Source organism: Eubalaena glacialis, chromosome 13 (genome assembly GCF_028564815.1).
Source record: "Eubalaena glacialis isolate mEubGla1 chromosome 13, mEubGla1.1.hap2.+ XY, whole genome shotgun sequence".
Lineage (NCBI taxonomy): Eukaryota > Metazoa > Chordata > Mammalia > Artiodactyla > Balaenidae > Eubalaena > Eubalaena glacialis.
In genome coordinates this window covers 79155039-79223181 of record NC_083728.1, presented here as the reverse complement: position 1 = coordinate 79223181, position 68143 = coordinate 79155039, and the positions used below count along the sequence as shown (strand labels likewise).

Below are 68143 nucleotides of genomic sequence, written 5' to 3'. Positions count from 1 at the left end.
TTCTGGCCGGCAGGGGGTGGATGCAAAGCAACAGGCAGGCCCCAAGGAGGCCAGATATCCTATCCTTAGGAGTCAGATCATCAGACTTGGCGATCCAGGCATGAGGGTACAAAGTGTGCCATTCACAACGATAGACCAGCGCAGAATGAAAAAGCTGTATGAAGGCTTCACTTGGAACACCCTCCCTAGACACAAGAATGGACAGATGCAGTGTTTATCCCCCTCCCCCCACCCCACACCGTCTAACACTTCCCTATTCTGATGACCGGATCACCAGAGCAACAGGAGAAAACAAGCTGTTTGCTGCAGGAGGAAGCTACCAAAAAGCTAAGCTAATGACCACTGTCAAGGCTACAGTGACATGGGACTGCTTCTAATGCCATTTAGGACTCCAGGAGGAAAGCTGAGCTTCCCCAAAAGCGGGAATCAGCCCACTCACTCAGGATCCCGTGGGCTCATCTTCTTTGGCCAACTACCCCATAAAATAAATGATGCTCCCCATTTCACCCTCAGCCCTTTTCTACCAAGTCTTCTTAAATCTTACAAACCAAGCCTTATTCAATCCTAGATGTGCTTGTTCCCTTATGTTCTGAAGGACCTTACCATTTCCCAGACTGAAGCTGTCTTCCTTTTACTATCCCTGTATCTCGACATATGGCAACAGCAGCAGCCTAACCAGAAAACAAGAAACTCCAGCATGTTCCATAAGGCCCAGGTTTAGTCAGTCTTCCAACTTACACCCAAACACCTTCAACTTCACTGCCCCCAAATGGCGTATGCCTTCATGTCTTACCCACAACAGGCCTCCTGATCTCCCCGCTTCTGGTCAACCACCTTCAAGGGCCTGAGTATTGAAAACTGATGGAAATGGACTCCCTTCTAACACTAAGACACCTAAGCCCCGCTTCCAGCCTGACCCTGAATAACCCCATCCAACCTCTCCTACCTTCCTCTTCACACCACCGGATCTCAACACTACTTACACCCCCTGCCCTACCGCACGCTGGTCCCCTGACTCTGGATACCTTGAAACCCACCTGTCCTAGCGTGCCCAGAGAGGGCCTTCCTCTGGGCTCCAGTGGCACTTTCACCTAGGTTCCCTGTGGTAGAGCAAACCATATTGTCACGTTCTGTTTTCACACAGGACTCTCCCATTAGAGCCCCATAAAAAGACATCTTTTCAACCTCTGTACAGTGCCTTGCATGTGAAAAATAATAGCAGTCACTGTGTATGTCTAGTGTCTTTTTTTTTTGAACTTCATAGGAACCTAATGCTTCTCATGAGATGGAGCCATAACACTTCCTTGCACAGCAGATGCTCAAACAGAGCAGCTACAAAAACTAGTGCAGGCCTGAGGCAAAAGACACGGTTCTAAGAAACAGCTCCCCTAAGTTGAAAGACTTCTTGGGGGCTTTATTTTTCCTTTATATTTGGTGGGGGGGGGGAAGGGGGAGGCTCGGAGTTCTACCAGCCACAGCATACTGGTTAAGGACACACTTCTGCAGCCAAAGGACAGATTCAAATCCCTGCTCTACCCCACTCACCAGTTATGAGACTTACGGCCAGTTTGTACCTCAGCATCCCATCTATCAAGTAGGGACAACAGGACATAGCTCATCACCTAACAGCAACTGGCCCACAGCGAGCACACATTAGTGTCAACAGTGATCTCCAGGACGTTTTCGTTCCTAGCTCCTCAATGGCTTAGGCTCCTCAATCTGGAACAATCAACATTTTCTGCCCAAACCTCTAAGCATCACAAGACTGGGGAAAAAAAAAAAAACAAGCAGATCAACAGCAAATGTTCGATGGACCTGTGCTAATTAGAACAAAAACCCACATGCAGGACCCAGCCTTCCACAAGTGATGACCTTTTTCTTAGCTCCTGGCTTAAACTGTCTACATGGACAGTTTTGTACAAAATTGAGTTCCCCTTTCCAGACATGGTGGGGGGAATTAGCAGAAAAGGAGTCTCTGCAGAACTTCAGAGCATCGCCAGAGAGGTTGCAGCACCCCACCAGGACCTACACACTGAGTTAGAACCGACGTGCTAACCACATTGCCAAGCGATTCAGGTACGTATTCAACTTAGACACACTGCTACAGAGAGAATCTGGCTCTGCCACCTCAGTCAGACGGTGACAGGTCTGCAGAAGCCTTCTCACATACGGATTTGCCTTTTCACTCAGGGAAAGGGTATACAGGATGGGCCCGCTTCCCCTCAAATTCTGGTTGGGGGGGGGGCAGGGACAGCCATCAAGCTAAATCTGACAGGTTCTTACCCCAAGCAGGCTGCAGTGAGGCCCTAAGGATCCTGCATGGAACAGCTACAAGGAATCAGCGCAATTGTGCAACACTGCCACCCTGAGGTGCGCGTGCAGAATGCTACCTGGAAGGCCTGGCTCCTGCTTCCCTTCAGTTTCTTCTTCCCATACCCAACCCCACCCTCCTTGGCATTCTCTACCGGGAATGGCCTAAGCTCAGTTCCCCACTACACACAAGGAATCCCCTAACTTCGACCCTGTAGTCCAAGCTCCCTTCCTGTCTCCAATCCCTACACTGGTGGCTCTCAATTATCCTTCATGTTAAAGGAACACTTCATGCTCGCACTATAACCCCAAGACAATCCAAGGAGCTGAACAGCACAATCCATCCACAGAGCACTATTCCCAGACCCAAACTCCTCTGACATACTTCTGTTCCTCCCTCAAAAATATTCAGGAATTTTAAATTCAATGGTCTCTTAAAGCTCTAACTGCTAACATCATAGGATTGAGGGGCAATTTCTACAAGCCCAAAAGTCAAACCTGCTGGCAAGATCCACTTGACACTACTTCCTTGTTTCTTAATACGCCCAGCACCATGAAGATTACCATCTGCATGGGGAGGTGAACAAGATAATTTTTGTGGAAACCTCCTAACTCTGAATTATTTCAAAATAAAAAGTTAAAGATAAAAGGAAAGAGACTAAGTACTGAGGGCCCAAAGGCAAAAAAGGAAGTCTGAGTTCTGGAAAAACTGGAGAGGAATGGCTGCAGATGGGACCTCACACTGAGCTGAGCCTCTCACAGACTAGTAGAGGGAGTGAGACCTGGTTACAAAACCCCTGGTGGAAGATTGACAGGAGACCAGAAGTGGGAAGCAACATGCCTAAATAAAGATGTTAATGTGTTGAGTCTCATAGGGGCTGGACCCAGCAATGACTTAACCTCAGCCCTATATCCAAGTTACTGAAATCCAGCATGTGATGGGGAAAAGGCGAAAAGCCTGAGAACTAAATCAGTGGAAGCAAACAGACCCGCAGCACACTTCTCCCCACCACAACCTACCCTCCTCACTTCTCCCTAGTTAGCCTGTCCCAATTCAAAAAAGCCAAGCGCCTAAGTGCTTCCAGACTGCAGGCCATTTTCCATAATTCAGTAATAATGTATTCTTTAGATCTCTAAGGACTAGCCTAAGATCCTCATCAGAGAAATGACTATTACCGGCCTAGTGCTTACAAGGGAATGCAGCAAAGAGCAGAGGGCCCGAAGTCCAACCCCCTTGAGGTCTCACTCCTATCTTCTCGCCAATGGATAAGCTGGCACCAGAACCAACGACATTCCCTCTGTTCCTAGTTCTGTCGTCATCCATTCTTTTCTCCTGGAAAAGGACCCCAAACTGGATCTACCCACTAGACACTTGGGACTCTATTTTCTTTTACTTAAGAGCAAGGCCCATCACTGAAGCCCTTTAAAGGACAAGAACTAAATACCAACAGTCGCAGTCAGTAACTGGGTCTCACCCAGAGCTTCAACCTCCTTCACCGCTAGCAGTAGGGATGAAGGAACCACAACCAAACCCGAACACCAGAACCCTACCAGGTGAAGCACAATAAACTTCTCAGAGACATGGATAGTGCCATTCAAACCAAGCATCACTGTAAGAAAGCAGATCAAAAACAGCAGAGGCAGCTGACCGCACCAGGGAGAGAAACACTGCCATATCCTTCCTTGGCTCTAATTCTGAGGGTTTCTCACGTGTACCAAGTTCAGTAAGCCAAATGAAAGCACTGCCTGGAGAAGCTCAGCCATTCTCCACCCACTCTTGGTAGAGCACCTCCACACATTAGGGAGGATAAAGCAGCTATTCCTTTTGACAAAGCCACAGCTTCCGTCTCAAGTCACCAGAGATTGGAAGATGAAACAACTCTTAAGAGGAGAATACTTACAGCATACTTGACAATTTTAAACCAAGAGAAAAAAAAGCACTTCCCACCAGGGGTCCCAGGCACTCTACAAGCTGTGCTTCTGACAGCGAAGAAGCCTGTTGCTGTTGGCTATAATTTTCGGTTCTGTACAACTAAAATTCAATTGCTTGGCAGGGATGGGCGTTTTCTAAACTCAGTTTGAGCTGGAAAAAAGGCGGGGGGGAGATTTTTGGGGTCAGGAAAGGCATGTAAGGTTAACGGGCACTAGTCTGAGGTTCCAGCTCATCAGCCCCACCCTTTGCCTTTCTCAAAATTATCAATGACCTCAGCCCTCTGGGTATAGGCAGGATGTAAACATGACCCAGCTAGACCACTGTCTCCCTACAGACACCTACCAAAGTCCCACCTTCAGGAAAACTAATGGGGGGGGGGGTCACCCTGAAATATAAAGAACTGCCTCTACCTTACTTTCCCAGCTAACCTTCCCCCCTTTACCATCTCCTCTCCTTCCCAAGTCTCTTTCCCTAAAATTTAGCATCCTCTTAAGGCCTAGGCAAACAAACGTTCGGGATAGGAGTCTGTCCCTTTCAGAAAAATGATTTCAGAACGAAATGCCAAGAAATGAAAATGAAGTGAGAAGACAGGGACTCCATCCTGGAGTCGACCATTTCCTGAGAAATGAGAGCCACATCACCCATGCACTGGGCATGAAGTGAGCAAGGCCACGGAACACCGGCCATTAAGTAGGTGCTCAGTTACTCTCCTTCCTGCAAAACACCCAACTGGCTAATAACTACATGCTCCAATCATGATCAAGCTTGAATACCACCCCCAAAGCAACCTAATTTGTTTGAGCCCCACTCAGAAAAGTGCCAGAAGAGCCAAGAGGCCTTAAAAAAACAACACAACTACTATAAATAATAAACTCACTAAAACCAGCATGTGAATAAACATGGTAAAAGAAAAACTTCCAAATGGTTGGACAATCCTGGGCCAACACACCACATGTTTCTCATTTACCCCTTTCATTCATCTAGTTTTTACCATAACAGAAAAGTTTAATCTCTACTTTCAAGGATACACTTGACCTTTTCTCCCCTGAAACAAGTATCAAACACTTTATTCCAGTTCCTGCTAAGCGGGAACAAACAAATTATTCCAGTTCCCACAAGGCAGGTTGATCTGAAAGAGGAAAACTCCCCACATTCTTGACCTGGACATCAACGCTCCAGGAGAGTGAAGAGGGGGAAGAGGAAGAAAATTTAACTAAAATGATGGTTTTTAATGGGAACCAGAGATATGGTTACAATTACATAGTCCGACACAAAAAACCCGTGGGTGATCAGGAGTTGGAAGGTTACAAAATAATGAGGGTAACACTGGGTACAGGAAGAAAGCTGCTCCAGAACTTCAGGAGCCAGGCTAATACGGCCTCTCCCTGCGATCCTGTCTGTGCTCACCCCTGCAAGAAAGAGTATCCATTAGGTCTGAGTTACCAACCTCTCTACCCAACCCACCCTGAAATCCTATCTGCCCCTGCTACCCAACCCCAAGAAATAGCTCGTATCTCCCTAGGTACAGAGAGTATGTGGGAGTCTACAGATTAGCTCCCCCAGATAATCTTCCTTCCCTCCTTCCCTACCCACTATGGTTACAGTCTCAGCTTTCCAACCTAGCCCTCAAAACAAAACCACTGTCCCAAAACCTTGCAATCCCATGACCTCTGTTCAACTGTTCTACTTTCATTTCAATTTAGTCTTACTTACCTGGAGTCCATCTTGCCAGGGCCAAAGCCACCTCTGTCCCCACCACCCCGGCCCCCTCGGAAGCCCCCACGGTCCCCGCCTCGGCCTCGGTAGCCGCCCCGATCATAGCCTCCTCTGCCACCACGACGATCATCTCCATAGTTACCCCCTAGGAAAAAAGAAATATGATGTATCCCCATATCACATCCCCCAAATTCCTCCTACCTCCCCTCTAGCCTCCTTTTTGATCCCAACTCCTTACCACCAGCTCTGCCTCTTCCTTACCCATATGAGAGCCTCCTGGTCCCCCTCCTGGGCCATCTGGTTTAGGGGCCTTACACTGGTTGCATTCATTCCTCCAAGAGAAGTTCATGTTCTCACACGTACTGAGGAAAATAAGACAATTAGTCGGGGCCGGGGGGCAGGGTAAGACAAGACCTAGAATTACAAACACTCCAGTTACCTTACGGATACGTGAGGAAAATGAGGCCTCGGAAAAGCAAAAGGGCTTGTTTCTCAGGAGCGAGCCAGACAAAAAACTGCAGGTTATTGAACCCAGTCAAATACCTTTCTCACTAGAGCTACCTCACCTAGGTGACTCCTGGCCAAGCCTGTCAAAGTGTAGCTTTGACATCTATTAGTCAGAAAACACAAACTCTACCATTAATACCAAAGGGCATACGTGTAAGAGGGCTGAGAAAAGAATTAAAGAAGTTTCCCTCACGGATTAGGACACTTCCAGTCCCCTGCTCGCTGCTGTCCTCCACCGCCACCGCCGCCGCTGGGGAATCCTCCTCGGCCACCGCCACCACTGCCACCACCTCCATAGCCTCCACGGCCCATGGGTCCTAGTGCAGACACAAGAATAGGTCTGCTCCGCTTCCAAGTTTGGTTAACCTAACCTTCTCTCCCACGCAAACCCTTACCACCCTGCCTCCCTTCTCTCCCCATCACCTCTTACGCCAGCAGAAGTAGCTCCTCACCTCCTCGCCCTCGGCCTCCACGACCATTGCCACCACCCCGATTGAAGTCTGCTCGCCGAGTAGCAAATGAGACCTTGATGGGATTCCCAGAGAATTCTTTACCTAAAGAAATAAAGGCGGTATAAAGAGACTTTTTATTAAGACCTGTGGGTCCAAAAACACACTTGGTACAATCAAGAGAAGACTCTGCCTTCTTGTAAATGTTTACAATCTCGTGAAACGTAAGAAAAAATAAGACCACACCAAAATAGGAGTGTTGGAAGACTCAAAGAAATCCTCAAAAAACACAGGCCGTTTCCCAAAGCTAGTTACCCTGTCCCCCACCCCTGCCAGCCTCCTCATACATACCATCAAACCAGTCAATAGCTGCTTTAGCAGAAGGTGGGTCATCAAATGATACTGTTGCCTCTCCCTTCAGCTTGCCTGTTTCCCTGTCTGTGTACAGATTAATCATGGGCTGTCCTGTTTTCTTATTTGTCTAAAGAAATCAACGTGAGATAACATCAGTCTTAAAGAAGACAGCACTATCATAACCATACCTTTCTCTTTCACGTAACTTGAATTAAAGCCATCAACTATAACTGTTTCTCACTTCAATATTAAAGATGAAAGTAAAGATTATAGACTACAAATTCAAGTTTTAGACACTCCCTTTATCAATTGTGCCTCTTTTGTGTTAAAATGTGATTCCCTTTAGAAAATGGCAAAGGCTAATGTTCTTTCCTCAACAAGTAAGCAGGCAACCACTAAGACATTTTTTTCACTAAGGTGTGAAATCCAAAAGCCTGCAGTACTGATAGAAAGCACCCACTCTGCTCCACAAGTACCTTAATGATACCAATCTGCTTGAAGTAATCAGCTACTGACTCAATCGTAACATTCTCGCCCAGGCCTTGCACGAAGATGGTGTTGTTGTCTGAATTATCCTGTTCTGCTTGTCAAACGCAGAAAGAAACATGAATTTGAAGAGAGAAAACAAGCAAAGGTAAAACAAGTCAGTGACTCTTAATAACCTAACTTTAAGAAATACTTGCTATTTTGCTTTCAAAGAAAAAAAACTCTAAAGCAAGCAATATACTTTGGTTTAGGTCAGACAAAAGAAATCTCCATCCCTTCTATTTTATTATCTGAATACCAGTATGCCAGCCACTTCACAAATTTAAATTTAGTTTTACAACTACCCTTTGAAACATGTTGGTACTCACTAAAGAAACAAGTGCTCAGGAGTTAACTGCCCAACCACACAGTAAGTACACCAGCTGTTTGTCAACGTTCAGTTGAAGACCCCCAAGTTAAGAAACCTATCTTACACTAAAATCCAGTATACAAACATAATTAAAACGAAAAATACACTAAGTGCTTCCCTTTATGTGTCTTTTTCGTTCAATAATTTGGTTACGATCCCCATTTTTAAAAGCCACTGCTTTAACTGAACCAGCAGTTCAGGATTATGGTCCACACACAGATGCATCAGCATCTCCTGAAACTTGTTAGAAATGCAAATTCTCGGGCTCCTCCCGGACCTACTAAATTGCTGGGAGAGGAAATCACCACATCAGGTATTTCTGATACATGGCTCATTTATAAATCACTGTTAAGTATAGCTACACCTAAACTCCCTTCCCCACATTTTCCTTTTTCTCTACCCCTGTTCTTCAGATCCCTTTAAGTTTCAAAGAACATCCAGGAAAAGTCCTGACACCACTTGAGCCATTCCTTCATGCCACCTCTGGACTTACCAGAGTCATGACGTGATCCTTGGTCCCGAGGGCCTTAAGTGACATGAAAAAAAAACAAAAAACAAAAAAACAAGGAAAGAGGAGCCGTTAGTCAACAGGCTGAGAAAGACAAGGAAAAAAATTCACACCAAATCCAAACTTTTGCAAAATATCAGGTAAGTGCTCACAGCCTCATTCCAAACCCTGTCCTGGGTTGCCTGCCCAGAGAAAAATCCTAGGCAGGTCTGGGGAAGACAGAGGCCCCTTTTCCTAAGACCTGTATGTAACTTGAGTCCCCACAGGGACAACGCCACACTTCAGAAAATGCTGCCTCCCCCAGCTCAGGCTGGGAAATGTCCTCAGCACAGACTGGGAGGGCCAGGAGGGAGACCCCTTGAAGTTAACAAACCAACTCATAGCTTGGCCCTGTTCTCTCACCCCAGAGAGAAATGGGCTCACCACCAGCAATGTGATATGCATCCATACAGTTTCTCCAAACTTTAACACCAAAGACACTTATCCCTTGTAGAACAATTTTTAATTTCATCTTTAGAAACCATTCTTAAAACCATGTTTGTTTCCCCCAAAACCACATGAAAATAAAAATCATACATAACAGCTATTGTATTTTTTAAGCATGTCCCAGGGAACAGACCAGAAATCTTATTTCCATAATGCAGCCTCTATTTTTTTTCCAGAGACCATCTTTGACCAAAGTTTATCTGAATTCATCATAAATAAATATTGTACCCACACTCAATGACACCTAAATCATGAACCCAAGCCTTTGGCTTTAAATGTTGAGACAAATCAAGAAACCTTTTGTTAGTTAACCAAACCAGAAAAGTTCCAGCTTACTGGGAGACTTCTCAAATTTGCCATTTTTCCATGAATTCAGTTTGTGCTGTTTAAGACCTGGTTATTTCCCATGAGCCACACATACTCCCAACCTTTCTTGGAAGTAGTCCACACCTTCCTTCCCAGAGCTAGTTTCTATTTGCCCATCTAAATTGAGTTTAAATGCGTGTATGTAGAATCGCATTGACACCATTCAATATTTAATATATAAATATATACCAACTTCACCATCCTCAGGGCAGGGCAATAGTTCACATCCCTCGTCCAGAATTAAAACATTTGGAGGTTGTTACATACACATACATACACACACGCGCGCGCACACACACACACACACTCTAACCTCGGACACACTGATCAAAAGGCTCCTAAAGCCAAGTCGGCCCCACGTGTTCCAGCACACACTCTCCAGTTTCTCATTACAGTGCTCACTAAGTGCCGGGTGTGGCAACACTCCTGTCAGAGGCCTACTTAAACACCTCTTATTAACCTGGGTCAAACCGAATTGGTACCAGATGCCTGCTGAGTCTTACCCCTGCCTGCCTCCAGGTTAGCACACATCTGGCAGCAGGTGGCATTCTACCCTACCCCTTTCTGGAGGTGGTTCTGGACACTCCAAAACCTTTGACACTTAAAACACGCTAAGACATCTGCAAATGAACAATCAGACAAAGCATTGCTGGGAGTTGGGAATTTTGGAAACTCTGTTCACTTACCACCAAATTTATTGAAGCCACCACGGTCACTTCCGCTGGAGAAGACAAGTTAGAAGAAAGGACATGAAGCTTCCAACGGCTACAAAAGGGCGGTTTTTGATTTTGTTCAACATTCCCCAAACATGGGTAGGTGTTTTGGGAAAATGATAATACAAATGGCTACTAAAATACATTCCCCTTCCTGACCACCCCTTGTCTGACCTTTGAGCATGTCACACACACGTGTGCAATTTCTCAGACACAATTTTTAAGGATTTTGCTTTAAAAGGTTATATATCTATTTCCTCTGGAAAAAAAAAAAGACCCATTTTCCTTGGTCGTTCTTCCGATGTAGCAGATGTTTTTTCCTCTTGTCGCGAGTGGATGACAACCCAGTAGTTGGTTTAAAAACCCTACCCCCGATTTACCCAGAAGACATTTCACACCAGGCTGGGGTAGCCCTGAACACATTTTTGTGGTTTTTTGCTTTGAAAGCAGCAAGCAGACCCAACCCCATTCCATAAAAAGTCAAAACCAAAGGCAATTTCCCCTTAAAGCGAGACAAACTTAGCTAAGCCCTACCCTAACTACTGAGCTGTTTTTGATCTCTCCCCACCCCCGGGGTCACCCCTTCTACACTGTGAGAAGAGCGGAGTATTTTGCAATGTCACCTTTCATACCTGTGGCACATAAAATGCAGAGCAAGTTAACAGTCACATTAACAGTTGTTTTTCTTTTTAAAGTTTTGCATTAAACACACGCACACAATAGAGTTTTCCTTATTTTGTTTTTGAGATTGCCCCCACCCACCTCTGAATACTTACCATACACAAACTCTTTTTAAAAAACCTACTTTTTCCCAAAAAGGAGTAACACACTGACATTCCTCCCCTCTCAAGGGAGACAGAGTAGGGTCCTTCAAATCACATTTACCAACAGATTTGACAAATGCTTTAACATCAAATCTAAGGTTTTACTTCAACTTCAGCGGGAAGGGGAGGAAAGAAGGTCCAGTTGGACAAGTAACCAGAGGAAGGGGGACAGTGGAGCAAATAGGTGGGATACCACTGTCAAGCGTACTGTATTTTGTCCAAAAGGTCTGCACACTTCAGATAGCCCCATAAACCAAGTCACACACACAAAATCATTACTGTCAGTCAAATGAGTGCTCGTGGATTCAAATGACTACAGAATAAAGAGAGAGTAGCCAATTCCTGGAAGCTCAAGTCAGGTTAACCATTTACAACTCCCTCAGAGGACACATGGGAATACAAGTAACAAGTTTCCCTATTACCAGGAGTGGGATCATCGGTTTCCCTTGCAGAGAAAGAAGCCTTTACTTCCATGTTTCTTGCCTAGGATATCAATGACTCCAATCCATATACACCCATGTTTCTTTTTCTTCAAAAATAAAAGTGTCAGTACTCAAATCTCTATACAGAGGTGTGGGTAGAAGTTCAGGCTCCCAAGTTCTCACAAAAATAAAATGGGGATGTATGTATGAAGAAGAAATAGTCAATGCTCCTAAATCAAAGCCCTCACAAATCCCTAGAATAAGACTAACCATGCACTAAGGGACTAGGCTTCAAGGGAGATTCATGCAACCCTCCACACTGCTCACTGATGTTACTCCCTGGCTCACAAGACACCTACCCCATGCCGCCTCTGCCTCCACGGCCGCCTCCACGACCTCTGGGTTCATAGCCACCACTGCTGCGGCTGTAACCACCGCCACCGCCCCGGCCACGGCCCCCACGGTCCTGCTGGCCTCCCCCGTAGCTGCCGCCACCACTCTGGTCCTGATTGCCATAACCGCCGCCACTACTACCACTCATGGAGGACTGATCTTGGCCATAGTTACCTGTCAGGAAAGAAAGGATGCCTTTAAAAAACACAAAACAGACTGCGAGGTGGCATAAAGCAGTTCAACTGCGCCAGGGGATAAATGACAGTAAAAATTAAAATGAAGCTAGGAAACAAAAGCGCAAGATTTTTAAGAACACTTTTAGGGAACGGGTTGAGCGGGATACAATTCCATATAAAAAGCAAATATGAGACAAAGTTGACGACATCTCACCTCCACCACCCCCTCCACCTCCACCGCTACTGTTGTACTGGTTCTGCTGCCCATAGCCCTGAGGGGGATTATAGCTTTGCTGCTGTCCATAGCTTGGAGGCTGTCCACCATAGCCAGACTGCTGGCCATAGCCCCCACTCTGGGGCTGCCCATAGCCGCTGCTCTGAGAACTGCTACCGTAACTAGGGAAAAGGAAAAAGCAGAATCATAATGCCAGCATGTCCAAAACCTTCTTTCACTTTCAGTACATCCCATTCTCTGTACCCAACAGAGACCACCCCCGTTACTCCTCATGCTTACTCATGCACCCCTAATCTTTCAGTCCTCTCCCCTCTCCCTACAACTCCTTACCTTCCCGAGGTGCTGCTAGGAGCTGGCTGCTGGCCATAGCCAGGGTATGAGGACTGCTGCCCGTAAGACGACTGAGAACTTTGGCTACTGCCATAGCCACCAGCTGAGCCATATCCCTGGGGAGTTGACTGTGTGCCATAGCCTGCTACAAGAAAAAGGAAGTCACAAAAACTATGACGAAAGAGAAAAGGCAGGGAACGGGTTGAAGAAAACATTATATACCACCTAATGCTTCCCATACTTGAAAAGTCAGCCTCTTAGAAGATGCTCGGAAATCTTGCAACTCACAGTCAGAGATTACCCTTCTCTTTTACCTTAAAGCTTAATATTCCAACTTCTACCAACTTCAGAGTTCCAATCTCATCCGACCCACACCAAAGCCAGCCTCCAGGACCACCACTAATCACAGCCCAAGAGATCCCTATTAATTAACAGCATTTTAACCTGCCCGTATGTGTGCAGTACAAATAAGACAACCCCATGTTATTTACACTTCAGGACCTCAGGGCAAATTCCACCTCCTGGTGTATCATGTGATATACAACAGTCTGACTTCAAACATCTTCAAGGAAGTCATTTTCTCCCTTTAAGTATCTGAAAGTTTTCTCCCTTTAGGCAATACTACCCACCCACCCCCACCCACCCACCCACCCCCACCCACCCACCCACCCCCACCCACCCACCCCCCACCCCCCGCCCCCCGCCCTCCCATTTCACTTTCATTCTTAGGGGAAATGGGGAAAAGTGCAACATAAACAGAAAAGTAAAAAGTCAAAGAAAATAATAGGAAACAGAATTACAAACCAATTAAGCATTTTTGTTTGAAAGAACTCAAACGCTAAAGTGCTTTAAGGGTCATAGACTGGTTAAAGGAAACATTTCAGCATTGCTTAGGTTTAAAAAAAGCAACATTCAGAAAGAGCAGGAAGAGGTGGGGTGACCCACTAAAAGAGACTCACTGTTCTGGGTCTGTCCATAAGAACTACCATAGCTGCTCTGGCCATAGCCTGAAGTGTCCGTTGACTGGCCGTAGCCACTGTAACTCTGCTGTCCATAGGGCTGATTGCTCTGCTGGGAATAGCCCTGCCCAGGCTGGGTTGGGTAGGCCCCATAACTGGAGAAAAAGACAAACCGTGCTCTCAGAAAAAAACACTTTAGCCACCCTTGCCCTTTACAAACTCTGGAAGCCCAGAAATGACACTCACCTTTGGGTTGCTTGTTGGGTATAGTCTGAAAAACAAAAACACGATTATATTACCTTCAACCATCCCTAAGAGTAGACTAGAGCGAAAAATCTTAACTCAAGCTAGCTTTGGGGCCCCCGGAGAGGAAAGTCAACGAGGCATAAATTCCCACATGAAACCCTAGTTGAGAGGAGCAATCTGGCAGACCGTAGTCAAGTTTTCTTACAATAAAGAAAAGCAAAGAAATAGCGAATTTCTACAGAGACCAAGAAGCCTGAAGTATTGGAAAAAGCAAGAGTCTTGGTGTGAACAGCTATAATTTTCTGCAACTTCAATCGATGTCAGGAACTGCACAAATATACACATTTCCTTCTCACACCCGCTCGAAGACGAAGACATCACCAAGAGTCAAGCTAAAGTCACACAGCTGCTTCAGCAGAACAGGTTTTAATTCAAGCCAGAGGCAGAATTGTTCGGAACGTAGCCTCCACTTTCTCAATCCGAAAAACAAGAACGTCTCCAAAGAGGCCGCTCTTCACCCTTTGCCCAGTCTTGGAGACTGGAAACGGAGCCTTTTAATGCAAAGCTAGCTAACCAAGAGAAAAGCGCTCTTCGATCCCAAACGACGGAGATCACCATCAAAGAGCGGTCGCCTCGGGAGGCAAGTCGACTGATACTCAAGTCCCCAGCCCTGTGGCTCCCCACGAGTGCGTTTTCTTATCTCCCTTGCCTGCCTCGGGGCTGTGGGGAGACTCGGTGAACCGAAGGAAGCGAAAGCGCTTTTAAAACGGCACATGTTAGACGCACTGGCCAGATCCACTCGTCTCCCCGGTACAGGAAACGAGTCGCTTCCTCCCGCAGAAAAGGGCAAAAGGACCGGGAGAAGGTGTGGCCTCGGGCGGCCGTTCCTTTCAGTTCCCACCTCCGAGAGAGGAAATTTAGGCGGGAAAAGCCTCGGGCCGGGTCCCCAAGTCCGTTGGACCACCCCCAGCCGTTAAGCGCGCCCAAGCCTCCGCCCCCGCCCGCGTGGCAAGCGAGGCGGGAACGAGGCGGTACCGCCCCTTCCCGAGGGACCCCGGGGGCGAGGCCCAAACCGGACGCGCGCCGCGGAGCCTCCAGCGAAGGGTCTCGCGACAAAAAGCAGGACCGACACGAGGCGGGGGGGGGGGGGGTTCGCGCCGCCAGAAAGGGGGGAGGGGCCAGCAGAGCGCGTGCGCGCTCCGAGTGCCCGGATGCAGCACTGCGACAAAGCGGGCCCGAGCGCAAGGCTGGGGACGAGGAGGAGAAAAGGCTACAGGGACCGAGCATTTCCATCCGTGCCTCACGTTTCCAATCACCAAGAAGAGTCCCTCCCAACCCTCATCTCAAGGAAAGGGGCTGCGAAGGGAAGACCTCCCGCCCCGCGCCAGGCGCCAGAGGAGCGAAACAAGATGGCGACATCGGCCTCCCCCTTCCACCCCTCTCCGCTGCTTCCCGCCAGTGGTGCGAGAAGACCCTACACGCGATCGCCGCCCAGGTCTCACCGAAAAACAAAAGCCCGACTGGGAGGAAACGAGGCCCGGGGCCGGCACGCCACCGCCGCCTCGCGCCCTTACATACCGTTTGAGGCCATGTCCGCGCACGCGCGCACAGGCCGACAATCAACAAGATTCCAACACCACAGCACCGACGCCTCGAGGACTGAGCAGCCCCGCCTCCTGCGTCGAGGTTTATGTACGCCTCCCCGCCTACGCATGCCGGGGGAACGCACCAACTGCGGAAAGGAAAGGGGGAATCATGGCCGACTCCTGCCACTCTTCAGGGAGTATAGAGGACCCTAGCAGGCAGAAAGGAAGCGTATTAACTAAGAACCTTGCAAATAATATATGTAATCCTCTGTTTTTCTTACAAAGAAGTTAGATTTGCTTTGCAGGACTAAGCCCACGATTCACCCCCACCCCTATGATGGCATAATGGTACGTCCCGATTACCCTCTGGGGGCGGGGCGAGGGGCCCAGGGCGGTTGCGGGCGGAACTGTAGTCAAAGCCGGGAGTCGAGGGGCGGGAACCGAAATTCCTCAGGCTGGCCCCTTTCACTGGGCCTCACTTTCACTCAGGATGGAGAGCTCCTGCGCTCCATTCCCCTTACACTGCATCAGACGCATCCTCCCTCTGGCGCCGGCCTCCCTCTCTGGCTCTAGTGTTCCTCCACCGACAACACCCACCGACCCTCTCCCTGCGTCTAGGTATTCACTCATCGTCTTTCAGGCTTGCGTCTCCTGAAGTCCTTACCAGGGTTTGTAGATTGTGACGTTTGCCATGAAAGAAAGCATGGAGTTTAGCCCGGACCCTTGGGTCCTAGTCTGGTCAAGCACTGATCGCCCACCCACACCCTCACGGCTTGGCCCGTGAGTAGCTTGGCTTGACTAGCTCTTGGACGGGAAAGACCAAACCCTCCGGATCTCAAAGAGCACTGAGATTAGATCAGGGATTTCCCAGCCTTTTTACTGATAAAGGGCTACTTTTTATTTTCCTGAAACCCTACCGAGGAACCAATGTGGAGATCCAATAATAACTGATATTTGTGTAGAGCTGAAGTGGTTTCAAAATGCACAATTAATTGCTTTCCCATTACAGTCTTATGAAGAAAGTAAAGCTATCTCCATTTTACAGGTAAGAAAAATGAGACTCAGGCTGAGTGCAATCCATGATTATAGAACAGCTAAGGGTCAGGGGTCCTGATTTGAATCCAGGTCTGTGTGGCTGCAAAACACTCCTTATGTTGGTTATGCAAATACTTTGAAGTGTTCTGAAGCCTTTTCACTCCCTATAAGAGCAAGGACAAAAAGTGAAATTCAAATTAACTTGCAACTTGCACTCTAATCAGCCTTGCCTAGAGAAGGAAATTTGAAAGTATCGAATAAAATAAGACAAAGGAGGTTATTCCTGGTACATGTGCCATGCAGATTTTCCTTCCCAACTTACCTTTGACATGGGTTCCAGAACTTCCTTTGTAGGTTAGACACGTTTTCCTAGAGAAATAATGTTTGTGAGCTATGCCCACAAACTTCTACTGAATTCCTGACTTAGGCCCTAATGGCCCTTGAACACCCTGTCACCCACCCCACCCCCACTGGGAGGGCAGTGTGACACTGGAGTGAGGGCAAACAGAGGGAAGTCCATCACTCATTCATTCATTGATTCTACAAATATTTATTAAGTACCTACAGTGTTCCAGGGACTGTCCAGGGTACTGAGGATGAATTAGTGTACAAAATAGATGAAGCAATTTAATAATAAAGCTAACATATAATAATAATAATATTTATATATAACATATTTATAATAACATAACACTTTGATAAGGCTTACAAAGTATCAGGCAGTGTTCTGAGTGCTGTAAGTATAGCTTGTTTAATCTTATTCTTCACAATAAAATGTTGACATGAGGATTACATTTTACAGATGAACAAAAAGGCATGGAAAAGTGAAAAGCTGTGCCCAGGGCTACACAGAAAGTGGCAAAGCCAGGTTCCCAACCCAGGCAGCCTGCCTCAGAGTTCCTGCTCTTAACCCCTGTGCTTCAGCAAACATCGCTTGAGCACTGCATAATATGTACCAAGCCTGGGGCAGACCTAGAGAGAAGAGGATAAAAAAATCCAGTCCCTGAGCCACAAGACCTTATAGCCAGTGGGCAAGGTGTGGGTGAGACCCACAAACCCCAAAGTGTATTTGAATCAAATGTGGTAAGTGCTGTAACATGGAATCAAGGACTGTGGAAACTCTTCTGGGAGAGCAAGTCATCCATCAGGTAGACAACCACAGAAGAGGAAAAAGAGGTGGTGACATTGAAGCCAGGCCTTCCAGGATAAGTAGGATTTCACCAAGCAGCAGAGGATATGGTGTAACAGGCAGACGGAATGGCAAAGTCAAAGGCGTGGGTGGGGAAGGGCACTCACGCAGCAGCGTGGCAGGGAGTAATAGGCTCAGACTGTGACTTCTGAAAGGCTACCTCAAGTGACTGTTTCTCCAGGCTTATCTCTCTCAGTGAACCTCTCCTGACTCACGAAACACAGGGGCCTCTCACTCCTCCTTAAAAGTCTCCTTGCTTGGCATCCCTGCTCCGGGCCCTCCCCCCTTTCCCACTGTCCATTTAGCTCCTTCCCTGCATTCTCCTCCTCTGCTCGCCCTGCAGATAGCAGTGCTCTCCAGAGTTCTGTCTTCAGCCTCCTTTGCTTCTTCCTCGAGACTCAAAAGCCCCAACTGCAGCCTGGTGTGAAACTCAGCCCGCAGACAGGTTGTCTGTAGCCTACATGTTGTTTTTAATTTTTTTTAACCATTTGCCAACACTAAAAATAGAGAAAAGTCCAAACTTCTGGCTTTTCTTGAAAACTGGAGGCTCTGGCCATCCAGGGCCCACTTTCCCGCAGGGCAAGGGTCAGCTGGGACGAGAAGCTGCTGGGGCACGTGCTTGCAACTGACCAGAGTCTCCATTACTTCCTAGTATTCCTGACATGGAAGCCAGAGTCAATTGCCATTTATATCAGGTGTTTAACGTAGTTGTTCTTAGAGTGGAATTAAAAGCAAGGGAAAATATTTCTTCCCTTTAAACGTAAGAAACCAAAGCAGGTCCTGGTTTTCAGGCCTCTACCTGGCCCTTGGAGGCAGTTGAGTCTGTGATTAGTTCCAGATCAGAGGTTCTTAACCTCTTTTTGTGCCAGAGTCTAGTGAATTCTGTGGACCCCTTCTTAGAATATTTTTAAATGCATAAAACAAACGTTGTAAGAATACAAAGGAAACCAATTAAATGAAAACAGAGTTATCAAAATATTTCTTAAAAACAGCTTCATGATCAAATATACAGACCTGATAGCATAATATTTGAATTTTGAAGTAGAACAGAATGTAAAAAATGTTTTAAGATACCTGCAACAGCTGCAATGTGATATGAAAATTTCTGAGATTTCTGTTGGTGTCAAAGACCCAGACACTGCTGTGGTTTGTTGCCTATAGACAGCCTATTGAGAAAAATGCTAAATGTCAATTGGAGGTTAGTAAAAATTTAAATGTACTCTTTTCCTGTCCAAATCTGTGACCCCCCGTTGCTATTCTCAGACCCCTAGCAAAGACTCCAAGGTAAAAATTGGGCTCTGGACAATCTCATCCACATCGTGCCTTCAGCTCCCTGATGTGTAGGTCCAGCCGTGACGCTCCTGAGTTCCACGCCTGTCTCTTGATCATCTCCAGCCCAATTTTGTCCAGCAGATGCATCACGCAGGATTGGAGGCGGCAGTCATTTTTGGTACATTCAGCTGTTCTGGCCAGCATAGCAGCCCAAGCCTTTGGTCCTTCAGGGGTAGCTCTTGTGCAGGTTATAACATCCTTAGTATCACTAATGCCAATGGCATGAGGCAACAGCACTGGAATTGCCACTAGAAATTTTCTGTGGTGTTGTTGGACCCTCAGCCTGGTATCTATTACTGGCTGGGAAGCATCCAAACTTGACTCTTAACCGTCTCAAAAAGTTAGTCACCACCTTATAATCCCTTTCTGCTTAAACTAAAGTAGATTATATCATCTGCTACTGAGAACTCCAATTTATACCATTGTCATTGCAGCACTGTCTATATATCAAAATATTAGAAACCACCTAAGTGCCTATCAATAGGGGATCTGGTTAACTGAGTTATTATACAGCAAAATTTCTCGATCTCGGCACTATTGGCATTTTAGGCCAGATAATTCTTTGCTGTGGGGGACTGTTCTGTGTATTATAGGATATTTAGCAGCATTTCTGGCCTCTACCCATATTGGATGTTTGTAACCACCCCCAGTTTTAATAACCAAAGTTGTCTCCTGGCTGGAGGAGGAGGGGGTACAGAGTCACCCTAGATTGAGAACCACTGTGATACAGCTATACCATGAGATTAAGAAAATTAGATAGATCTAAGTGTACAGACACCATGAGATTTTTTTTTTTAATGAGGTGGATCTAAATGCACAGATATAAAGACTATCTAATCTCTATTATTAATGGGAGGAAGGAGCAAGGTACTGGACAATATGTGTGTAATATGCTATTATTTAGGTTTTAAAGTGAGGGGGGAGAGTTACTGATATATATATATATTTGTTTATGCATAAAATATCTCTGGAAGAAGAAAAAAACTAGTAATAGTGGTTATTTCTGGGGAAGGAGTCTGAGAAACTTGGGATTGAGTGTATGAAGGAAACTCACTTTTCCCTGGATCCTCCTTTATATTTGAATTTTTTACCATGAATGTATATTGACCAAAAAGAAATTGACTCTTACAGAGTGCCATAGCAGTAGGTGGTAAGAGGATGTTGTAGGGTGGGACCAAAGAGGCTTGATTAGTTTTGCAGTGAGCAGTGGAATGGATCAGGCTTCCCTATAATAGACGTGATGACTTTTCAGCTGGGAGTCTACAAGACGAACAAGGCATCTGTCATCCCAAGAATGGCGTGAACAGAGGAAAGAGGAGGAGCCAGCTTGACCGAGGGCCTGTCCTCCAGACGCTGTGGCTGGGTCCCTGTCTACAGGGCTCATGGGGAAGAGCAAGCAACATCCCTCTTCTCAGGAACTTTGAGAGGGATGGAGTGGGGCTTTGGGCCAGACCTGGGCACTTCTAGCCTGCAGTGTGTCTTTGTGTGACTTGGGAAGACATCCCTTCCTCCAGGCCAATACGGCCCAAGCAGGGCCCAAGGCTTAGCGAATAGAGCAGGAGCTGAATTTCACTCAGCCCCAATTTGCCTCTTGGAGACGAGTTTTCTGGGGGACAAAACCCAGACCACCCTAAGCAGAGGCCCTGAGGTGTAAGACAACTCTGCTACTTCCTATAAGTCAAAATAAGAATGAAAGAAAGCGACCTTGTAGGTCTAAGGTGAATATCAAATGATATTTCCATCTGCAAATCACCTGTAACGGGGCCTGGAACATAACTGCATGAATAAATGTCCTTTTCTCTCTCACTCGTCCTTCAAGATGCACAGCTTCAAGTAAGAAATAATTGCTTTATTATTTCCTTGGGCAGCGCCCAGGACAGGAAGTGCCGCTGGCTGGCGGGGCGGTTAACTCAGTTTCTGTGTCTCTGTGGGAAGTTGTCATGATAAACGGAACTGGGAAAGTAAATACTGGGCAGCTCACTGGGCTGTGCTAAGAGAAAACCTGCTTGGACCGGCTAGAAAAGGGCCACACAGTTCACTGGGTCTGAGCAAGAATGGCAGAAAGCCTCCTAGGAGGCAGAGCCAGGAGACAGAAAGGACACGGGGCGAGGAGTTTGGTGGTCATGGTGACACCAAAGGGCACAACTGTCCTGTCATAATGGCACATCCACTTCCAAATGGGTTAGAGGTCCCAGGGGAACAAACTGGCCAGCCCCAAATACTGGTACCCGGTTCATGAAAATGAAACATGAAGGGCTCTGGTGGCATTTCCGCATCATTGCCTGTCAGGGAGGGTCTCTCGCTCTACAAAGGAAAAAGGAGAAGGGCTGAGAAAAGGTAGCAATACAGGGGCTTCCTGAGAAATAAGCAAAAAATGTGAAAAAACTTTATGCTTGAGTTGTTTATGCAAAGACCTGAACATGCCAAATATATTTTGTTCAAATTCATTTGCATATTTCGACAGGAAGATACAAGAGGAAAGTTCTCCTTACTTTCTTTGTGGGGCAACTAAAATGAAAACTACACATATAAAAACTTGTTTCTAATGAATGTCCAAAGGAACTATCTAGGGCCTTAATATCCACTTACGTAGTTTTAATTTTTCTAGGCCACATTTTAAGAAGTAAAGAGAATCAGTGAGATATTTTACACTATTATTTTTTCAAGCTATGTCTTCAGATCTAGTGGGTCACCAAGATGAGCCTAGCCAAACTGCAATGAATTCTGTTTCCAACTAAACAGGTTTTGAGGGGTTTTTTTCTTTTTAAGAATTTTGCCCTAAGGCTTCTGCCTCTTAGCTGATTAGAAACCAGAGAACTTAGCAACTCCTCTTTTTTTTTTTTTTCTGGCTGCGTTGGGTCTTCGTTGCTGCACGCAGGCTTTTTGTAGTTGCGGCACGCAGGCTTTTTGTAGTTGCGGCACGCAGGCTTTCTGTAGTTGCGGCACGCAGGCTTTCTGTAGTTGCGGCGAGCAGGGGCTACTCTTCTTTGTGGTGCACAGGCTTCTCATTGTGGTGGCTTCTCTTGTTGCGGAGCACGGGCTCTAGGCGTGCAGGCTTCAGTAGTTGTGGTGCGTGGGCTCAGTAGTTGTGGCACACGGGCTTAGTTGCTCCGCGGCATGTGGGATCTTCCCAGACCAGGGCTCAAGTCCGTGTCCCCTGCGTTGGCAAGTGGATTCTTTTTTTTTTTTTTTTTAAAGATAGCATTCCTTCTTTTTTTTTTTTTTTTTGTAATTTAATTAATTTATTTATTTATTTATTTATGGCTGTGTTGGGTCTTCGTTTCTGTGCGAGGGCTTTCTCTAGTTGCGGCAAGTGGGGGCCACTCTTCGTCGCGGTGCGCGGGCCTCTCACTGTCGCGACCTCTCTTGTTGTGGAGCACAGGCTCCAGACGCGCAGGCTCAGCAATTGTGGCTCACGGGCCTAGTTGCTCCGCGGCATGTGGGATCTTCCCAGACCAGGGCTCGAACCCGTGTCCCCTGAATTGGCAGGCAGATTCTCAACCACTGCGCCAGCAGGGAAGCCCGGCAGGTGGATTCTTAACCACTGCACCACCAGGGAAGTCCCGCAACTCCTTTCTTTAGTGAAAGCTTCATATGAAACAACTTAGGAAAGTGTTGCTTTAAAAAAAAAAAAAAAAGTATGAAAAACATGGCATAGTAAAACTGAGAGATTTGCATCTCATTTCAGGGGTTTTCTTTTTTTTTTTTTAATTTATTTTTATTTATTTATTTTTGGCTGTGTTGGGTCTTCGTTGCTGTGCGTGGGTTTTTTCTAGTTGCATCGAGTGGGGGCTACTCTTCGTTGCAGTGCGCGGGCTTCTCATTGCGGTGGCTTCTCTTGTTGTGGAGCACGGGCTCTAGGCGCGCGGGCTTCAGTAGTTGCAGCACACGGGCTCAGTAGTTGTGGCTTGCAGGCTCTAGAGCACAGGCTCAGTCTTTGTGGCGCACGGGCTTAGTTGCTCCGCGGCATGTGGGATCTTCCCAGATTAGGCTCAAACCCGTGTCCCCTGCATTAGCAGGCGGATTCTTAACCACTGCGCCAGCAGGGAAGTCCTCAGGGGTTTTCTTACCTGACGGTCCTTACTGAAATAAGAAGACATTATGGGTAAATTTGGCTTTAGTAATTTTTAGGTGGAGATGTATTTCTTCTCTGCAGTAGAAGAAACACATCGTTCCGTCATCCAGAAACCTAACCACCATTGAGTGTAAAATTGGAGATACAGGCATAGTTTATTATTGTCCACAGGGAAAAATAATGTAGCTGTGCTTAATGTAATTGTTATCTGCTACTTTTTCTATGACAATAGGAAAAACCCTCTGAACCAGTACCAAAGTTGTGTGGAAATTTGCTTATAATCATATCAAAATGTATCTAATTATAGTGGAGTTATGAGGTTGTAATTCACCAGGGCTTGTCTGTTTCAGAACTTCCTTTTACTAGTGCAAGACAGCAAGTAGTATTTGCAATGATGGTTCAAATAAACTCTCTGGGTGAGAGTTCTCCTGTGTCATCTTGAATTCATTTCTAGAACTCTTATTCAGCAGTGTTATCTAAAGAACGTAATAAGCATTTGAATATACTCAAGTACCACAGAGTAATTGGAATTTATCAGGAAAAGCTCAGGATGATCTAGGATACCCTTGTTCCAGCTTTAGCCTAAGTTTTTAATTACAGTTGTCCCTTGAACAACACAGGTTTGAACTGCAGGTACACTTACAAGCAGTTTTTTGGTTTTTGTCTTTTTTCCAATAAATACATGCTGTAGTTCTACACGATCTGCGGTTGTTTGAATCGTCAGGTTTTGGAACCATGGATATGGAGAGACCTCGTATACAGAGGGACCACGTGTACAGAGAGCCGACCATAAATTACAAGTGGAAGGTCAGCGCCCCTAACCCTGCCGTGATGTTCAAGGGTCAACTGGATTACAAAAAGCAAATAGTTGTGCAGGACCTACTTTAACTAGTAGTTCTCAATAATTCAGACTTTTACTTTAGCATCTAAAATTTCTAAGGAATAGACCTTTAATTTTTAATCTCTGTTCCCTGGAAACACTATGTCTTTCAAAAAGAGGCCGAGGGGGACCTCTCTGGCGGTCCAGTGGTTAAGACTTCATGCTTCCACTGCAGGGGGCGTGGGTTTGATCCCTGGTTGGGGAACTAAGATCCCGCAAGCCATGCTGTGTGGCCAAAAAAAGGCCAGAGGGCAAATGGACACAGACCTAAAGATAAAACATGTTCTGAAACATGTTCTGATGTTGAAAAGTGTGGGAAACCTGGAGAATCATTACATAGAAATGGTAAAATAAAACACAATGAGGGGCTTCCCTGGTGGCGCAGTGGTTAGAAATCCGCCTGCCAATGCAGGGGACACGGGTTCGTGCCCCGGTCCGGGAAGATCCCACCTGCCGCGGAGCAACTAAGCCTGTGCGCCACAACTACTGAGCCTGTGCTCTGGAGCCTTTCAGCCACAGCTACTGAAGCCCACGCACCTGGAGCCCCTGCTCCACAACAAGAGAAGCCACCGCAATGAGAAGCCCGCGCACCACAATGAAGAGTAGCCCCCGCTCGCCACAACTAGAGAAAGCCCGCGCGCAGCAACAAAGACCCAACACAGCCAAAAATTAATTAATTAAATTTTTTTTTTAAAAACCCACAATGAGGGACTTCCCTGGTGGTCCAGTGGTTAAGAATCCGGGAACTAAGATCCCACATGCCGTGGGGCAACTAAACCCTAGTGCCACAACTAGAGAGAAGCCCGCAATGAAGACCCAGTGCAGCCAAAAAAAACCCAAAAAACAAAAAAATAAAACCAATGATGTAAGTACCCCCCAACAACACAGGGAAAGAAATGACAAGGAACTTCCTGTAACAGGAGAGCCTGTGATTTTATAAATGGGATAATATAAAAATAGATTCCAACAGCAGGAACTCCAGTTGGCATGCTGGGGGACCTTATGGCCGTAAGTGTCTGATGAGCTGGCTAGGAGCACCGTTGGAACCTGCACAAGGAGCCGCAAGGGAACAGCAGAGCAGAGCCACCACACTGCTTTAACAGCCCTGCTGGCCATCTCCTCTGAAAATTATATCAGTACTCTTGAAGCCCAGATGGATGGGCAAGGATACATCCCTATGAATGAAAGCTAAAGCTCTGCCTAGCACTATAATTTAAATGTATACTTTGTGTAATAATACACGTCATAAAACAAATATTTGGGGGAAATGTATATAGGTATGAAAACAAAGAAAGGAAGAAGAAAGGAACCCCCAAAAGCTTTTCTTTATGTAGGTTACATCTATCTATATTTACTGTATTGGAAATTAAAACTGATAATTTTTTAAAACACAAGAACACACAAGCACACATTTCGTTAGCCATCGGAGTGATAGCATCATCACATGTTACGTAGTCTCTGGAAAACTCCAGAGAGTGAAAAAGCAAATAACCTTTTAGTATTATCATGAAAATAGTTTTGATCTTGCCGACCCTCCGAAAGGGTTTGGGAGCCCACAGAGGTCCCCAAACCTCACTTTGAGAACTGCTGTGCTAAATTATCATGCTGTGGCAATAACCCCAATATCTCAGGAGCTTAACACACGTAGGTTTATGTCGTGCTTATGCTTCACGTCCACTGAGGGCTGACTGAGGGCTCTGCTCTGCATCATCCAGCCTGGGGCCAGGCTGGAACATTGCTCATTACCGGGGCAAGGGGAAAAAGCCAGTGTTAGAAGGTCCCAGCATTAAAATTCTGGCCTGGTAGTTGCACATGTGTTGGAGGAGGTCATGGAGAGGAAGTGACCACCAGTTGACATCAGAAAGCTGGACCCAGTCTTTTGGAGGCTCCTCACCCACCCCCACCCCCATCCTTGGAATGTACTCTCTGCCCATTGTTCCCACAGTGGGAGCTATTACAAGGAGGTAGCCTTGAGGGAGTATGGTGTTGCTGAGACCATCTGGACAGTATACATGACTAAACCCATTTAAGGCCTCTATATAAACTTCTAAGATTCTGGCTGGCAGATGTGGAGATCTACTCATCTGTGGCCGCCCAAGACAAGCCTCGTATGTAAGTTCCCTTGCTTATTACACCTGCCATCTACCAATCTGGAGTCTGGAGTGGTCTGCTTCTTTCTTCGACCTCTCTTTGCCCTTTGTTTATGGGGCCAGTTGGTGAACCAACAACATAGCATTTCCACTCAGAGCTCATTGGCCAGAACTAGTCACATGACTCTAGGGGGCCAGGAAGTACAATCCTGCCATGGGAAGAGGATCCTCTCTCCTTGAAGAGATTTTTCTTTTTATTTCTTTTTTTTTTTTTTTTTTGGCCACACAGCAGGGCGTGCAGGATCTTAGTTGCCTGATCAGGGATCAAACCCGTGCCCCCTACAGTGGAAGCGCAGAGTCTTAACCACTGGACCTCCAGGGAAGTCCCCGGAACTTTTCTTTTAAATAGTGGAAGAAAGTCTTTTACAGAAGCTCCAGCAGAGTTTCTGAAGAGAAAGTCCAGCAGAGACCCATTATGTCATCATCAACAGTTTGGTGACAAACATCCAACACGCCTGGTCTGGATATCTTGGGAAAGCTGTCTTATCAGATGTTGTCTCTTTCAGTTCTAGGAACTCTTTACTTTCAGGACACCAGATAATGTGCAGGTCCAGTCAGGGTTCAGTGCTTCCTTTAGGTGTGTCACATGAATCCAAGGGTCTATGCCTTGGAGTTTGACAACCCAAGGGCTGGTTAGCAGAACCTGATAGGGGCCTCTCCAGTGAGGTTGAAGAGAGTTCTTCTGAAGGTGTCTTTTCCAATAGACTAAATCTCCAGGTTGCAAGATGTCATGTTTAAGGTCTTCATCTCCCAAGGGCACACTGTGAAAAGATTGCTCTACCAAAGCATGATTATTATTATTTCTTTAAACGCTTTTCTCTTTTTTTTTTTTCTCTTTATTTCTTTCTTTTTTGGCTGCATTGGGTCTTCGTTGCTGCATGGGCTTTCTCTAGTTGCTGAGAGCAGGGGCTACTCTTCGTTACAGTGCACGGGCTTCTCATTGTGGTGTCTTCTCTTGTTGTGGAGCACGGGCTCTAGGCGCACGGGCTTCAGTGGTTATGGCACTCGGGCTCAGTAGCTGTGGCTCGCAGGCTCTAGAGCGCACGCTCAGTAGTTGTGGCGCACGGGCTTAGTTGCTCCGCGGCATGTGGGATCTTCCCGGACCAAGGCTCGAACCCGTGTCCCCTGCATTGGCAGGCAGATTCTTAACCAGTGTGCCACCAGGGAAGTCCAGCATGATTATTTTTAATACAAGCAATTATGCCTTTGAAATATTGGAGTATCTCTCCTTTTATCAGTTGTGGGTCAAAAGAATCAAGAGCCAAGTGCATTGGATGACCTGTGACTATCTCAAAGGATAAGATTCATGGGTTCCAAAAATGGGTGGATCTGAGATTTAGAAAGAACAACAGCAGTACTTTTGACCAAGGTATTTGGAGGGTCTCTATAAACTTTGCCAATTGAGTCTTAATAATGCCATTAATGTGTTCAAGTAAACAAGAGGATCGAGGGAATTCCCTGTCGGTCAGTCCAGTGGTTAGGACTCCATGCTTTCATTGCCAAAGGCCACCCGTGGGTTCAATCCCTGGTCGAGGGTGGCATGTACAGTGAAAGTTTTGTAAAACGGGCCAAACAGCACAGACTTGTTGAAGTATGTGGCAAGTAAAATGGGTTCCTTTATCACTATGAAATACAAACGGAGTTCCCCAAGTAGGGGTAGTTTTTTCTAAAAGGATTTTAGCCACAGAAGAGGCAGTAGCCTTTCTACAAGGGAAGGCTTTAGTCCAGTGTGAAAACATGTAGACCATGACTAAAACATTTATACCCATAAGATGGAGGAAGTTGTATGAAATCCATTTACCAGATTTCAAATGGTCCATTAGGCAGTTTAAAATGTCCAGGAGCAGTACGAACAGGCTTCCCTGGGTTATACTTCAGACAAGTGGGACAAGTGAGGTAGGCACTTTTTGTGGTGTTGTTAATGTTTCCTCACCAATATTGGTTCATGAATGCTATTATTTTATTAGTAGACCAATGGTTTAATGCATGTACAGTGGTGAAAAGTGGGAATTTTAGAGTCTCCAGTCGGACTGGGTTGTTGTTTGACCCAAACCGGAGACTTCTCTCTTTATCAAACCAAGAGTTGTTGAATTTCCAAACTTCTTTTTCCTTTTCTGAGGCCAATTGTTGGGGTTCTCTAGCCAGTTTTTCTAAGTTATCCTTTGCGGGAAATATTCCTTTGGACCATGACAGAGGTTTGGCTGCTCTTGGTCCCATTAAGGACAGCATTCTTGTGGAAATATCAGCAAAGTGATTTTCCTTAGCTTCTAAACAGTCATGTTTAGAATGCCCCAGAACCTTAATTATAGTTAAAGTGGCAGGTAAAAGTATTGCATCCAGTAATTCCTGAATATAAGGGCCATTTTACATTTTATTTCCACTGGAAGTGAGGGGAAGCCATGTTGCTTCCACAACATTCCAAAATCATGAACTACTCCCAAAACATATCTACTATCAATATAAATATTGGCAATTTTGGGGAATTCCTTGGTGGTCCAGTGGTTAGGACTCTGCGCTTCCACTGCAGGGGGCACGGGTTCCATCCCTGGTTGGGGAACTAAGATCCCACATGCCTCGCAGCACAGCCAATAAATAAATAAATACAATAAAAATAAATAAATAAACATCGGCAATTTTGTCCTTGGCTAAAGAACAAGAACGATATAATTCAGCCTGTTAGGCTGAAGTAGCCGTCGGTAAAGATGCTGCCTCAAGACAACATCAAAAGGAGTAGCACAGCATACCGAGCATGATATTAGCCATTGTTACCTTTTAAATAAGAAACATCAGTCAACCATGAGAAGTCAGCGTTATCCAAAGGAATTTCCTGCAGACCATCACAAGGAGTCAGGAGGTGGTCCATCAGTGTTAAGCAGTCATGAGGAATTTCATCAGTGACAGAGTGGAGAAGAGTAGCAGGGTTAAAATTATTACAACAAAAAAGAGTTATGTGAGGAGCAGTTTGTACAAGGACTTCATAGGAGGTGAGGTGGCTGACTGAGAACTATTGAGTGTGGTGAAAATTCAGGAAAACTTCTATTGCATGAGATACAAAAATGGATAAAGCGGATCTCACAAGGATTTTCTCAGTGGTCATAACCAAAAGGGCAGTGGCTATAATGGCTCTAAGATAAGGGGCGTATCCATGTGCCACTGGGTCCAGTTACTGGCTATAACACCCTATGGATCGATGGAGGTCCTTGTATTTTCGGGTGAATACCGCAAGTGCTCTCTTTTCCCTTCCTTTTCATATACAAAAAGGAAAAGGTGTATCTGAGCATTGGGATTCCCAAGGTCAGGTATGTTCATCAAACTCTCCTTTTAAGGCCTTGAAGTCTATGTTGTCTGGCTCAAAATTGGGTCAGGGTTGTTGTTGTTGACTAAAACATACAGAGGTTTGGCCATAAGAGAAAAATTTGGAATCCAGTTTCAGCAATTACCAACTAGCCCAAGACAACCTCCCAGTTAACTCTTAGTTTTGGGTTTGGGGAAACTTAGGACACAATGAGTCCTATCTGGATCCAAGTGTAGCCTTTGTTCTATTATCAAATGCCCTAAATATTGAACCTGGGTTTGGGCAAACCGTAATTTTTATTTGGTGAATTTATGTCCCTTTAAGGCTAAAAGCTTTAGCGAGTGGATGTTGTCTTCCTGTGAGGAGGCTTGAAAAGGAGAGCAAAGAAGCAAATCATCCACATATTGCAACAAAATAAAACCTCTAGGGAACTTTATATCACATAGATCAGCCTTCAGCATTTGCAAGAAGTAGGGACTCTCAGTAAAACCTTGAAATCTTACTGTCCAGGTGAGTTGTTTTTCTTCCCAGGTGAAGGCTAAAAGGTATTGGCTAGCTTCATCAACTGGAATACTAAAGAATGCACTACATTTCTTTACTGTAAATCAATTACAGTAAAGAATTAGCTTCCCAGGAATGGATGTTAGTAACATATGAGGGTTAAGAATGACAGGGTGTCCAGGGATGTTTATTGTCAATGTTGTTTATTGGAGGTCCTGGACCAACCTCCACCCTTGGCCCTCAGGTTTTCTCACTGGTAAAACTGGGAGTGTTACAGGGGCTAATACAAGGGATAATGAGGTCTTGAAACTTGTAATCTTCTGTTATGGAATTTATGCCTTGAAGGGCTTCTTGACTTACAGGGTATTGATTAATTCTGAGAAGAGGTTTTGAGGAATCTATTGGAATTTTTTAAAATTTATTTTATTATTATTTTATTTATTTTTATTTTTGGCTATGTTGGGTCTTCGTTGCTGCTCACAGGCTTTCTCTAGTTTCGGTGAGTAGGGGCTACTCTTCGTCGTGGTGCGCGGGCTTCTCATTGCGGTGTCTTCTCTTGTTGTGGAGCACGGGCTCTAGGCGCGCGGGCTTCAGTGGTTATGGCACTCGGGCTCAGTAGTTGTGGCGCACGGGCTTAGTTGCTCCGCGGCATGTGGGATCTTCCCAGACCAGGGCTCAAACCCGTGTCCCCTGCATTGGCAGGCAGATTCTTAACCACTGCGCCACCAGGGAAGCCCTCTATTTGAATTTTGATGGGAGGTGTGCTGTGAATTTTGCCAACATCACTTGGAGATTTTTTCCCAAAAGAAAGGTGGTAGCTGATTCAATAGGGACAAAATGATCAGTGTTTCCAGAATCAGCTCTAGTACTGTCAGAGATGGAAGGCATAAAGAATGTCAAAGGGTCATTTGGTTCACCTGGTTGGTTACTTTGATTGAAATTATATCCTCCTTTTGAGAGAAAGAAATTATTGAATGATGCTTCTCTAAGAAGTCTCAGCCTAATAAATGGGTAAGAGCAGAGGAACTAAGTATAAAAGGGTGTGTATCTCTCAAAGGGCCTAAACAAAATAAATAGATTCAGAGACAGGAACGCCCCTCTTTTTTTTTTTTTTTCCAGCTGTGTGACATGTGGGATCTTAGTTCCCCTACCAGGGATTGAACCTACACCCCTGCAGTGGAAGCATGGAGTCTTAATCACTGGACCACCAGGGAAGTCCCTGAGGCAGGAACCTCTTGAGGTTCATTAGAGGTCCTCACTATTTGAACTGTGTTAGCACTCTGAGGCAGGGGCTGTTTTATAATAGTGGGGTCAAGAGTGGCTCTGGTGTCAGCTAGGACTGGAAGAAATTCGTCCCCAATCTGGAGAAATGTTTCTCCAAACTGATTAAAAGGGAAGCTTGGGAAGAGCCCCTGTATATCCTTGGAGCCTCATCATTTTGAGAATTAAGAGGACGTTGGAAAGACTGCTTAAAGGGCTGAAGGCATCTAAAGCACTTACATTTGTAACAATCTTTTTTCCAATGTCCTGTCTCTTTGCAATAATAGCAGAAACTAGGAGGGTTTGGGTTTCATTTAGGAGATTTCATTTGCTGGAGTTGAAAATTAAGAATTTTGGTGGTCTTCCTTAAATCTGAAGTGGGCATAGTTTCCCATTCCATCCTGGCCCTTTTAACTAAAAGGGAAAGTTCCCAGCTCAGCTCATTAACAAATATAGAGCTAAAATCTACCTGGGTGGAATCAACATCTAAAGGAAGGGCCATCTTTTTTTTTAAATAATCTGAAGCCCATTGCAGTAGCCATGAACAGGTTCATCAGATTTTTGTGTGCAAGGCTGAATTTTGTTCCAATCAACAGACTTTCAAATTTCCCTATTGAGTCGCCTAGCGACTGTATGAACCTGATCATACAATAAATTAGCAGGCTGGTCTCCCAGTTGTAATTCTAGAGATCTGTCAGGATTTTTCTAATTATTTTCAATTTTCATCCAATGCTGGGCCTGGCCTTCACCAACAGGTATAGAAAATGGCTGATAAAGGGAATCTCCTGGCCGTCCAATTGTTAGGACTCAGCGCTTTCACTGCCAGGGCCCAGGTTTGATCCCTGGTTGGGGAACTAAGATCCCACAAGCTGTGTGGCACAGCCAAAAAAAAAAAAATAGCTGATAAGTCAGAGAAACCAGGTTAATAAGTCTGAATGACTTTATTAAATTTCTCAGCAAATCTGTGAGAAACTTCAGTTACTTTGGGAAAATCTTTGACTATGGCTTGCAGTTCAGCTTTAGTCCAGGGAGTATAAGCTATTAAAGGTTTAGCCTCTGGATCCTCAGAAGGTTTAATTTTAAAGGAACAGATTCTGACAAGTTCAGAAGAAAAGGGAACAAGGAGATTTTCATAGAAAAGGGAAGTTCAGGGAGAGAATTGGTAGTGGGGAACTGAGGGTATAGAGGACACCTAGGTTGTGTAGGAGGGAAAAAGGAAGATGGCCCCATAGACAGAGACAAGATGACACCAGAGGTGGTGCCTGAGACAAAGAAGCCAAGGAAGAAGAGCCTGAGTCTTCCGGAAACATGTTTTCTTTCTTTAATCATTTGTTGGCCTCAGTTAACCTTAAAATCTTATTTTGCAGAGAGGCAATTTAGACTCCAGATAATGTTGGGAAGCCTCAAAAGATCAATCAAAATAAGCATTCCGCTCAGTTCTGGAAACATTTGAGCTATTGTAGTCCAATTTGGCTTTAAGGAAATTAAGTTTGGGGATTTCCAAAGTTCCCCATCATGGCCATCGATATTCTAAATTGCCTTTGTTCAAGTTGGTCAGTTTAGTTAGAAATGAGTATGAGGAAGAACTGCAGTTTTGAAACATAAAATCGGCTAGAGTCCCTAGATGTGGGGGCACTCTCAAAATATTTAGCTAACCTGGATCCCATTTCTCAGAAGTTTTTCTCTAGAGTAAAAGAAAAATTTTCAAACAGCTTCAACAGTTTCCAGCTTCAAACAGCTCAATTCAGACAGCTTGCAAGCTAATATCAGCCAATTCTAAGGAAACAGCTTGGACCCAGAGGAGCCAGGCCAAAGACTTTTTCAGCCAGTTTCCAGAGAATAGCTTATTCCAAAGGAATAGGCCAAAGGTGGCAAAACTGGCACAGTTTAAGTGAAGCAGCCCCTCTTCCCAAAGGAATGGGCCAAAGGCATTTTCAGCCAGCTTTGGTTGAAACAGTCTGATCTCAAAATCAGACTGAAGTATCGAATGTGTACTCACATGCAGAACAAGGCCTTAACTCAAAAGACAAAACCTAAAAATAAACCCTGAATAAATCTTGGAAAGCTTCAAATGCAAAGAGGGTGTGAGCTCCGATCTAGGAGAAAGATACACCTTCAAACTCCAGGGTTGGTGAGAAAGCACTGAGTGAAAATGGGCTCAATTGTGGGTACCACACCTGTCTGCTCACCAGCCCCAGAGCCTTCAGGGATCTTCTCTGGTCTCTGTATGGGCCACCAAAATGTTGACCTAAAATAAAAGACTGCCAGTTATTTTTCCAGCAAAGATGGGTTTATTCGGGATCAGCAGGGAATTCAAGCCACATGCAAGTCCCTGTACAACAGGGGAAGGAGAACTCTTTTATAGAGGGGAAAAGGAAGTTGGGAGGGCTATCGTAAACAAAGAGTCCATGGCTTTTCATTGGCTAAGTCTTTGCCAGAAAAGGAGTCTTTTTTCTTGCTGTTGGGCTCTGTTTCCTGTTGTAGACCCTTCTGGTCTCCCAACTCTATTTAATTGAGGTTTCTGTTTATTAATTTTTTATAAGGGGAAACCTGAAATAATGTGCCTGTTTTTTATTAATATAATCTGAATGGGTTTCTGTAATCTACAGCTTCCCTCCTCATACACGCTCTCATTTTAGATGCTTAGAATTCAGAAAACCCAAACAGCCTACAGGAGAAATATCTGCTATGGTATGAGTACCCAAGGCCCACCATGCTTCATCCCCCATCTTTACAGATGGGTCGAGAAGACTTCCTGAGCTCAGGCCTCCAAGTCAGGGCCTTGTTGCCACAGTTGCTTCTCAAAAATCTTGCCCTCACCCCCACCCCAATCATCTCCTGGCGCCCTCTCTTACCCCCAGGGGCTAAACCGGGCTCAGCCACACCCATCCAGAGCTGCTCTCCTCAGAGGCAGAGGGTCTCTCTCCCAGACCCCAACACAGATCATTTCCTCTTTCTCTCAAGAACCACCCTCCACATGGCATAGACTGCACCTCACTAAAATGAGTACTCTTGAAGTAGGGCTGCTCGTTTGAGACCAAAGTGCTGAGTCCTGGGGCAGTTTCTGTCTCCAGTATGCCTCAGCTGCTCGGGGGATGTATTGGAGGAAAGGAAGGGAGGCCCAGGTGGTGACCTTGTGCCAGCATGGTCCCTGGAGACCAGGTGATAGAGTCAGGGGATGGGAGTGTCTGGTAGAATGAAATGGAAAGAGGAGCAGTTACTCTTTCCTGCCACAAGCGGGAGCTTCAGGCGACATCTTGACCGTACCAGTCAACTTGGCTTCTGGTACAGAGTGGAGTCAAATATGTCAACTTTTATCAATGGTCTCTCAAATATTCCCACTCAGAGGGACACTGCACCGAGTTACATGGCGTGCGCATTTTAGACCCCGTCTCATGTTATTTTGGAACACACTCCAGAAAGTCTCCTTCTTCCAAGCAAGAGACAACAACACAGTAACTTAGCAAGGCAATGTTATAGCCAAGGGAATAGGGTTGCCAAATTTAGCAAATAAAAGTGCAGGATGCCAAATTAACTCTGAATTTCAGATAAACACGAATAATGATTTCCCAAATATTGCATGGGACATAGTTATACAAAAAAATTGTTCATTGATTATCTGAAATTCAGATTTAACTGAACATCGTCTATTTTACCTGACAAACTTACCAGGGGTTACATCCACTTTTAACAGTTTTCCAAACTAAAATGTTTGCAGCCTTGCTCTGTGATGACACCCTTCTGGTGTGCGTTAGAGCAGACACCCCAGATTCTTTTCCAATTTCTGCACATCTTTTCACAAGAAGATGCAGCACTGTCCAGCTTAGTCACATGGAGTGTATGTGGCCCTGACCTTAACCTGTTGAAACAATCTCCTGCCCCCTCTGCTCAGCACCTTTCAAAAGCTTGGCTGGGAGAAACAATATTTTTTAACGATTATCTCAAGAATGTCTTTTTTTCTAGGTCAGTGATAATCAACCTTTTTAGTGAGAAGGCCAATTCAGAAAAAAAAGTAACTTGTTACCAATTTTTTTTAAAAGAAATTACCTTTTTTATCAGGAATGTAGTATCAACAACTTTGCTTAAGTGTGCTTTTATTGTTTCTCCAATCACTAAAGGGCTTCATTCTTTTGGCTAAACTTTCAGAAACTACATAACATGCCTGCTCTGGTGTATCTGACGGAATGCTCCACCTTTTACCAAAGCTTGTGGTCTAGGAAAGAATTTTTGGAGCTGGCTCAGTTGTTTTTCCTTAATTGACCCTGGAATCCACTTAATTGCAAAATGTGCTTTGTCTCTTTTTATTCAGGCATAACAACCACACAGTAAAAGTGCACAAAGTGTGCTCATCTTAAATCTCAATGAAATTCTGAATTTGTATACACCTGAGTAGCCACCACCTAGATCAAGATATAGAACTTTCCTGCACTCCAACAAGTATTTTTGTGCTCTTCCCAGTCACTGCTTCCACCAGAGGTCACCACTATTCTGACTTCTATAATCGTTGATTAGTTTTGTTCTTGAATTTTATATAATTGGAATCATACAGTTATGATACTTATATATGTTGAACATAATTTCTGTGAGATCCATCCGTGTGGGTGTACATATCAGTAATTCATCCTTTTTTATTGCTGCATAGTATTCCATTGTATGAATATATTACAATTGATTTATCACTTTTCCTGTTACTAGGCATTAATGTTGTTTCTGGGTTTTGTCTCTTATGAATAAAGCTTCAACAGACACTTTGTTACACTCATGTCTTTTGGTGCACTCATTTCTCTTGTGTCTAATCATAGGAGTATTGTTATTGGGTCATGGTATAGATATATGTTCAGCTTTAGTGAATACTACCAAACAATTTTCTACCCACCATCCCCACCCCTCAGCAGTGTATGAGAATTTCACTCACTCTATATCTTCACCAACATTTGGCGTTGACAGCTTTTAAAATTTTAGCCCATTCTGGTGGGTGTTTGGTGGAATCTCTTGATGGTTTACATTTTCATTTCTCTCAAGTCATCTTGCACAGCTTTTCATATGCATATTGGCAGTTGGGTAGCCTCTTTTTGTGAAGTACCTGTTAGAGTCTGTGGTAGGTCAGCTCCAAAGATGACCCCCTCAAGGAAGCATGCCTTCTAGTATTCATACCCTTTGTAGTCCCCTTCTCATTGAAATCTGTGCTAGGTTGTGACTCTTTTTAACCAATAGAATGCTGCAGCAGTGGAGCTGTGCCAGTCCAGGCCTAAGCCCCAAGAAGGCATGGCAGCGTCTGCTCTAGAGTTCTTGGGAACTTCTGCGCCACCAGTAAGAAGTCCAGCTGCCTCGCTGGAGAGACCATGTAGAGTGACTACATGGAGAGGAGAGACCTTGACATTACGTGGAGAAGGAGAGAGGCCCAGCCATCCCAGGTGAACATCCAGAAGTTGCCAGCCCCAGCTGCATCCGACTGCAACCACATGAGAGACCCCAAGCTGGATCAGCAGAAGAACAACCCAGTGGAGCCCAGTCACCCCACACAACAAAGAGAGATAATAAAATGGGTTCTGTTTTACTTATTTATTTATTATTTATTATTTATTTATTGAAGTATAGTTAATTTACAATGTTGTGTTAGTTTCAGGTGTATGACAAAGTGATTCTGTTTTTCAAATTCTTTTCCCTTATAGGTTACTACACAATACTGAGTATAGTTTCCTGTGTTACACAGTGGGTCCTTGCTGCTTATCTATTTTATATATAGTAGTGTGTATATGTTAATCCCAAACTCCTAATTTATCCCTCCCCCCCGCCGCCCTTTCCCCTTTGGTAACCATAAGTTTGTTATCTGTGTCTGTGAGTCTGCTTCTGTTTTGTATACAAGTTCGTTCGTATCATTGTTTTTATAAATTTATTTATTTTATTTTTGGCTATGTTGGGTCTTCGTTGCTGCGCACAGGCTTTCTCTAGTTGCAGTGAGCAGGGACTACTCTTCGTTGTGGTGCGCGGGCTTCTCATTGTGGTGGCTTCTCTTGTTGCAGAGCACGGGATCTAGGCGCACAGGCTTCAGTAGTTGTGGCTCACGGGCTTAGTTGCTCCACAGCATGTGGGATCTTCCTGGACCAGGGCTCGAACCTGTGTCTCCTGCATTGGCAGGCGGATTCTTAACCACTGTGCCACCAGGGAAGTCCCTGTTGGTTTGTTTTTGAAGTATAATTGACCTACAACACTATGTTAGTTCCTGGTACACAACATAGTGATTTGGTATTTCTGTACATTTCAAAATGATCACCACAGTAAGTTTAGTTCCAGTATGTCACCATACAAAGATATTACATAGTTATTAACTATATTCCCCACACCATACATTTCATACCTGTGACTCATTTATTTTGCAAGTGGAAGTTTGTACCTCTTAATCTCCCTCACCTATTTCTTTCCTCCTCCCACCTCTCTTCCCTCTGGCAATCACTTGTTTGTTCTCTGTCTCTATGACTCTTTCTGTTTAGTTATGTTTGTTCATTTATTTTGTTTTTTAGAGTCCATATGTAAGTGAAGTTATATGGTATTTGTCTTTCTCTGTCTGACTTATTTCACTAAAAGTAATGTCCTCTTAGGTCCATCCATGCTGTCGCAAATGGCAAGATTTCATTCTCTTTTATGGCTGAATAATATTCCATTGTATATATGCACATCTTCTTTATCCATTCATCTATTGATGGGCACTTGTGTTGCTTGCATATCTTGGCTATTGTAAATAATGCTGCAATGAACATAAGGTGCATATAGAATTGCTGGATCATATGGTAGCTTTATTTTTAATTTTTTGAGGAACCTCCATACTGTTCTCCATAGTGGCTGCACCAATTTACATTCCCACCAACAGTCCTCAAGGTGTCCCTTTTCTCTGCATCCTCGCAAATCACATGAATCCTTAAACTCAGAGAACCTTTTCTGGTTTTGGCCAGAGAAGAAGATGTGAAGACAGAAAAAGTGTCAGAGAGATGCAACATTGCTGGTTCTGAAGATGGAGGAAAGGAGCCATGAGCCGTGAGAGCAGCCTCTGAAAGCTGGAAAAGACAAGGAAATGGATTCTCCCTTAGAGCCTCCAGGAAGGAACTCGGCCCTGCTGACACTGTGATTTTAGCCCAGGGAGACCCATGTCAGAATTCTAACCCTCAAAATTGTAAGGTAATAAGTGTGTTGTTTTAAGTGACTAAATGTATGGTATCTTGCTATGTCAGTGATAGAAAACTAATACACTAGTTGATCTATAATTTCCCCTTCCACCAAACAGATCAACAGTGAACTGTGTGTCCATGCACTGCCTCTCTTACCCAAAGGCATCCCCATATAATTATTTTATTGACGATGTTTGATTATGGTGTTATGGGCTGACATTCAGCAGCACTATAAAAGTCAACCTTATGAAACTCCTTGCTGTTTTGTTTTTTGTTTTGTTTGTTTGTTTGCTTGTTTTGCTGCCCCACGGCATGTGGGATCTTAGTTCCCCAGCCAGGGAACGAACCCATGCCCCCTGCATTGGAAGCATGGAGTCTTAACCACTGGACTGCCAGGGAAGTCCCTCTTTGCTGTTTTTGCCACAATGATACTGTTGAGGAAGATTTCATTACACCAAAGTGTCCTCTCCATGAGTACCTTCAGGAGAAATTTATTTTCTGTCCTAGTACCTGGAAGAGAGACTCCTGCTTGGGTTTCCCTCTGTGTTGGCTGTTAGGAAACTTAGAGCAGTGATTCTTAAGCAAGGGCATATTGGGGTGGAGCAACTGTCAGCATCACCAGGGCAGCGTTTGAAAACTGCACTTGCACTCCCTCAGAAATTCCAATCTGTCTCCCTAGAAGAGAGTGTTCCCTCTTGCTCCCACAAGGTGCATTGCTTTGGGGAGGCCCTGTCCTATTTAGAAAGGTCTTTTGGGTTGGGGAAAGGGTAAGAATTATTGTCTTGAGCAGCAGTTCTCAAATATGGTCTGGGAACCCCTGGAGGCGCCCTAAGACCCTTTCAAGAGGTGCTCAAGGGCAAAACTATTTTCATGACGTCAAGTGTACAATGTAGGTTTCCAAAGGATTCTTTTTTAATGGCGGTTCTGTTTTTTTCTTTTTCTTTTTTTTAATTTATTTTTGGCTGCGTTGGGTCTTCGTTGCTGCATGCGGGCTTTCTTTAGTTGCAGCGAGCGGGGGCTACTCTTCATTGTGGTGTGCGGGCTTATTGCGGTGGCTTCTCTTGTTGCGGAGCACGGGCTCTAGGCGCGCGGGCTCAGTAGTTGTGGCTCGCAGGCTCTAGAGCGCAGGCTCAGTAGTTGTGGCGCACGGGCTTAGTTGCTCCGCGGCATGTGGGATCTTCCCAGACCAGGGCTCGAACCCGTGTCCCCTGCCTCGGCAGGCGGATTCTTAACCACTGCACTACCAGGGAAGCCCTCCAAAGGATTCTTGACACATGATGTCCCAATAGACTGGATGCAGAAGCAGAGATGAGAATCCAGCTGTATTCTATTAATCGAGACACTAAAAAAGGTTTGCAAAAGTGTAAAACAATGCCACTCTTCTCACCTTTTTTTTGGTTTTGGAAATGTAGCTGTTTTTCATAAAAGTATGTTATTTACATTAACATAATGAATTTCTTTTTAATGAATTAATATGTATTTCAAGTATTTCTCAGTTTTAATTTCAAATACAGTAAATATTGATAGATATAAGGCACATAAGCGAAACCTCTTTAGATTCCTCAATAATTTTTAAGATTTCTAAGGAGGTCCTGAGACCAAAACACTTAACTGCTGAATTGGAGGAAGCAGTTTGTAGGTGAGGGTCTTCGTGGCTTGCATGCTTTGCATTAGCCACTCTCCACACCCTCTTCTTCCTACCTTCTTTCTTCCCATGCCTCATTTTTCTGAGTGTTTGTTGAACAAATGACTGGTTCTTTATCTTTGGAGGGGCAAATGCCTACAAATGAGTGCCGGGGGAGACTTAGAAACCCGAGGATTGTGTTAACAAGTCTGAAGTTGTTATCCTAAAACAATACAACAGCCAGTTATTTTACCAGCAAAATGGGTTTATTCGGGAGCAACAAAGATTTGCCATTCGGGACATGCAACTATGGCAAACCACATGCAAGCCAGGTAGCGCAAAGGAGAGTTAACTCTTTTATAGAGGAGAGGGGGAAGTTGGAGGTGCTGTTATAAACAAAAAGTCCATTCGAAGAAACTGGGAGTTCAAAGTATAGTGGCTTTTCACTGGCTGAGTTATGACAGTCTCTCATTGGCTGAGCTGCTGCCAGGCAGGGAGAAAATCCTTCTTCCTCCTGCTGGGGGTAGAAAAGTAGTGTCACTTCCTGCTGGAGATGCAAAGCGATGTCTCTTCCGGTAGGGAACTCTATTGACATCAAGTAGTATGTGCATGAGAGCTCCCCCTTCTGGCCTCCCAACTCCATTTCAGTGAGGTTTCCCTTTAGTAATTTTCACACCACCAGGTTGACCTTCATTTCCTGCCACGGACTAGCTAAAGTTAACAAGATTATCAGTTGAATCCAGTCAATCAATTGTTGGGTCTCTGTATTTGCATTTCCTCTCTCCCTGATCACTTCTCATTTTCCTTTACTCTTGCTGCCCTGGGATTGTACTTCCCAAAAAAGAAACAGCATGTAGGCTTTGCCTAGGCCTCTGTTTTCTAGGGAAACTGGACTAATAGAGTATTGTTATTATTAGCTTATGTTATTGATAAGAAAATAGATATATTTGTGTGGATACTTTTTGTTTGACCCTCCATTTCCATTCCCCACACTTCTCCATCCTGATCTGTTCCCCCAGAAAGTGACCTTTATGGACCACATCATGGGCTCCCTTGCACTCTGACTTCTGGTAGGTTTCAGATGATGGGAGGAGCTGGCAGGTGATCAGAGGGTAGGAGAAGAGTGAGGTAGGGACTTTTCTTTCCCAGCTCCTTCCCTGCTGAGCCACAGGTTGATAAAGGTTGCCTTCCTCCATCGAAGGCACTCCTGTTGGCTGGCCCTCTCCTACAGCCCAGCTCTCTCTTTCCCGGTTCCAGTATCTGCTCCCTCTCTTTGCCTCTTCAGGCGGGGCTCTCTGTTACTGCTAGCCCCCGGGTGCTTCACCATCCCTGTCGGTTTCCCTGTTCCCTGCCTACACCTCTGTAAATAGTTCCTTCATTAAACTCTCCTCAATTCCTCTTAGAGGCACCATATTTCTTAAGTAGACTCCTACTGAATATACTGATGGGTTGAGTGACTTTCCTAAGGTCACACAGAGTAAGTGACAAAACACCTGAGAGTACTTACATTGACACAAAGAAGGGTGGAGTCTTTCTCAGCCTTACCAGCCTGCCCAGCCCCCTCCCAGAATCCTATGTCCTGCCCAACCTGCCGGAATCTGTGATCCTTTTGTTGGGATGGGATCGAATTCCCTAGGGCTCCCGTCCCAGACCTGGCCAGCAACTCCAGTAACCAGAGCTGTGTGAGAAGAAAAGGCCAAGCCATTGGGGTAGCCACACCCCAAAGAGAGATGAAGTCTCAGGTGAGTCACGCCACTGAGGGGCCACTTTCTCTGTCCCAAGGGCCACTGCTGACCTGCAGCCCTGCCTCACCAAGGACCCAGAACTTTGGCCTCCCAGCCCCTGGCTGTCCTCTCCTTCCGCCTTTGCAGGTTTTCCCACCCAGTAAGTGTCCTGGAGCGAGGACACCTGCCCCCAACACCCACACTGGGCCTCTAGAGACGTGAGACGCGCACAGGACTCTGGGTGGGGACTTCAGGCTCCTTACTTCCTCCTTCTAGCCCCAGATCCACTCAGATTCCCAGAGATGGGCTCCAGCCAGGGAGGGTGGGGCTGTCCCTGGGACCATCAGGAGTCACGGGCTGCCTAGGCAGAGACAGAGCTGTGGCAGGGAGCAGATCTTCACCGATCTCTGTGCCTCCAGCTGACTCAAATGTACCATGTCCCAGCACCTGCTTCTCCCACTTGCGATCCTTGGTAACCTCAGGGGACAGGGCATGGTTCTAAGGGGCCTGGCTTCTAACATCTGGGGAGCTGGAAAGCAGGACTCCAGGGGTCTGCCTGGGGAGTGGGGTGTCAGAGGAGGCAGGGGAGGAGGACATCAGAGAAGGTGGGAGTGAGGTGTCGGGAGGGGAAGGAATAGTATATGAGAGGAGGAGGAAAGGAGGCCTGGGTGCCATGGGGGGATAGAGTACCTGTAAAGCTTGGGGGGAGGGGGTCAGGGAAGGCGTATTGTAAGAATAGATCTCCAGCCTCTTCCTGACTCCATCTTTCCAGCCATAAGCCCCATCCCAGGAGCCTTCCAGGACTCAGGTAAGGCAGCTGGACTAGGGGAATATCACCCACAGAGGCAGAAAAGATGGGAGGGGTAGCATGGGTGCTGGCAGGGCAGCTGAGAGGGCAGGGAATTGGGGAAGAGGAAAGTAGGAAGATGGCAGCTGGGCACTGTCAAGGGCTGGATGTCACCAATATCTTCCTCTTTTTACCCTGTGATTCCCAGCTCTCAGTCCTACCCAAGAAGAACCTGAAGATCTGGGTAAGGAAGGGTGGGGGGCTGGTCCTCAGATCTTAAAGGAGGTGAAAGCTGGCTAAGCGATGAGGGAGGTGGAAATGATCAGAAACTTAGAAGTGCCCAGGTTCTCTTTGTTCCCTGTTCGGGGGCAAACTGAAGTGGATTGGGGGGTGGGGCTTTGCCCTGAGTTACCTGGGCCTCTGGCTTGGGGAACAGGGGCAGGTGATGACCTCCACGGTATCCCATTGCAGACTGCGGTCGCCCTGAGCCCTCTGCCCGAATCATGGGGGGCTCAGACGCGCAGCCGGGCACCTGGCCGTGGCAGGTGAGCCTGCATCAGGGCGGGGGCCACATCTGCGGGGGCTCCCTCATCGCCCCGTCCTGGGTCCTCTCGGCCGCTCACTGTTTCGTGACGTGAGTATTCGCCCACGTCCAGCCCCTTTCTTTCAAAAGCCAAGCCCGCCCCGCAGCTGGGTCCCGCGGACTCAAGGCTAAATTGAAGCCCAGCTACCCCCGCCTCCCCGCCCTCCTGAAGCTAAGTGCTCTGCGGGGTATCCAGGTTCGGGGTGTGGTGAGGCCGCCAGCAGACTCCGCCCACCACTCCACCAAATATCCGAGTCTGAATTCCATCTTTCCCAGGCCCCCCGTCAAGCACCTCCAAATCGCAACCGCTGCTCCCCCTTTCGGGAGTCTGTCTCAACCTCGGTCGCCCCAGCCCCGAATCTGGATCGGATTCCGCCCCTCCTGGCTTCCCGCTGACCCCACCTTCTCCCTGGTTCCAAGCCCCCAGCCCCACGAGGCCTGCCCCCTCCATGCGGTCCACCTAACCCCACCCCGGCCTCGGCCTCGGCGCAGGAACGGGACCTTGGAGCCCGCGGCCGAGTGGTCGGTAGTGCTGGGCGTGCACTCCCAGGACGGGCCCCTGGACGGCGCGCACGTCCGCGCGGTGGCCGCCATCCTGGTGCCGGACAACTACAGCGGCGTGGAAAGGGGTGCCGACGTGGCCCTGCTGCGCCTGGCCTCTCCCGCCCGGCTGGGCCCCGCCGTGCGGCCCGTCTGCCTGCCCCGCGCCTCGCACCGCTTCGCTCACGGCACCGCCTGCTGGGCCACGGGCTGGGGGGACGTCCAGGAGGCCGGTGAATGGGGCGCGGGGGGGGGGGGCGTCTCAGGAGGTGGGTTATTGGGGGGGTGGAGGCTACCAGGTGGGGCCCCAGGGCAGCCCGCACTGGACGCTTGATGGGGCCGTTCCTGAGATGAGACTGTAGGAAGAGAGGAGCAGGAGGGGACATTGGTTTGGGACGTGGTGGGCTCAGAAACAAAGATGTCCGGGAGGCAGCTGGAGGGGACCAAGCTGAGCCCTGGGGAACAGGGGGCTGCATTCCTGACTCACAGCATTTCTTCTCTGGTTCTGCCCACAGACCCCCTGCCTCTCCCCTGGGTGCTACAAGAAGTGGAGCTAAGGTTGCTGGGAGAAGCTGCCTGTCAGTGTCTCTACAGCCGGCCTGGTCCCTTCAATCTCACTTTCCAGCTATTGCCAGGGATGCTGTGTGCTGGCTACCCAGAGGGCCGCAGGGACACCTGCCAGGTGAGGGGAGGCCCCCGCACCTGCCTGAAGGGCCAGGCAGAGCCCTCACCAATAGGAAGCAGTATGAGTAATAGACAAATCCCATCTCTCTCATATTTCTGAACCTCATATGCAAAAAGAGGGCAAGATTGCCAGTGGATGGGATTGATGTGAAGATTACAAATGGACAGAACTTGGGGCTCAACAAATGGGCACTATTATCGATGGCAGTATAGTGCAGTGGTCACATGCCAGACTCTGGAGTGTTAGCCTGGTTAGAAGCTCAGTCAGTGCCACCACTTATTAGCTGTATAGCCTTGGCCAAGTTATTTGACCTCTCTGTGCAGATTTTCGCATCTGGAAGATGGGGATGATAGTGTTACTTGTCGGGAGTAACCTCGTCGGGAGGTTATGATGATTAAATAAATCATCATATGATTTATTAATCATTATGATAACTAAATAAATTTGTACATGTAAAAAACATTTAGAACAGTGCCTGATCCTTAGTAAGAGCTAAATAAGTATTAGCTATTATTATTACTATTATTATTATCATTATATTATTATCCCATATCCTAGCCTATAGCACAGCACCTATTACTTAGTAGATACTCAACAAATAGTTATTTTTTTAAATGAATTAATCCTTCACAGAAGGGAATTTTCCAGATAACCTGCTGAAGGCCAAAACATGATATATTTTAACCATTTTCCCCAGAAATGTTCCTCCAATGGCACACAGTTTTGAGGGCACTCAAGCATGCATGGTGGTGATGGGGATTCAGGCTAGATGGTTTTCAGGGTCCTTCCCAGTTATGAAGTTCCAGGACCTAGGGACATAATCCCTGCTTTCTTGAACAGGACTGCCAACAATTCAACTTCCTCTAGACCAGTGCTGTCGAATAAAACTTCCTATGATGATGGAAATGTTTTCTATCTGCCCTGTCTGGTATGATAGTCACTAACCACACTGGCTATTGAACATTTGAAAGGTGGCTAGTGTGATCAAGGAATTGAATTTTAATTTTATTTAATTTTAATTAATTCAAATAGCCACATGGGGCTAGTGTCTACCATATTGGACAGCACAATTCTAGATGATTCTGCGCCTTCTTTGTAACCCTCCTCGGGTCACAGAGGTGCCTAACCTGGAATATAGTGATATCTTAGGGACAATGCCCCAGCATTAAATGGCCCCAGAACCCTTGTTTTAGTGTCTGTTCCTTGTAGTTCTTCCTCCTTACTTGCCTTCAAACTGTCCCTTCTTGATGCTTTTCTAATAGCCTATTTCCAACAGCCTTTTCCTCCTGATTGCTGGCATCTCTGATTTACTTTAAAAATTTAACAAGGAATTCTAACAACTTAGAAATCAAAGACAGGGTTTGTTTGAACTATTTATTGAACAAGAATCATTAGCTCTGAGTGAGACCTGCAGGCCTCTCTGGCATGGCCTTTAATGCGTTAGCTTGGTGCTCCTGGCTTTGACTGCTCATCAGCCTTTCTACTCTACAAGGCTTTCTTCTGTTTAGAGTTGTAGGGATCACAGAGGACAAGGCACAGCCAACAAAGGTTTCTAGGAGAAGGTGGCTGTATGTAGGGCCAACCAGAAGAAGTGTAGAACCTTTGCAAGGTGGTCCGGTATAAGCTGGTGGGTCTCTGGGCTGATCCCGTGACACTAAGTCATCTATCATCAGGGAGACTCTGGGGGGCCCCTGGTCTGCGAGGAAGGTGGCCGATGGTTCCAGGCGGGAATCACCAGCTTTGGCTTTGGCTGTGGACGGAGGAACCGCCCCGGAGTCTTCACTGCTGTGGCTCCCTATGAGGCATGGATAAGGGAACAGGTGTTGGGCTCAGAGCCTGGCCCTGCCTTTCCCACCCAGTCCCCGGAGCCCCAGTCAGGTCTCCCCGAGCCCACGGATGAGAACTGCACCATCGCCCTGCCAGGTGAGGGGGGCAGGACCCCTGGATGTCAGCTGGATCTGGGAGATTTGAGTTCAGGTGGGAACTGCGTGGGGTTCAGGAAGCCCCCTCACTCAGGCCTCTCACCCCTCAGAGTGCGGGAAGGCCTCGAGGCCAGGGGCCTGGCCCTGGGAAGCCCAGGTGATGGTCCCAGGATCCAGACCCTGCTATGGGGCACTGGTGTCTGAAAGCTGGGTCTTGGCACCTGCCAGCTGCTTTCCGGGGTGAGTGAAAACCCAGTCTCAGGCAGATTCTTGCCCCTTCCCCCATCAGTCTGAGACACTATCTAACTGGCCCAGCCCTTCCCCTGGGTAGGATAGGGGTAGGGGAGTGGGGTACCATTGGGAGGTGTATGATCCAGCTCAAAAATCGGGGTCCTAGTCTCTCAGGGGCGAATAGAGGGGTAATACGAATTCGACCCAGGATTGGGGGGTGGGGGTCTGAGTGCACAGGTCTCAGGACGGGGATGCAGAATCCTGCCTGGAGATCCAGAGTCTAAGCCACGGGTGGAGGTTTAGAGCTGAGCATGCGGGATCCAGCCCACGTCCCCAGTCTCCCCATCCCGCAGCCGCATCAGCTCAGACCTCCCGCCCCGCGACCTGGACAACTGGCGCGTGATGCTGCCCTCGCGCCCGCGCGCGGAGCGGGTGGCACGCCTCGTGCCGCACGACAACGCCTCGTGGGACGACGCCTCGAACCTGGCGCTGCTGCAGCTGCGCGCGCCCGTGAACCTGAGCGCGGCCCCGCAGCCAGTGTGCCTACCCCACCCAGAACACTATTTCCTGCCCGGGAGCCGCTGCCGCCTGGCTCGCTGGGGCCACACGGGTGAGCAGGGGCCCGGCTCGGGCCGGGCGGGGCGGAGCCGGGCCGGACACCACCGCAGCGCAGGCCTCCTCCCTTTCTCTTCCAGAACCAGCGCCCGGAGCCGGTTCGCTGCTTGAGGCGGAGCTGTTGGGCGTCTGGTGGTGTCATTGCCTGTATGGCCGCCAGGGGGCGTCAGTGCCGCCGCCGGGAGAGCCGCCGCAAGTTCTCTGCCCCGCCTACCAGGAGGAGGAGATGGCGGGCCGCTGCTGGGTGAGCGGCGGGGGGAGGGGCCCATGGGTCTGAGTAGGAGGGAGGGGCAGACTGGGGGCGGGGCCTGAGAGAGAAGGGAACCGGGCTCGGCGATCTGGGGACGGAGACGGGGTTAAGGCGGGGCCAGAACGCGCTGGGGCGAAGCCTGGCCCTGAAGGACTTTGGCGGGGGGGGGCCCGAGAGCCGCCGTGACGCACGGCGGGCCTTTTCGCTACCTCTAGGTTTAAAGAGAATCCTAAAGTGAGGGCCGACTTATTACACAGATTTGTATTGGAGCCTGGCTTGGAGGAGGTGGGATTTGTTATGTCCGAGTACGCGAGAGCGTGGAGTCCAGGAAAGCCCCAGGACCTTTGGTATCCCCTCATCAACTGGCACACACATAGAGGCTGGTAACACACACACTCTCTCGCTGCAGAACTACTCTCATTGGAGCCTTCTATGTCGGGAAGAGGGGACCTGGTTCCTGGCTGGAATCAGAAACTTACCCAGTGACTGCCTGCGTCCCAGAGCCTTCTACCCGCTGCAGACCCACGGCCCATGGATCAGCCATGTGACTCGGGGAGCCTACCTGGAGGACCAGCTGGCCTGGGACTGGGGCCCTGAGGGGGAGGAGACTGAGACACAAACTTGTCCCCCTCACACAGAGCATGGCGGTGAGGAGATGCCTTTGGGGCTTAGGGGCTCCTGGGAGTGCTTAGATCCATGGTAGGGGCTTTGGGGGTCAGCTGTTGGGCCCCCACTGAGGGAGTCGCCTCCTCTCCCTAGCCTGTGGACTGCGGCCAGAGCCGGCTCTGATGGGGGTCCTGTGGCCCTGGCTGGCAGAGGTGCATGTAGCTGGAGAGCGAGTCTGCACTGGGATCCTCGTGGCCCCAGGCTGGGTCCTGGCAGCCACTCACTGTATCCTCAGGTGGGTCTCACCCATCTCCCTGGCAAGAGGGAAAAATTGGGAGATGGGCCAAAGGACTCTTTCAATAGAGGTTTGTTCTCCCTTTAGGGCTTTTATAGCACAGGGTAATTGCTGCGAAGTGTTTTGAGACAGAAGAGAGATTTGGAAGGAGGAATAATGAATGAAGGAGTTAGTGGAATGACCCTGGAGATTCATTCCACCCTTTCCCCTGGACTGGGAAGGACTTTATCAGCAATGAGGGGAACAGGAAGTGACACTGGACCTTGTTCCAACAGGCTGGGCTCTACAACAGTGCCTTATATTGAAGTGTACCTGGGCCGGGCTGGGGCCAGCCCCCTCCCACAGAGCCACCAGGTATCCCGGCTGGTCATCAGCATCCGCCTGCCCCGGCACCTGGGACTTCGGCCCCCCCTGGCCCTCCTGGAGCTGAGCTCCCAGGTGGAGCCCTCCCCATCAGCCTTGCCCATCTGCCTTCACCCAGGGGGTACTCCGCTGGGGGCCAGCTGCTGGGTACTGGGCTGGAAGGACCCCCAGGACCGAGGTGAGAGCCCTGGGTCCTGGAGGTGAGAAGTGGCTGGACACCAGAATCCCTGGGACAACCTTCCTTCCTCTCTCTAGTCCCTGTGGCTGCTGCTGTCTCCATCTTGACACCACGACTCTGTCACTGCCTCTATCAGGGCATTCTGCCCCCTGGAACTCTCTGTGTCCTGTATGCAGAGGGGCAGGAGGACAGGTGTGAGGTACGGAGCCTGGGTATCCTGGTCCAGGCAGGGGAGAGGCAGTGCTGGGCAGCTGGACACCAGGGAGAGGGCAGGGTTGGAATTCTTGGGTGCTGGGTCTCAGATAGGAAGAAGCAGTGCTTCCTGGCTGAACCTTGAGAGAGACCAGGGGCCAAGATGCCTGAGGATGGAGACAAGCAGTGCTTTGTGGCTGGGCCCTAGAAGGTGCAGGGGACCAGAAGGAAGGGTAAGAGACCCTTTTGGTCCTGGCTCTGATGCTGCAGGTGACCTCAGCACCTCCGCTCCTGTGCCAGACTGAGGGAGGCTCCTGGGTCCTCGTGGGCATGGCTATTCGAGGCAGCAGGGAGCTATTTGCCGCCATCGGACCCGAAGAGACCTGGATCTCCCAGACAGTGGGGGAGGTGTATTTCCTGCCCCCCAGTGGCTTCCCCCACTGGCTCCCAGAAGGCGGCGACCTCTGTCCCCCTGACATGGCCAGGGCCTCAGGTTCCCCTCGAGCTGCTCTTTTCCTGCTGCTACTGACCCTCCTGATCCAGGGCTGAGGCGGCCTGGGTCCCTGGGCCACCTCCCCTTCACCTCCCCCACCCCCTCCAGCCCTCTACTTCCCGGCCCGGTGGGGCTGGAATGTGGCCCAACCGGCTCTGTTCCCTTACCCAGAACCTCCAGAGCACCCCACCCACCTAGACTGCATCGGCTTCAGACAATTGGGCCTCAGTGCCCAGCTATTATGGGCCCTGGCATGCTTGAGGGCAGTGGGAGCCAGCGGACCACAAAGGTGTAAACAGAGACACACGTGGCCTTGTGGCATTGCTGGGGGCAGGCTGAGGGACCGGGGGAAGCCCCAGGGAGCGGGCCTCTCCCTCCTGGGCCTCTGTGAGTCAGGCCTTAGGCTCCCAGAAAATGTATCCCTGATAATGTGGCGTCTGTCCCTCATTCCTGCCCCAGGGCGGGGGAGGTCGAGGGGCCAGCTGGGTGTGTGTCACCTCCCCAGTGGAATCAGCATCCCCAGCACGCACCTGCTGGACACCTCAGCCCTAGCTCTCTTGGACCCTGCTGCCCCTCCCCCCAGAGCAAGAAGGACTAGGGGTGAGGGTCAGAGGAAGGGTCCAGGAGTCTGGGAATCCAGGGTCTGTCTGCCATATCCTGTACCCGCACGGAGCCTCCCCCATACACATACCCTGATGAATGGTGCCCCAGAGTGTTCACCTCCAGTGTCCCCAGTACACACACATGACACTTGTACCCTTCAAGGGTCCACCACATCCTGCCCAGTGCCCCCAGGGTTTGGGCCCCATCAAGAGTCCCCTATATGTACATCTCACTACCTCCGCCCACCCCACTTACCAGTGCACCTCCCTGCCTTCATTCAACCACGTTCCCTGCTAACTGCTAAGTCCCGGCACAGCTCGGGCCTTGACAAGCGCATGAAGTGCTCCCAACGTGGTGGGGAACACATGGACTGGGGATCAGGAACAAGTCATAGAAGAGGTTCTAGCAAAGAATAAGGGCAAAGGGAGACCCATCCAGGGCAGGAGGGGTGCTTGGGGTGCTGAGGGTGGCAGAGGGGTCACCTCTGGGGCTGGGGTCACCATCTCTGAGTTGAGTAGGCAGAAGGTTGGGGAGGGGAGACCTTACAGGGAAGCTGGAAGTTCTTGGGAGATTGAGAAGATGGGCAGAGGTTCTTAAACGCCCTGGCTAATCTTTTTTTTTTTTTCTTTGCCCGCACTGCATGGCATGCAGGATCTTAGTTCCCTGACGAGGGATCGAACCCCTGCCCCCTGCAGTGGAAGCACAGAGTCCTAGCCACTGGACAGCCAGGGAATTCCCGGGCCTGGCTTATCGTCAGCTGCCAGATCCCAAAGAGAATATTCCCCTGCATCAATCTCCACAGGGACATACACCCCTACCTGCTCCCCATGAGGCAGGAGATAGATGGGCCCCAGGCTGAGTAGCTGGAGTTTGTCCCCTGTGGGCAGATACTCCAAGATGAAGAGGAGGAGGAGGAGGAGCTAAGCCCTGCCCAGATAAGAGACCATATATGTCTCATTCTCGACGTCAAGGAGACCTTCCCGACTATACATGCGCAGAAAGGCTCCTCAGAGGTCAAAAAGGAGGGGGTGCCACCCCACAGTAAGTGATGCCAACCTATCCATAGACCTCTTTGCTGGAATCCATCTTGGCTAAGAGTTGCGCACGTACACGTGGGAGGACCCTGAGGTAAACCAAGTACGGACTCAGAGGCAGAGAAAGCAAGATGATTGGCCAAAGGAAACCTGGAAGAAATGCCCCATATAAGTGATTCAAACTACCCATGAGGGCGCGACTCTCTCTCTGAGTCCACCCGTGTGTCTATCCACACGTACCCTTTTTCCTCCTAATAAACACATTACTTGTTTCACTACTTTCCGTCTCTTTGTGGAAATTCATTTCCCATCACAGCTGACGGGACAGGGCCTTGTCACTGGCCACTGGTCCTCTGGTGGTCTAGTGGCTAGGATTCAGCGCTCTTACTGCCATGGCCTGACTTCAGTCTCTGGCCAGAGAACGGAAATCCTGCTTCAAGCCGCTGCAGGCCGAGGCCACCCGAGATCACCCATAGCCAGTCAGTCACTCGTATGTCATCCCCCACAAACATTTAATATACCCTGTCCTCTACCCAAACCTACCCACAGTGTCCAGGGTCTTCCCCTCCACCCCAGCTTAGACCCCTTCCCGAGTCAGTCTTTTTTTTTTTAATAAATTTATTTACTTACTTTATTTATGGCTGCGTTGGGTCTTCATTGCTGCGCACGGGCTTTCTCTAGTTGCGGCGAGCAGGGGCTACTCTTCGTTGCGGTGCGCGGGCTACTCGTTGCGGTGCTTCTCTTGTTGCGGAGCACGGGCTCTAGGCGCGCGGGCTTCAGTAGTTGTGGTTCGCGGGCTCTAGAGCGCAGGCTCAGTAGTTGTGGCACACGGGCTTAGTTGCTCCGCAGCACGTGGGATCTTCCCGGACCAGGGCTCGAGCCCATGTCTCCTGCATTGGCAGGCGGATTCTTAACCACTGCGCCACCAGGGAAGTCCCCCGAGTCGGTCTTGTCCCCTTTCCCATTCCAGGAATTCCCTGCCCTCCAGCCTGGGCCCTGAAGTCCTGGCTCAGAGGTACAGACACCTAGTCTTACGGAAGGTAGGTGGACAAGTGGGGCTCTGTTTTTCTAGAGCTTGAAGCCAACACACTTTCCCAATTGCCCAGATGCATACACTCACAGAGGAGGCTCCTGACCCCCAACCCAGGCACATGGGCCTCCTTTCCCTGAACCTAGGCCACCTGCGCCCTCCTTCTGAGGACGATTCACCTGGACCACCCTTCCCCATCTTTGCCTTGTTAACACCTTTTCATAATCCCTTTAGGTCTCAGTTCTAAAGGCACCTCCTTGAGGAGCCCTTCTTGATGCCAGCCCAGGTCAGGCTCCTGTAAGTGGCTCCCAGAGCCCGCATTCTTTTTTCTCCATCACAGTTCGTAGCTTGAAATTATTCTGTAATTGCTTGTGTCATTATATGATTCAAGTCTGTCACCCCAACTTCACCATGAGCTCAGGGAAGGCAGGGACAGTGTCCACTTCGTCTCCTGTGCCTGGAACATATTAGGCGCTCAGTAAGTATTTGTGGAATGATTAGCACCACCAGACATGCTCACCACACCTCACCACACGAAGATGAGGCTGCAGGCTCCACAGAAGGACCTGAAAAGGCCCCAGCCCGGGGGCAGACCTGGCTGTCCTGGGCTCAGATGCCAGGCCTCAGGCGGAAAGGAGGGAGAAGCTGCTGTGGCCCCCACGGTAACAGGTAACACAGGCCGGGCCGGGACCTGGGGGCATAACTGGTCCGGGAGACCTGAAAGACCTGGGATTGAGAGCCACTGGGTCAGGAATCCAGCCATCCGGGTTTCCAGCCCTGCCTGGGGCTGCTCAACCCAACCCCCACGCCACACACACACACACACACACACACACACACACACACACAGCCTAGGGGTCTGAGAGGACTAAGGACTTTGGCAACAAGAGAGGCCGGCTGAGCTGAGCAGGGAGGGCGGGGCCAGGGGAGGGGCCGGCAGGTAGGTGCCCTTTCCCAGGAGCTGCCACTCCGGAAGGAAGATCTACTGTGTACCCAGGCCGTGCTGGAGACTCTTCCTCACTGCCGGCTGCGGAGACCCCAGCGTTTCCTCTGTGCCCGCTGCCTGCCTTCGAAGCCGCCTTGGACACCTGCTCCCGCTTCCCTCTGGTCCTGACACCTGGATCTTGCCTTTGAACCCCAGCCTGAGGTCCCTTCCTTTGGGTGCCTGGTGTTTTCCCAGGGCCCCTGGTCCTGGGTCATGGCCCAGAGGGCAGGCCAGGGGCCTAGGTGGCTGGAGGCTCTGGCCACTCTGCTTTTGCTTGGATTATTCCGGAATGAGATGGGTGAGTGTGTGGGGGTGGGGAGTGTGGAGCACGGGGAGAGGGGGGCGGGGGGCGGCGGGTAGTGCACCGGGGCCGAGGGTATAACCCTTTTCTGGGGCACATCCCTTATTCTGGGCTCAAGAACCCCCAGCTTCAGCCTTCCTGGCTCTTGGCCTCTCCCCTCAGCTTTGGCTTCCTGTTGGGGGGGGGGCCAGCCCTGTGGAGAAGCATCAGGTAAGGGGGGGGTCTGGGCACTTGAGACTTGCCTGCTTACCCCTCCCTCTTTCTCTTTCCCTCCAGGAGCCGTTGGGGCTGAAGGTGAGGCTCGCCAGGGAAGTGGGGGAAGGGGAAGGGGAGGGGGAGGGACCACGGGTTCAGATTTCCCTGGGGCGTTTGAGTGCCTGACCCTCTCTCTGCAAGGCCGTCTCGTTCACTCCTGTTGTCTTATTTAGGTCCCCCAATAGCTCTGGGAGGCGAGGAATACAGCCCTCGTTCTTTGGGTTAAGAAACTGAGGGGCAGAGAAATGACTTGCCCAACGGCACACAGCCAGTAAGTGTCAGAGCTGGGATTTAAACCCACGTCTGACTCCAAACGTGGGTTGTTTTGAGGGAAACAAACCAAGGATCCGTCTCCTTGGCAATCCCGGCTTCACCATGTACTGGCTGTGTCTCGAATGCCAGTTCCCCCACCTCTAAAATGAAGTTGAGGGAGTTCCCTGGGGGTCCACCGGTTGGGACTCCGCACTTTCACTGCCGAGGGCCCCCGGGTTGGGGAACTAGGATCCCACAGGCCGTGAGGTGCGGCAAAAATAAAATAAAATAAAATGAAGTCGATTCTGGGAATTCCCTGGTGGTCCAGTGGTTAAGACTCTGCACTTCCAATGCAGGGAGCACCGGTTCGATCCCTGGTCAGGGAACTAAGGTCCCACATGCCATACGGTGCGGCCAAAAACAAAAAATTTTTTTAAAAAATGAAGTTGATTCTGTCTGTCTCCTGGGGCTGCAATGAAGAGTCTGGAAGATTAAGGAAGTGAAAGCCCCTCTGGGGCCTGACGTTGCTTGAACTGCTGGTCTCTATTGTCCTTTTTACAAGGAGAGGAGGAGGCGCCTCACTGGGTGGTTTTCCCTGCTTCTGAGCAGGTGACTTTGTGAAGGGCACTTGGGTCCTGCTCCAAACAGCGGTCTCTGCGGGGGTGGGGCCGTCCTGGAAACTAGACATTCACACCCTGGGAGCCCGGCTGTTTTGTTCGTTTGTTCAACACACATTCACGACTCCATCCGTGTGCCCAGCCCTGTGCTGGGTGCTGGGGACGTGGGGATCTGCCCTCGTTCCTGCCCCTAGGGAACGCCCAGGTTGGCTGCTTGAAGCAGACACCATCATAATGCGGAGCAGTCACGTCCGGGAAGCACGGACCTCGGGAGCTCCGAAGCGTCGCCTCACTCAGCCAGCAGGGTCAGGGCAGGCTACAGAGGGACTGAGAATTTGAACCATCTCCATAGGCAAACAGCAGTTTGCTGAGCGAAGTAGGGATGAGGAAAGGTATCCTAGGCAGAGTGACCTGAATAAGCCAAGGTCTGGAGGTGAACAAGTGTGTGGCCCGCTGTGACAGGGTGTCCAGAGGGATGGCTGGAGCGGATAGCTGTGCCATGGAAGGTCTGGAGTCTCTCGTAAGGGCAGTGCGGAGCCAGGGAAGGATTTAAGCGGGGGTGTGACCTGGCCAGGTTTGTAAGGAGTGGAGCAGATGGAAGGCAGGAAGGCCTGTGAGGACAGACGCTGGATGAGACCTTAACTAGGCACTGGGTCGAGGGTAGCGGGGGGCGGGGGGGGGGGGAGTGCAGAACTGACCGTGACTGGTGAGCCATGGGATGGGGACACAGGGCGGCTGGTTTCTGTAAACTCACTCCCCAAGCTCCAAACCAGACCTCCTGGGCTATGTCGGGAGTGGCAGGGTCGAGGACGTGGTTTGGGGGCCCCTGAGGACCTGACCCCCTCCCTCCCTTTCCTCCCTGGGCAGCCTCCTGCGGCGTGGTCCCCCAAGCACGTATCACAGGTGGTAGCGATTCAGCCCACGGCCAGTGGCCCTGGCAGGTCAGCGTCAGCTACAACGGCGTCCACGCGTGTGGCGGCTCTCTCCTGTCCGAGCAGTGGGTGCTGTCGGCAGCTCACTGCTTTCCAAGGTACCAGCTGGGTAGGGGGCAGGGCGGGGAAGTCAAAAGTGGGCTGGAGGTCAAAGTTCAAGGATCAGTGTAGGTCAGAGGTTGGAGGTTCTTGGGTTGTATCTAGGGATATCAATAAAGTCTGTAAGGATCCGTCAGGAGTGAAGGCCAGAGGTCACAGGTCACAGGATAAAACTAGGATGCAGGGTGGACCCTGAAAGGTCAGGAACTGAGGTTGGATGCCACAAGGCAACAGGGATCCTGGTCTCTCAGGTCCCAGCCTTCGCCCCTCTGCCTGCAGGGAGCACCACACGGAGGACTACGAGGTAAAGCTGGGGGCCCACAAGCTGAACTACTACAGCTCTGACACCGAGGTCCGCACGGTGGCGCAGGTCATTTCCCACTCCAGCTACCTCCAGGAGGGCTCCATGGGTGACATCGCGCTCCTCCAGCTCAGCCGCTCTGTCAACTTCTCTCGCTACATCCGGCCCATCTGCCTCCCTGCAGCCAACGCCTCCTTCCCCAATGGTCTCCAGTGCACTGTCACGGGATGGGGCCACGTGGCCCCCTCAGGTGAGGGTGAGGGGGGCGCTGACATCTAGAGGCACGGGGGGAGCCGACGCAGGGTAGGAGGCCCTGCGTAAGCATCTTTTGTCCCCACAGTGAGCCTCCAGGCCCCCAAGACACTGCAGCAACTTGAGGTGCCACTGATCAGTCGTGAGACCTGTAACTGCCTGTACAGTATCAACGCCAAGCCCGAGGAGCCCCACTTTATCCAGCAGGACATGGTGTGTGCTGGCTATGTGAACGGGGGCAAGGACGCCTGCCAGGTAAATGCGGGGGGTCCGGGGAAAAGATGAGACAGGCGTGTCTTGGGAGATGAGGGCTCGATGGGGCTCGCACGGATGGTTGGAGGCCTGGCGTCCGGTCCTGACAGCTGCTGTGTGGATTTTCTCCTCAGGGTGACTCTGGGGGCCCACTCTCCTGCCCAGTGGGGGGTCGCTGGTACGTGGCAGGCATCGTAAGCTGGGGTGATGCCTGTGGGGCCCCCAACAGGCCCGGTGTGTATACTCTGACCTCCAGCTATGCCTCCTGGATTCACCACAAAGTGGCAGAGCTCCAGCCTCAGGTGGTGCCCCAAATCCAGGAGTCCCAGCCTGATGGCAACCTCTGCAGCAACTTCGGGGCCTTCAACTCTGCCCCAGCCCCAGGCTTGGTGGGACCCCTCCTTCTGCTGCCACTAGGCCTGACCCTGGGCCTCCTCCGCCCACAGCACGACCACTGAGCTACTCACCCTAGGAGCTGACTTGCTTCTGGGACCTCCACATCACACCCAAGGGCACACGCCTGCTCCCAGGATGCCTGGGGCCTGACTTTGAGCCACTCCTTCCTCCCAGGACCCTGTGGGAGTTCAAAGCACCATCCTGACCTTTGCGCCCACTCTTCTGGGTTGCTCTTTGGGGCTGTAACCTCCACCACAGGAGTTTACTGCCTAGGAGTCTGCTGGCTAGAAACTCTGGTCTCCTCCATCTACTGTCCACAAGCCTATCGGTTGGGCTCCAATGGAGCCCCCAAGGACCCTCAGCTATGAAAGTGGGCCCCGGCTCCCCACCTGTTTCTAGAAGACTGCCCAGATGCCTCCTGCTAAAAGGCTGGCTGCAGCACCTCACCTGCTCTGCCTGATGAGCCCCATCATTTCACCCTCTCACTGTTTTCTGGGCTGGGGCTGCCTCTGGGCAGCATGCTTTCAAGGACAGAAAAGGCCCCACTCTTGCCTCACTGGCTGCCACGCCCCCTGAGCCCCGACTCCTGGACTCCGGAGGACTGAGCCCCCACCGGAACTGGACCCCGACTCGCACCTGGTGTGCGGGGTTAGACGGAGCGAGACGGAGTAAAATGTTCTGAGCACAACTGGCCGTGTGTGTGTGACGTGAAATGAGGCCCATCCGCTCTGGGCCTCTCCCTCCCACCTCCAAAGTCCAGAGCCACTGGCAGAACTTACTTTATTAAAAAAATGACGAAACAGGTCTGTACATATTTACAGGCTGGGGTGCAAGGAGGCACGGGTCCAGCAGCAGGGGCACAGGCCACTCACTTCTTGGAGAGTTTGACTTGCTTGTGCTTGGGGGGTGCCCACTTGAGGCAGACAGAGTCCACTGTGGGGAGAAGAGGCATGAGAGGCAGGACTGGGCCTCCGGGCCTGGCCGCTCGCACTGGCTGCTCTGCCCTGGGCCCAGGCCAGGTTTCACCTCGAGGTGAGAACAGGGGCAGACTGAGTCCTGGGGAGGGGGCTGCCCCAGGCTTCGGTCCTGGGAGCTGGTCAGACTGGTTGGGGATCCGATGACAGCAAAACAGAGGCCTTGGCTCACGGCAGTCCTTACATCTACCCCACACACACACACACACACCCTGGGCAGACTCCACCCACCTGTTATGGGTGGTTTCTTATACTGGGCACTTTTGAGGTGTTCCTCCACCAGCTTGGGTGTGACACAGATCACGTGCTGGCCCTTCCAGTACTTGACCATGTTGAGGGACTGGAGGGTGCTGATGATGTCATTCTGGGTGATGCTCGTCATCTGGCTGCAGAAAGGGATTAGAGCAGATGCTGGAGAGAGCTCCCTTGTGGGGTTTGGCTGGGACAGCAAAAGGGGACAAGGAGGCAGTTTGACAGCATCACGGCCAATCTTAGGAGAGTCCTTCCCTCTTTGAGGGTTCCAGGTGCCTCCCTTACCTAAGGTCCTTGATGGACAGTGTGCCCCGGAAGTCTCGCAGGATCTCCAGAAGGACCCAGGACCAGTAGCTGCGGTAACTGAGCTTGCCCAGGTCAGACAGTGGCTTCTCAGGGGAGCCTACTGTGCTCTCCAGCTTGGACAGCTCATAACCTGGCAACGGTGGAAATGAGGAAACTGAGGACCCACCCTGCCCTGGCACCCCTCACCACAGCTGCCCTTCCTGGACAGGCCGGGAACCACTCACTGAAAGCAATGAGGAACTTTCCATAGCCACGGCGCTGGTAGGGGGGCAGGGTCAGGATGCAGGCCACGTTGTTCCCATCTGGTGACTCCTTTTCCTGTAGGGGTGGGTGGTCAGGACCTCTGCGGAGGCTCAGCCCCTGCTTCTGGTTCATTCTCCCCCGCTCCCTCAACCCAGGCTTCCCGACCCAGCACCTTCGAGAAATAGCCGACGATGTGGGCTCCCTGCCTGTCCACCTCGGTCAAAATGTAAAAGACGAATGGCTCCACGTCGAAGTACAATGTCTTGTGGTCCAGGAAAAGCTTGGCCAGCAGACACAGGTTCTGACAGTAAATCTGAGGGGTCGCGAGGTGGAAGCAGGCTCAGGGAGCAGGCGTTAACTCCTCCGCCTCGCCCCATGGAGACCTGGGCAGGAGCTGCCACCCTGCCCTGCAAGTGCCAGGCTCCAGACAGCAGCCAGTGCCAGCACGGTGAGAAGTGGGATCCTCACCAGGACAGTCATGTTTAGAACCGGAAGGAGTCTTAGAGTCACGTTCTGATGGACGGGGAAACTGAAAATCAGAGAGCTACGCGCACTCAAGGAGGTAACAGCAGAGCTGGACCAATCATGGCTACCGCTTCTGAGCGCTGAAGAGGAGCTCAATCTTCACAGACACGAACTCTTCTATTTCAGGTCAGGAAAGAAGCTCAGAGGAGACAGTGGCTCACTCAAGGTCCCATGGCTGGTGAGCACTAGGGCAGGACTCAACCTGCTATATGAGTTCTGACTGTTCATAGCTGTGTCCTCAGCACCTAGCGCAAGGCTAAGCATGAAGCTGGGAGCTTGGTAAATGTTTGCTGAATGGACGACCCTCGAGCCTGACTCTGCAGCCTGAGCTGTCTGCCCACTCAGCCACACCGGGACAGAGAGACCAATGTCAGGAGGGCCAGTGGGACCTGGAGGTTGGCTTCATGGCAGAGATCAAGGACACCTTTTACATCCACTCTCATTTGACTCAACAACTGTGTGAGCCCAGCACTGCTAGACCCATTTTGCTTAGGAGGCAACGGAGGCTCTGGGGGGCGGCGGGGGGAAGTGCTTGCCTGAGGCCCCAAAGCTGGAGAAGGCAGAGCTGGGAAGAACACCCACGTCTCCTGCTGGGGCCCCTCCTGCCGCCCCCAGCCCCATTCATGCTCAGGAAGGCAGAGCAGGGGGCTCTGGTGGGGCTAAGAATGGGTATTTCCCAAGTTACTTATCACGAGGCTGACAAAGGCCCATGTTTACTAAGCCCCTATTCGATGCCAGGGACTGTGCTAAGTACTTGACTTTGCTGTCTCATTTACTCCACTAACAAGCCTGTTACTTAACTATTAGCATAACTCCTGTCTTAAAGATGAGGAAACAGGAACAAAGGACCTTAAGTAACTTGTCCAAGGTCAGCTAGGAAGTGACGGGGCAATTTGAAGCCAGGAGCCACTCAGAGGCCAGCCCTCTGCGTCTTACACTCTACTGGCCTTCCCCAGGAGACCTTCCCAGACTGACCAGGCAAGGGTCAAGTTCTCAACGACAGCAAAGCAGGCCCCAAAGGCCCCACCCTTCCCCAGCGAAGTCCTTCAGGAACAAGGAAATTAGCGGTCTGAGCCACAGAGCTCTCCCCACAGGAAACCTCACACAAAGCAGTTCACAGTTTACACCCAGGAAAAACAAACACCTTTTCTTCAGGCAGAAAGAGAAAGCAGTTTTTAACAACAGCCTGAGGCAAGACAATTTCCACTCTGGGTTCCAAAATCACCTGAACCTAAGCCACCCCAAGCTACCCCATCAGAAGGCAAGTCCTCAGGGACAGAAGGGAAACCCAGAACTCGAGGCTGGCACCACAGGGCCACGAGTTCACTATGCACCAACCACAGGCCGAGTGCCAGGCTGAGCACAAGCCCGCAGGCCTCTTCGCACACTAAGGCCGGCCTCTACCCTTTGGCGATGGTGAGCATCGTCGGGAGGTGCCCAGCGTGTCCCCCCACCTGCCACAGTGCCTCCCCCCGGGGCTCACCTTGTGGTCTTTGCCGTCTACCTCGTACACAGAGATGTTGCTCTTGCGATAGATCTCCTTCCCCGGGGGCTGCCGCCACTGGCACTGGCCCTGGGGGTGGGGATGGGCAGGGGGAGGCACAGGTATGAGGCCCCAAGGCTCCCCGCTAGGTGCCCCATCCTGCCCTGTGTGGCCTGCAGCAGGCCTCTGCTTCTCTCCACCTGGAGACCCCAGGCTCCACCCTTTACCTACATCGAGTAATCCTCCCAACCATCTGAGGAGATGGATGCTATTTTACAGATGGAGAAACCGAGGCACAGTAACTGGCTAAGTAACTGGCTCAAATATCACACAGCGAGATGGTTTTAAGTCCAGCTCAGCCTGGCTCTGGAGGACTCTGGAGGGCTGGCACCCGTGACAAGGGCATTTCCCAAACCACATACATTTGCCTCAGTGTCTACCCTGTGGGAAACACGCCACTGCCCTGCCCCAGCAGGTCCTGCGTGTGGATTAAAGCTTCCTGTCTGTCCGCACCTCATGGTCCCACGGCTCGGGGCTGTGATAACTTCCTCTTTTCCACAGGGGAACCTGGCACTGGACTGGCCTTGATAAACATGTGCTGAGGGCAAGGGACCCCAGAAGGTCCCCATTCCACAGAAGAGGAAACTGGAGTCTGGGGAGGGTCAGCAAGTTGGCCAAGGTCACTCCGGCAAAGGCAGAGTCAGGCCTGGAATCCAGGTCTCTCCAGCCGGGGCAGCTTTTCCTTGGACTCAACTGCTCTGGACCTGTCTCTCTTGCCCAGTGCCGCTGCCTCAGCCGGCCCTCAGCCTCTATGCCCACCACCGCACTCACCAGGCCCGGCCCGGCCCAGCCTCACCAAGTGGAAGCGGTAGCTCTTTTCGTATTTCATGTACTTGAGGCAGTACTCGCAGAGCCAGAGCTTGGGCTGTTTCCCATAGTCTTCAGGGAACGGGGAGAAGTACCAGGCGTCGATTTCGTAGTTCCCGATGTGGATCTTGTCCACGTACTTCACCTTGGTGATCTGTGGGCGAGGTGGGAGTGAAGGGCAGGGGATGGCTCGGTCGGGGCAAGAGATGCCGTAGGGAAGGGGTGCCCCCAGTTAGGACCCCCTCCCCTACTTACCGCCTCATGTTCCTTCTCCAGGGCTGCCGTTGTGGGGTCCATCTCTGCATAGGTCTGAGTGAGAAAGAAGTGGACACAGGTGAACAGAAGTGGAGGTCAGGCCACCCCTCCCATCCCAGAACCCAGCACTTCCCTCCTGTCTAGCAAACCTGTTTCACCTGGTTTCAGAGCTGACTGGTCCAAGTTCCTCTCCCATCTGCCTACCCACCCATACATCCCAGACACTCCTGATGCCCAAGTTTGGACCTTTTGCCTGATGAACAGGGCTAGGATCAGGAGGCCTGGTTCCAGTTCTTGGGCTGGTAAGAGCTTCAGCTGTACAACGCAATCAATCCAGCTCTGCCACAGCTGTTGTGAGACAGATGACATAATGGGCCTGGTCTTCCGCTTCCATAGCAGGAACTGGCGCGGACTCCCCGGTGTGCCTGGACCTCTTTCCTGCCCATGAGACTGCTCCCGGAGGCCCCTCCCACAGGTACATCAGGCTCTAGGTGTCCAGAAAGGAACTCAACCTTTCCTCCCTGCAAACCTGTTCATCCTCCTGGGTTCCCCATCTCACTAGGAGCATCACTTTCAGTCCAACTACCCCAGACCAATAAGAGGCCTGCTCTCAAGACCCCTCCTCCTCTCTCAGCCTGGCATTCGAATAATGGCCACGTCCTGTTAGCTCTACCTCCTTGTCATCTCTGGAACCGGTTCCTCTGTCCCACACCAAATAGCCACTGCCACCGTCTCAGGTCTGGATAGTTGACGAGGCCTCTGTAAATTCCCAGCCCCCAGTCTCAGCCCCCTCAAATCTGCTCTGCTATCGACACTCCTGTTTCTGGCCTCCATGCCTTTGCACATGCAGTTCCTTCCACCCTGAATGTCCTTCCCTCTCCTACAGCTGCCAGAAGATGCTTACTCAGCCTGGTACCGAGCATGAGCCAGGCAAGTGCATGATGAGGCAGAGCTTGGCGAGTGATCACGTGTAATTGCTTTTGCTGTGCTCTCCCTGTCCTTCAAGGCCCAGCACCCTGGGAAGGTGTGGTCAACAATCCTCCAGGAGGCCTGACTGGATTCTTCCGATGCAGAATACATTCCTTCACAAGTCAGGAATTCAGTGGTCAACAACAGTACCCTCCGACTCCCCTTTCTTGGCTTCCCCCATTTTCCAAGTCTTTGGAAGGCAGGGATTACAACTCAGGTGGCACTCACAGCCCATCTTGTTCCTAGGCCAGACGCTGAAGGAGGAACCAAGTCCAGCCTAACAGTGGACGCAGGTAGGCCTATGACCTACACCAGAGTAGATGGCAGCCTTGCCCTGTAGTTCAGAAGGGAGAAGGAGCCAGCCTTTTACCCAGAACCCCTTCCACAAAGCACTTTGCCTGGATGGCCTCATTTAACCCTTTTGGCAACGCTGAGATACAATGTTCTTACTTCTATTTTACAGAGAAGTAAACAGGCAGGGAGAGGCGAGGTCACTGGCCCTTGGGGACTAGCCAGCTGCCATTTATTCCGAGTACTAAGCACTTACGTCGTAGGCATTACTCAGAACAAGCCTGAGATGGGAGTCCTCACTCTCTCCACTGCACGAAAGAGGAAACTGAGGCACAGAGAGGTGAGCTCACAGAACTGGCACCCAGCACAGCTGGGCATGGGCCCCTCGCCTGTCCAACTCCACACCTAACCCCTGCAAAGATGAGGGAAGGATGATTTTCCTCCTCACATGCCTCTTTAAAACACATTTCCCAACTCATACAACACAATCCTCCTCTGCAAATGCATTAAAGAATTACAAAAACACTACTTTCCGTAAATGCTGCAGTTTATTTAGAATTAAACATTAATTAGGCTCTGAAGAACCTTGCTGATCGTTAACTCACTGTTACTCGTTCTTTGATTTTATCCCCACTGGCCCACTGTCAACCACCCTGCTGACTGCCAGCTTAGAGGTACATCTTTGCGACTTAATGTGCCAGTGCAACCTGGCTGGGGAGCTAAGAAAACCTTAGATCTGCGCTGTCCGGTAGAGTAGTCACTAGCCACAAGTGGCTACCTAAATTTAAGTTCATTACATTCAAATAAAATTTAATTCTTGGGACTTCCCTGGTGGTCCAGTGGTAAAGAATCCGCCTTTCAATGCATGGGACACGGATTCGATCCCTGGTCGGGGAACTAAGATCCCACATGCTGTGCAGCGTGGCCAAAAAAAAAAATCTTTTAATAAAATTAAAAAAATTTAATTCTTACTCACACGAAACCCATTTCAAGTGCTCAAGAGCCACACGTGAGTAGTGGCTACTGTTTCGGACAGCACAGAGGTAGAACATTTCCATTTATCACAGGACGTTCAATTGGACCGTGCTGCCTTAGATGGTGAGATATCTTTTTTTTTGGCCACGCCATGTGGCTTGCAGGATCTTAGTTCCTGACCAGGGATTGAACCCGGGCCATGACAGTGAAAGTGCCGAGTCCTAACCATTGGACCGCCAGGGAATTCCCAGTGAGAGATCTTTCTAATTCAGGTATTTCAAATTTTTTTATCACAGCACTGTAAACCAACTGGCAAGTTTGTGTATATACATATATATATTTGTATGTGAAATAGAAGCTTCTTAAAACAATACTTACCTTTAATAAAGTACAATTCACTATGATATTTTCTATCTTGTCCTGTCCTAGTTCTTCCATTTTTGAAATTTAAATGGTCACCACCCACTGAACTAATTTGGCAATCTACTAACAGCCCCACAGTTTGCAAATCATTGCTGCTAAGCCCAGGACGAGCACTCAGAAGGATGGACTAGCACTGGTTGAAAATAATGAAGGTCTGGGTGCCTTGAGAGCTCCATAAACCCTCCTCTTGTGTGCACACCCCATCTCACAAATCCAGAAACTAAGATTCACAGTGGGAGGATAGAAACCCCCCAGGGCAGGCTAGCTTCGTGAAAAGAACCCAAGTTTTGGAATAAAGTGGCAGGAATTTCTAGCATGTTTCAAAGAGCTTGTGCCCCAAAGTAGGACAATCTAGTTGGCCAATCTAATTCCTAACTGGATTCCTAAAACTACCTGTACCTCCCTTGTAAACTGGGGACATAATGCTTACCTCACAGAGTTGCTGTGAAACTTCAGTGAGATCATATACTGAAATACTTAGCCTAATACCGTGGCTCACAAGCCTATAAATGTTTGCCATTATTACTCTAATTTCAACCCACCCTTTTACTAGCTGTATGATCTTGGGCATGTTACTTAACCTCTCTGAACCTGCTTCCTGTTTTCCTCAAAAAGAACTAATTACCCCTGTGGTGTTGAGTTGTTAGGGAGGATCTGATGAGCTTATACAGGCACAACACTCAGCACAATGCTTGGCAATAGCAAGTGCCCCAAATCACTCATTCTCTTCCTCCCCTTTGGACTTCAGGTCCATCTGTCAATGTGGCACAGCCAAAAGCGGGCATGAAAGGTGCAAGAGGCCTGAGTTCCAGTCCCAGCTGTGTCATTTCCTTGCCACGAGACTGTAGCCAAGCTCTCACCCTCTCTGAGCCTCAGTTTTCTCATCTGTGAAGAATACCTGGGAAGAAGTAGATAGAGTCCCCTACACACTGTAGGAGCTTAAGAAATGGGAGCTGCTGTGGTTTTGGCACTGGGACCCAAGGGAGTCAGCAGAGGCAGCTGAGCCTCCTGCAGCCCCGGGGAAGGGGAGGGGCCCGGACCTTCTGCACGTGGTTGATCTCGTCATGCTTGCGCTTTTGGTTGCGAGTGATCTTTCGCTCAGGCTGCTCGGCCAGCTCGCTGAGGTACTTCTCTGAGTTCTTCTGCACGGCATCCTTCACTGTCTTGGTCAGCGCCAGCCGGTTCTTGTCTACCCATTCGTCCAGTCGCCGGTTAACTGTGAGGATGGGCCATGAGGGTGCTGCCCTTCCGCCCTCGCCCCCCCCCCAGACCTGGATACCCCAAGTCACTCACAGCCCACATAGTGTACATAGAATTCCTCTCGGCCCTCCTGATCGTTCACTCGAGACTGGATCACTTCAGCAGAATCTGTGAAGGGAAAGGGCTAGCATCACCAGGAAAGAAAACAGGGCTGGAACAAGAGTGATCCTTCCCACTGAGGAGCAGTTTCCCAGATTCTGTGGCCAAATGTACGCTAACCTCACCTGTTCACATCTGCCACTCCCTTCAATCACTGTCTGAGGTGGGCCAGATTGGTGCTGTTATTCTTATTTTAGAGACAAGGAAACTGAGGCTTACCCAGGGTCACCTATTTGAAAAGTGATAAGAGCTAATACTTAACTGAATTTAAATCTGGCTCCAAATTCAATGTTTGTTTTACTATACTCAGTCGTTCATTTGTTCAGGGGTCATGGGGGCTAGCTGTGGAATCAGACAGCCCCACTTCCTAACTATATTTAACTGAACAAGTTATTTTGGCTTTCTGAGCCTCAGCATCTTCATCTATAAGGATAACCGTGCCCACCTCAAACGGTGAATTAATGGCTCTAAAGCTTTCAGCATAGCACCTGACAAACAGCCGACCATTCGATAAACGAGGAAGGTAACCACTGCATGTCTGGCCCTGTGCTGGGTTGCTGCTGGATACAGTGATGGATCATGAGCAGTCCTGCCCTCCGGAAGTTCCCACTTTGATAGAAGACAGACAGACAAACAATGACAACATAATGGTACATATACTATAGCTCAGGTATGAAGAAAATGTTGCATTTCTTCATACAGAAAGGGAACATACAGAAGGGAACGACTCAATCTGCCTGAAGGGAGTCAAGAATGGCATCACAGGGGATATGATCCTAAAAGGATGACTGGGGCTAGCCAGCTAAACAAGGAGAAAGGGAAGAAAGGGCATTCCAAGCAGAGGGCACAGGCGGTAAAAGGCATATGGCCTTCAGAGCATACAGTGTGGTCTGGTCTGGCAATGGCCTTTACTAGGGGTGCTGAAAAACAGAGAGGTTACAAAAATGAATGCCATTCTAAGGAACTTGGGGTTTATTTTGGAAATGAGGCAAAGCAATAGAAGGGAGGGGAAGCTCGCTTTTGTGTTCTGGGAGGTCCTCTCCGCTGGCGGCTGCAGGGGATGGATGGAAGGGGGAGCCACAGAGACAAGGGAGACCACTGAGGAAGAAGGTTAACAAGAAAAGGGAATGAAGCCTGAGACTGGGCAAGGAAGTGGATTGGGAGCTCTACACACAGTAGGAAGAACTTGGCGAACGCCCAACTCGGGGAGGTTTGTAGGCGGCGCCCGGGCAAGTCCGAAAGTCCGCGTTCTCCTCCCTCAGGCCCCGTCCCGCCCTTAAACCCCACCCCCTGGCCCTGGGTCCCGCCCTCACGCCAGGTGCTATCCGGCCTTCGGCACAGGTATGTTTCTCCGATCTCCACGGTGACTTCTGGCTCTCCACGCGCCGTAGTCGGCGGAGAGACGCGGCCCGGGGACGGGGAGGTCCCCTCGACCGCCACATTCTCGCCGGGCCCGGGCTCGCCCTCCCCCGCGACCCCTGAAGTCGCCGCCGCAATCGCCGCAGCTGCTCCCTGTGCCGCCATCGCTGTAGTGGAAGTGACGCCAGAATATAGCGCCGCGCAGGGCCTTTAGCTCCGGGTCAGCGACTCGTGGCGGAGGCCGCGGCAGGCTGGAGGGGGGGGAGGGGGGGTCTGTGACGTGGCAAGAGCTCATTGGCTCGTGCGACGGTCTCCGCGGCGCTGGGCCAGATTGACGTGGACTGTGCCGGTTGCCCTGGAGTTGTTTTCCGTTTGGAACTATGGCTGCACCGTAGAGTTGAAGAGAGGAAAAAGGCTTTCCTGATGTGATGCCTCAGCTCGATCTTTTTAAAGGTCCGGGTGCCTGATCAGGGGGCGCTGCCCCCACTTTACCGGGGCAGAGCCAAAGCAGCCTCCCTGGATGCCTGGCTTTAGGGCGATGAACTTGGGATTAACACCCATCCCCGTGCCGCCCACTTCCGCCTGCCAAATACGGGTCTCCCGTTTTTGAAGACTGGAGAAACTGCCTTCCTTGTTCAGAGTGGGAAAAGGACAGTTGGGGTGGGGGAAGCAGGACGGATGTGTCCTGGGACAGCCAATGAGTCACTCTCACAGAATCAAGCCTTTGTAAAGAAAGGACCAGGTCCCCTAAACAGAAACTAGCCAAAGGCAGTGGACATAATGGAGAGCATCTGGGGCTTACTGAGTGAGGAATCCTGGGTTCTGCCCCTACACTGGGGAAGTTGTACAAGTATGTCCATTCCCAGAGTGTCGTTAAAGGTCAAACTGTATAAGCCATGTAACTATAAAAAGGTTGAACCATATACTTATCTATCTCTTATGTATATAAAACAAGCGTATTGCACAATACCAGACAGGGTAGGTGCTCAAGCATTCCCTTTGCTCTCTCTCTGAATCATCTTTGACTTATAATTTGGTTATTGGGCTTAGAAACAATTCTAAGAGGGGTGTAATGCTCAAGCCCTAAGGATGAGGTTATAGATCAGGAAATAGACGTCTAAGTATTTGTGAGGGATGGCAGTGGGAAGTGCTGGTAACTTGGCTTTTGGGGAATGAA

General features: G+C 49.4%; 4 protein-coding genes across 9 annotated transcripts; 2 read left to right on the top strand and 2 right to left on the bottom strand.

Annotated features, from left to right (window-relative positions):
• Nucleotides 1-5451: 5451 nt before the first annotated feature.
• FUS (FUS RNA binding protein) lies at nucleotides 5452-15474 on the bottom strand. Of its 2 annotated transcripts, none has more exons than XM_061208136.1 (15): nucleotides 15401-15474; nucleotides 13823-13847; nucleotides 13577-13731; nucleotides 12618-12762; nucleotides 12267-12448; nucleotides 11843-12050; nucleotides 10211-10245; nucleotides 8658-8690; nucleotides 7746-7849; nucleotides 7267-7396; nucleotides 6919-7020; nucleotides 6660-6783; nucleotides 6221-6321; nucleotides 5957-6104; nucleotides 5452-5652 (listed from the first exon to the last, which is right to left on the bottom strand). In XM_061208136.1, the coding sequence occupies exons 1-15, from the start codon at nucleotides 15411-15413 to the stop codon at nucleotides 5613-5615; spliced, it is 1545 nt and encodes a 514-aa protein (XP_061064119.1). In that variant the 5' UTR covers nucleotides 15414-15474; the 3' UTR covers nucleotides 5452-5612. The 2 variants fall into 2 exon arrangements, with proteins under 2 accessions (XP_061064119.1, XP_061064120.1); XM_061208137.1 differs by having other exon boundaries at nucleotides 12618-12759.
• Nucleotides 15475-42071: 26597 nt separating this feature from the next.
• Nucleotides 42072-51231, top strand: PRSS36 (serine protease 36). Of its 3 annotated transcripts, none has more exons than XM_061208519.1 (15): nucleotides 42072-42108; nucleotides 42409-42444; nucleotides 42632-42667; nucleotides 42895-43057; nucleotides 43499-43779; nucleotides 44062-44228; nucleotides 45905-46154; nucleotides 46264-46393; nucleotides 46738-46994; nucleotides 47080-47228; nucleotides 47659-47896; nucleotides 48009-48150; nucleotides 48426-48691; nucleotides 48769-48890; nucleotides 49154-51231. In XM_061208519.1, exons 1-15 carry the CDS (start codon nucleotides 42072-42074, stop codon nucleotides 49430-49432), a joined length of 2553 nt encoding a protein of 850 aa, XP_061064502.1. In that variant the 3' UTR covers nucleotides 49433-51231. The 3 variants fall into 3 exon arrangements, with proteins under 3 accessions (XP_061064502.1, XP_061064501.1, XP_061064503.1); XM_061208518.1 differs by having other exon boundaries at nucleotides 47080-47243; XM_061208520.1 differs by lacking the exon at nucleotides 48769-48890 and having other exon boundaries at nucleotides 47080-47243; nucleotides 48426-48504.
• Nucleotides 51232-52987: 1756 nt separating this feature from the next.
• PRSS8 (serine protease 8) lies at nucleotides 52988-57373 on the top strand. The gene is made up of 6 exons (XM_061209192.1): nucleotides 52988-53326; nucleotides 53606-53623; nucleotides 55321-55483; nucleotides 55764-56035; nucleotides 56126-56292; nucleotides 56424-57373. Exons 1-6 carry the CDS (start codon nucleotides 53242-53244, stop codon nucleotides 56745-56747), a joined length of 1029 nt encoding a protein of 342 aa, XP_061065175.1. The 5' UTR covers nucleotides 52988-53241; the 3' UTR covers nucleotides 56748-57373.
• A 78-nt stretch (nucleotides 57374-57451) lies between these two features.
• On the bottom strand, nucleotides 57452-67136 carry KAT8 (lysine acetyltransferase 8). 3 transcript variants are annotated; one of them, XM_061209187.1, is made up of 11 exons: nucleotides 66921-67136; nucleotides 65542-65616; nucleotides 65289-65464; nucleotides 61591-61644; nucleotides 61325-61489; nucleotides 60469-60558; nucleotides 58633-58773; nucleotides 58442-58535; nucleotides 58197-58347; nucleotides 57891-58045; nucleotides 57452-57618 (listed from the first exon to the last, which is right to left on the bottom strand). In XM_061209187.1, exons 1-11 carry the CDS (start codon nucleotides 67129-67131, stop codon nucleotides 57554-57556), a joined length of 1377 nt encoding a protein of 458 aa, XP_061065170.1. In that variant the 5' UTR covers nucleotides 67132-67136; the 3' UTR covers nucleotides 57452-57553. The 3 variants fall into 3 exon arrangements, with proteins under 3 accessions (XP_061065170.1, XP_061065169.1, XP_061065171.1); XM_061209186.1 differs by having other exon boundaries at nucleotides 57452-58045; XM_061209188.1 differs by lacking the exons at nucleotides 65289-65464; nucleotides 65542-65616; nucleotides 66921-67136 and adding an exon at nucleotides 62495-64166 and having other exon boundaries at nucleotides 57452-58045.
• Between the last annotated feature and the right edge of the window lie 1007 nt (nucleotides 67137-68143).

Excerpts from the sequence above, each read along its gene's own strand:
- FUS (XM_061208136.1), bottom strand. Across the intron at positions 12,763-13,576 it reads TTATGGACAGACCCAGAACA|CAGGCTATGGCACACAGTCA; the intron begins GTGAGTCTCTTT and ends TTTTTCTTGTAG. Across the intron at positions 6,784-6,918 it reads TGGAGGCCGAGGGCGAGGAG|GACCCATGGGCCGTGGAGGC; the intron begins GTGAGGAGCTAC and ends TGTCTGCACTAG.
- PRSS36 (XM_061208518.1), top strand. The coding sequence starts at position 42,072 with ATGTCCCAGCACCTGCTTCTCCCACTTGCGATCCTTG. Across the intron at positions 43,780-44,061 it reads GGGGGACGTCCAGGAGGCCG|ACCCCCTGCCTCTCCCCTGG; the intron begins GTGAATGGGGCG and ends TTCTGCCCACAG. Across the intron at positions 47,897-48,008 it reads CCCTCACACAGAGCATGGCG|CCTGTGGACTGCGGCCAGAG; the intron begins GTGAGGAGATGC and ends TCCTCTCCCTAG.
- PRSS8 (XM_061209192.1), top strand. The coding sequence starts at position 53,242 with ATGGCCCAGAGGGCAGGCCAGGGGCCTAGGTGGCTGGAGGCTCTGGCC. Across the intron at positions 55,484-55,763 it reads GCAGCTCACTGCTTTCCAAG|GGAGCACCACACGGAGGACT; the intron begins GTACCAGCTGGG and ends CTCTGCCTGCAG. Across the intron at positions 56,293-56,423 it reads GGGGCAAGGACGCCTGCCAG|GGTGACTCTGGGGGCCCACT; the intron begins GTAAATGCGGGG and ends TTTTCTCCTCAG.
- KAT8 (XM_061209186.1), bottom strand. The coding sequence starts at position 67,131 with ATGGCGGCACAGGGAGCAGCTGCGGCGATTGCGGCGGCGACTTCAGGG. Across the intron at positions 61,490-61,590 it reads TGGAGAAGGAACATGAGGCG|ATCACCAAGGTGAAGTACGT; the intron begins GTAAGTAGGGGA and ends CCTCGCCCACAG. Across the intron at positions 58,536-58,632 it reads TCGTCGGCTATTTCTCGAAG|GAAAAGGAGTCACCAGATGG; the intron begins GTGCTGGGTCGG and ends CCACCCCTACAG.